This window comes from Haliotis rubra, unplaced genomic scaffold (assembly GCF_003918875.1).
Source record: "Haliotis rubra isolate DU_JTF1 unplaced genomic scaffold, ASM391887v1 Scf21, whole genome shotgun sequence".
In the NCBI taxonomy this organism is placed as follows: Eukaryota; Metazoa; Mollusca; class Gastropoda; order Lepetellida; family Haliotidae; genus Haliotis; species Haliotis rubra.
This window is the reverse complement of record NW_025766114.1, coordinates 217,811-272,807: the sequence shown is the minus strand read 5'-3', so window position 1 is coordinate 272,807 and position 54,997 is coordinate 217,811. Positions and strand designations below refer to the sequence as shown.

General features: G+C 37.4%; 2 protein-coding genes and 1 long non-coding RNA gene across 3 annotated transcripts; 1 reads left to right on the top strand and 2 right to left on the bottom strand.

The window, feature by feature from the left end:
• Positions 1–3,316: 3,316 nt before the first annotated feature.
• On the bottom strand, positions 3,317–3,985 carry LOC124276527. Its single transcript, XR_006898554.1, has 2 exons — positions 3,951–3,985; positions 3,317–3,470 (listed from the first exon to the last, which is right to left on the bottom strand). It is a non-coding gene; the product is annotated as an uncharacterized LOC124276527 (long non-coding RNA).
• A 9,590-nt stretch (positions 3,986–13,575) lies between these two features.
• Positions 13,576–24,330, bottom strand: LOC124276526 (protein SET-like). Its single transcript, XM_046712159.1, has 8 exons — positions 23,973–24,330; positions 19,701–19,772; positions 19,223–19,340; positions 18,366–18,535; positions 17,916–17,995; positions 15,898–15,950; positions 14,596–14,667; positions 13,576–14,269 (listed from the first exon to the last, which is right to left on the bottom strand). Exons 1-8 carry the CDS (start codon positions 24,246–24,248, stop codon positions 14,187–14,189), a joined length of 924 nt encoding a protein of 307 aa, XP_046568115.1. The 5' UTR covers positions 24,249–24,330; the 3' UTR covers positions 13,576–14,186.
• Positions 24,331–24,489: 159 nt separating this feature from the next.
• LOC124276521 lies at positions 24,490–53,430 on the top strand. Its single transcript, XM_046712151.1, is given in 6 exon segments — positions 24,490–25,125; positions 34,514–35,259; positions 35,261–35,814; positions 42,559–42,726; positions 44,148–44,253; positions 45,114–53,430. Coding segments are annotated over 6 exon segments (2,592 nt in total). The 5' UTR covers positions 24,490–24,494; the 3' UTR covers positions 45,501–53,430.
• The last annotated feature ends 1,567 nt before the right edge of the window (positions 53,431–54,997 follow it).

The following is a 54,997-nucleotide window of genomic DNA, read 5'->3' as shown; positions in this document are numbered from 1 at the left end:
TTGTTCTATATTGTACTTCCCAACTTCTAAAATGCCACTCAAAGAAGTTTGTGGAGGCTGATACAGATTTTAATAATGAATGGATACATAGGTAGCTATTTTATGTATCATATCTTCCATGGAATGTTGTCCTCTTTCAGTAAATCGTGACACGCCTCCTCATTAACGTGTTGTGGTTCAGGCGGTAGGTTAGATACTAAAGGTTCTGGGCACACTCGGGGCTGTAGGGTTGCCTAGTGGTTAAAGCATTCACTTGCCACGCTGAAGACCCGGGTTCAATTCCCCACATGGGTACAATGTGTGAAGCCCATTTCTGGTGTCCCCCGACGTGATATTGCTGGAATATTGCTAAAAGTGGCATAAAACCATACTCACTCACTCACTCTAGCCACACTCAATGATGGTAGAAAACAGTCAACAGCATCATTTGCCCCGTTTGAGAAACGTTTTTTGCCTGTTTTGTACTCCTTGGTACAGTTTTCCAAATCAAATGTCAGTTACCCATTTCCGAACTTGAGAAACAATTTACGATTCCAATTTAATGTCACAATCGATTGCAAAACTGTTAAAGTTCAAAATATATTTGGGGGCTACAGTATGGATTTTCTTAGAGAATTAAATAAATATTTTGGTGTTAGTATCTTCTAACCTGATACAAGTGATTTATTGTGCCAGGCTGGGAGTCTATTCTGTATGAGTGGTAGCCCTGTGGTAGCCCTGTGGTAGCCCAGTGGTACATGCATTAGCCATAGTCAGTGAGGACCTGGATTGAATCCTGCTGTGCTAGAATGTAGTCCGTTGTTGATGGTGTTCACTTTGATATAGCTGTTGTTTATTACAGTGTCCGACATTTTGCTCAAGATATGTGTCTGTACCTGTTATACACCTCATGTGATGATATTCGTCAAACCTAAGCCCTTATCAACAACCTTATCTGCTTATGTCTATGATGTTATTGAGACATCAACGTATTTATGAAAGGTATTCTGAACAAAAATTCAAAATTCATTGCTTCTTTTTGACTACCGCCCATGGTTCATATGTAACACAATTTTCTTATTGCAAAAAGTCGCACAAATATCTATACAAATTCAGTATCATCTTTTTAAGCCTTTCAAAACATTTAAAACAACTGTTGTGACATGAATGTGAAATGTTTATTTGTGAGATAAGGTGCAACAAGTCAGTCTAAGTAAACTTAGGCTCAGTATTATTCGTTACACTGATTATACTGAGTCTAACAAACCCTAGTAGAAGGTCGCGTCAGCTAACCTTTTCAATTGACCAATCAGAACACAGCTTACCAAATCGTGAAAGTTGACATTCTGTTATACCTTTTGAAGTTTTACCTTGGAAAAGTTTGTACCCAAACGATTCCGAATGCTATTTTCCGTACGATCACTTCCGAGTGATGCACATGGAGCACGCCACAATAGTGAGTAAACAGTCGCTGAGAATACCGTTTTTTGTCAGTATTCAAGGATGTCAGCTTGCCGAAATATTAGCTAATTGTAACCATGTCATCAGAAAGCCCAAAGCGTGTATCCTGCATGTCAAATATCTGTTTTATGCAGATTTTCGTTTGTTGAGAGATCAGTGTCAGTGACCGGGGGAATTTTGTAAGTCCCGCAGAAACCTAAACAGTAGCCGTTGTCTGGTGGGTTAAATCCGTTTGGACGTCTCGCATTTGATTGGACGGTCATATGTCGCTCAAAAGTTAGCTGACGTGACCTTCTACTACGGTTTGTTAGACTCAGTATAGCAGTGTAACGAATAATACTGAACCAAAGTTTGCTTGGACTGTGCAACAAATTGGAGTGTCGTTCCCTGTCTTTGTGCTACGTACACTGTTGTAGATACAGTATTCACTATGATAAGTGCACCAGTCACTTAAAAATTTACAAATGGGATGCTTATAAAAATCATTCACAGCAAGTTAAATTTGTTGTGAGAGGTTTGTCAGTGATTTCATTTCAAGAAACTAAAACGTTTTCAATAATAGTTACTTGGAAATTGTGAAACCCCTACTAAGGTATTGTTTTCTGTGAAAAAACAGAATCATTAATATACTCAAGAATTATGGGAGTCTTAATATGCCGTGTTTGTGAAAGGATACTTAGAGATTGGCCTGGCAGTTCATCAGTGGATGCTTTCTGTAACCAATATGGTACGTTTAAATATGGAGTCAATGCTATTCCCATGGTAGATGTTTTTGTACTTGTATGTGGTGGAAGATCGGTTGTGATAGTTTTCAGAAGGCCGATCATTGATGTATGTATGTCCTGGCTTGTAAATTGTGAAGCTAAAACTGTGATGATGGAGCTGTTACAAGTCATAGCTTTAATGCGATGGTGAAGACTACTTAAGGCTTGTATAGAAAATTTAAATTTAAAATACAATTTACCATGAAGATCTGGTTTATAACTGGTCTTCAGTAACCAATGTTTGTCGTAAGAGGTGACTGACGGGATTGCTGGGTTGTCTGGTCCAGACTCGAATATTAACCCGTGAAGGTCCGGGTTAGAATGAACCTTCAGTAACCCATGCTTGTAGTTAGAAGCGACTAACAAGATTGGGTGGTCAGGCTCGCTGACTTGGTTGACACGTCATCAGTTACCAATTGCGTAGATTGATGCTCATGCTGTTGATCACTGGATTGTCTGGTCCAGACTCGATTATTTACAGACCGCCACCATATAGCTGGAATATTGCTGAGTGCACTTACTTGAATATTAACAAACAATGAATAACAAACAGTGAAAGACGGTTACTTGGAATACTTGTATTAAGGTTAGCTCCCATCATAATACAAGGCGTTTACGAGTCAAAATTTCGCGAAAGTGGAATAATTTTTTTTTAATTTGTGCTGAGTGTGTGAAACATTTTATGAGGTGACATAAAATGGAATCTCCAGAGAAGTCAGTGTAGAAGAGATAGTACAGTCCATTTGAGTCAAAATCTACGTGGCTGTTACCTGAGCTGTCGCTACACCCTTGTCACAAATCATGATATAGTTGATGAAAACCATGATGGTTTGGTAAACAACTTTCTTATTTTGTTGACAAAAATGATGACAAAATTCTGCAGAGTTGGTGTGTTTTTCCTTTTTACTTTGGCATTGGTTTGAGTAATTTACAGTTTTGTTTTTTGAGTAAGAGTGCAATTCATTGGGGAGCTTTTGACTATACCAGTGACTCCTTGATTTTTAATTTTTAAAACATTTATTTTTATCATCTATATTTCTCCAACCTCCAGCTACTGTGACCACCAGCAGAGTTTACGGTTTGGTAATACAGAATCATAATTATCATTAATATATCATCTATATTTCTCCAACCTCCAGCTACTGTGACCACCAGCAGAGTTTACGGTTTGGTAATACGGAATCATAAACCCCAGCAGCAATAATATTGTCATACCAGGAGTCCGCCTTGTTAGTCAGATGAAATAGGTTCAGTAAGATCAGTAACCTCCAGAGGCCCAGATAAGCTGCGTATCCGGGTGAAATACGCATAGAAAATTTCCAATTACGCATTGAAAAATAATTTGTTGCGTACCAATTACGCATTTAAAATGTTAGATACGCAAAAAGTTTAAAACAAATGCGTACGGAATTTATTTATAAAAATCGCTTGCGTATCAAGTTGTACTGTTAGTATAGGACTAGTGTTGTACTGTCAGTAACGGATAAGTGATTTTTTTATGAAATCATTTCCATTATATTTAAGTTGGTTTTGATTAGGTATGATATAAGGCAGGACATACCTGCTTAGTAAACTTACTCAATGACATAATACTTAGGTGAGTAAAATGACTGAAATACGCACATATTTGAAAGCAGTGGGTAACGGAAAATGAAATACCCACTCAACATTCATAATACCCACTCCAAAAAATTACAGTGGGTACAGTACCCACATGACCTAAATCTTATCTGGAGTTCTGGTAACCTCCCTATAAAGTGTCGTGTAAATATCAAATCTCAGCTGTAGGCAATAATGAGAGCTGACATTAGTAATTCATGCTATTAATGTAGCCATAGGCATGAATATTCTACAAGCCTACTTCAGCACTATGATGTCATACATTTTTGTTAAGCTATTACATTAGCACTAAGACCACTTGTACCACAGCACCAGGAGAGTTCAGTGTAGAGATCGCTAGCCCTCCAAGCTGGTGTAGTCCCAACGGAAACTTTGTCACTTTCTAAGTGGCAATAATCTTGCAGTATTTCCTTCAGTTACATAATAGTTTATTTGTGACAGAATAGGCAAAAGACTTTCATAACAACTGCTTTATTAAACTGCATGATTATGCCTCTTTATTTGCTGTAACACAAAACAGTATTTTACAGAAGAAGAGAAGTTGTTATCTATAAAAAATATGATAAAGTTATTTATCGTTAAAAATATTTGATATTGTTCATCCCGCGGTTACCAACCAATAATGTTTATATGTAAATACATAGGTAAGATATATCACCATATGTCTGGACAGGTCAGTTTCATCAATTTCTGTAAGAGTTGTATCATGACTAGAGTTTTTACATCATAAAAACCGCTTTTATCAATTATTTGGTTTCCATAAGTGCTGAGTTAAAATAGAGTACTTTAAAATACAATTTAAGTTTTGAGATGTTATTTACTTCCCTTGAAGACATTTTAATAAAATAGATGTATACCTTTTGCTGCAAAATGCAGTTAGTAAAAATTCATTGTAAGAACTTTTATCTTTACAATATTTACATTTGAAACCAAATGCTCTACTTAAACATATTAATTGCACTGGCAACATTGTAGAGACAAACATATAGAAACATATGGCACATCCATATATTGTGTTTTATCGTTCTATTCCTTGTGTTGCATAATAACAGCTTTTCTCCTTCATTATAATGCATTCTGTGTATAATATCCATCATCATGTAAGTTTTAATAGGTTTCTATATATTTTGCAATTATGATTATTTCACAAAAAGTATTTGAAAAGTATTTTTTTAACATTTTAACTTATATAAACAATTGAAATACTAAATTGTATACAGAAATGAAGCCAATTGATTTTAATGATTATGGTTCTTAGTGAATGATGGCTTCGGAAACAAATGCATTCACATCTTACCAATTAAATATTCAGATATCCTTGGCAAATCTGAGAGTTAGAATTGATCTTCAGTAACCCATCCTTGTCATAAGAGACGACTAAGGGAAACTGGTGGTCAGACTCACTGACTTGACTTGACATGTCATCGATACTCATGCTGTTGATCACTGGTTGTCTGGTCACTCAATTTTTGCAGACCGCTGTCATATATATAGCTGGAATATTGCTGAATGTGCATTAAATAACAAACAAGCAAACATAATCAGGGCTCACTCACTCACCCTTAATAAATAAGTGACATTGAGATTAAGTGGAAGTTTTGACACCAGGTGTTCTGAGTACAAAGTATCAGTCGTTTGTTTTTTGTGTTATTTTTTGTTTTATTTCTGCATTAAGCATTTTATCTTCATGAAAACAAATGTAAGCATGAGTTTGTAGTGTTGGAATTGCATATAATGTAATTTTTCTATGGATGCATTGTGATGTGCTTTTAATTGTCACTGCAGGAACTGCACTAACTGGTCATCAGATTTCCATTGTTATCACTTTTTGTTGTTATTTTTTTGTTCGTCTCTGTTCCTAATACATCTATGCAACTTTTGTTGATATGTTGTAAAAGCTGCCTGTTATGAATAAATGCCATGCTCACCTTTGTTTATCGGGTTTTATATTCCCAAATCAAGGAAGCTCTTTCCATATCTCAGATGATGGTTTTGATTTCCCACATGGATACAGTGTGCAAAGCAGCATTTCTCCTGTTCCCTGACATGACTGACTGAGTTTGGTTTTGCGCCGATTTTAGCAATATTCCAGCAACATCAAGGCGGGGGACACCAGAAATGGGCTTCACACACTGTACCCATGTGGGGAATCAAACCCGAGTCTTCGGCGTGACAAGCCAACGCTTTAGCCACTAGGCTACCCCACCGCCCCTTCCCTGACATGATGTTACATGAATATTGCTGAAAGCTAACCCTACTCACTCACTCATTCGAATGGAACCGATTCAGCACTTGTACAAGATATATCTCAGGAATGTCCAAGCACTGAATGGTCTATGTTATATGCAGAGACATTGGTGTTGATGGTTGTGATGGCACTGAATTTCAGGAATCCATATTAAATCTTCTTTGACCCGTGAAGGTCCGGGTTAGAAATTGATCTTCAGTAACCCATGCTTGTCGTAAGAGGTGACTAACGGGATCGGGTGGTCAGACTCGCTGACTTGGTTGACACATGTCATCGGTTCCCAATTGTGCAGATCGATGCTCATGCTGTTGATCACTGGATTGTCTGGTGCAGACTCAATTAATTACACACTGCTGAGTGCAGCATAAAACTGAACTCACTATTTCACCTATCTCAAGAGAAACAACGCACTGGGTATCTATTCTGACCACAAATCCAGCCCAAACATAAGTAACTTGGATACTGTGCATCTATATGACTATTGCAACATTACTGGAAATTAACAAAGAACAAAACTGACTTTTCAAATTTTTTTACTTCTGAAGACATGACAATGACCAACTAATGATAAGTATGAGATGTGTACAGGTTTGGTGTAAATTACAAGTAATCACCAAGTAAGTCATTTCATCATGGGAAGCATACAAATTAAACCACACTACTTAAACAAATGCTTGACTGAGAATATCAGCGCCATATGCACTGTCTTAACTTTCAAACCACAAGCAGTAAAATACAGTGATCCCAACATATTGAATCCAGAAATTCCATAACATGAAAACTTTCAAATTTATATCAAGACAGGGACAGCACTGAATGTACTGGAGCACAAAGCAAAAGACAATAAAACATTATGAAGAAGAGCATAATTTGTGAGACTAAAATCACATTGGAAAAATTATAATCTTCCACACCGGATGGCAAGTCTTGTCCTTTGGTATAGGCTTTTAAAGAAATGTTTGTTAAAATTGCTACAAGTATTATAAAACCAAAGTTTTAAATAACAGTAACACATCTACAATTCTCATTTTTACAATTGGGTTTGTTATTAATACCAACTAAGATTTAAGCAAAATGACCATACATGATCAGTTATATTATCAAAAGGAGAATTAAACTAGAAATACGTGGAAATACATAGAGTTGCCCTACAATATCAATAATAGCGACACAAGAAGTCACATACACTATTCAATAAGAAATCCTGAAACTTGGACATTACCGGTAATCATCTGATATGTGGCCCTAAAATATTCTCGTCTCTAAATCCTTTAGTACTGAACAAATAGTGGAGACAACATGTAAAACAATAGTAAGCTTACTGTAAGAAAAATATTCTCATCATACGCAATTCTTTAAAACATGATTATTTCATTCTTCTTTCCCAGTAGGGACAAAAAGAAGGAAGCATAAGTCTTCTGTTATAATCTTCAAAAATCAGTAATGAACCAGATTATTTTAAGATGTAAACCAAAACTGATCAATACTGAACAAATTTTATGGATGACAACTTCATTTATTTTGTGAGTGTGACGTTTCGATACAGATTCTTGTACCGCGTTCGATACAGATTCTTGTACCGTTGTCAAACGTCGACAATGGTACAAGAATCTGTACCGAAACGTTGCACTCACAAAATAAACTAAAATTTGTTCAACAATGTACATCCCAACTTCTAAAATGCCACTCAAACAAGTCAAAATTGATCACATTGAAAGAAAATCATTTCTTCATGACCCAAAGTGAGGAGAAACATTTCCCCCATTTCCCAGATCCAAAGATCATGTTTTCCAGCCATCACTGTTGAGGCATAAGCAGAGGACCCTGTCAAGGTAAACACTAGCTGCCACAGGAAGTAGGGTACCAGGCTATTGTTGAGCTTAAGAATAAACTGTCTCCAAATACATGCTACATTTAACACCTATTTACTAAGTACAGTCGAACCTTGTTCTGTCAAACTTGTGGGGACAATCAAAAACTTTGAGACAACCATTTTTCAAGACCAAACATCACGTCATGAGGAAGGCTATGATATATGGAGAAGAACTTCTTTATTACAACAGGAATGTTTCTATTGTAATCGAGTTGTTCGTCGACATGTCTTATCCTTCGATAGTATTTCAATGTCTAAATGCCTCTCCGAGTTATAACATACTGAGTGAGTTTAGTGTTACGCCACTTTTAGCAATATTCCATCAATATCATCACAGCGGGGGACACCAGAAATGGACTTCACACATTGTACCCATGTAGGGAATCGAACCCAGGTCCTCGGTGTGGCGAGCATATGCTTCTTGTAAGAAAACTTCCCTAACTTGCTGGTGATGTGGATACACTGATTAGCTTGATTTAAAGTGGACTTGTTAATTAGGTTTGATTGGATATTGGAATGTTGTCAGAAAGCATCCTGCTTTTGATGTAATTGCCCCAACCACATTGAAGACGGTCGATTGAGTGTGAGTGAGCGAGTTTAGTTTTAAGCTGCTTTTAGGAATATTCCTGCAAAATTAAGGCGGGGAACAGCAGAAATTGGCTTCACACATTGTAGCCATGTGGGGAATCGAAACTGGGTCTTTGGTGTGATGAGCAAATGCCTTAACCACTATGCCACCCCACTGCCCCCAATTGAGTGAGTGAGTGAGTTTGGTTTTACGCCGCTTTTAGCAATATTCCAGCAATATCACGGCGGGAGACACCAGAAATGGGCTTAACACATTGTACCCATGTGGGGAATCGAACCCGGGTCTTTGGCGTGACGAGCGAACGCCTTAACCACTAGGCTACCCCACCGCCCCGCCCCCAATCGAGTGTGAAAGGAGTTACAAAGTTGAGAGATCCAGGAATTTGGATAAAGTAGTATAAATGATAAAGACAGGAAGGATTTTGCGGACTTGAAGATCATTTTCGAAAACCAGGAATTTGAAACATCCAAGTTTAACAGTACATGGTTCGACTGCCACTGTTTGTTAATGTGAGGGATCAGGGCCAATAACTGTACATCAGGCTGATGTAGATATGATCAGAAAGATGATGGAACAATGATCTGTACTGTTGTAGACAACAAATGAATATGAGAAATTCAAGCAAAAATTCAGACTGACAATGCACCAACAAAAGCCAAGATCTAAATGATTGTGTATAGCAAACAAATACATCGCACATTTCATACAACACAGTTTATATATGCAAATGTTCTAAGGGGGTACATACCACTCATTTGAGGGGGATCCCAGGCTTTTTTCGTGTTACAAAACAAGGAGAAAGAAATTGGTGTACTAGAATCATGTACTGAAAGTGCCCCTGCTTTCATTACAATGACATGGGATACTATTTGTCCGACACCATATCCAAGCAGCCAATCGCATCCATTCAGGTCCCACGCTTCAAGTATCCTTATCAAACGTGTGGTATAACTGTAAAGGTATGAAATGTTAAGCTTCAAACTGTAAGCTAACAAACCAGCACCAAATATCTCATTTATTATATTTCCACTGTACTAGCTCGATAATCGTGACAATATAATGCTGTTTATGAATCATGAAAAATCTCTGTAGCATTCCTGAAGGATGTCATTCTTCTATAGCTACTCCTATTTGATTCTATCCAGAGATGTGGATTTTGTTATCTGTGTCAAGTAATATTGTGACTTATCTATATATTTAGCTAGCTTTACCATTGCCCTCTCTATTAAACCCCCTTCTTGGGTCCATGTATCTGTCCCAGTTTCACATATCTATGAAAAGGCAGCGAGTTTGTTTCTATGCCATTTTTAACAGTTCGTCAGTCCTACAGTGGTGAGTCTAATGGAGATAATGACATATATTAAGACATGCAGTGCCCCATTTCACAAAAAAATGTAAACTCTCGTAAGTCTGAGTTATGGAGTTACGTATGGGAGTTAAGATCACCTTAGCGCAACAATTGCTTTGTGGAGGGGACTCTCGTAAGTCTGTGTTAAGATATGGGTGTTTCGATCACCTTTGTGCAACAATTTTGTTGTGGAGGGGCTCTCGCAAGTCTGGGAGTGATGGTCACCTTAGTGTAACTATTGCTTGGTGGAGGGGACTCTCGTAAGTCTGTGTTAAGATATGGGTGTTTCGATCACCTTTGTGCAATAATTTTGTTGTGGAGGGGCTCTCGCAAGTCTGGGAGTGATGATCACCTTAGTGTAACTATTGCTTGGTGGAGGGGACTCTCGTAAGTCTGTGTTAAAGTATGGCATTTACGATCACCTTAGTTCTTTATGGAGGGGACAAGGCCACAAATGTAACGACATTGGGGAAATTCAAAAGCAGGATTTTCTGATTGACACCAAGGGTCGTATTCTGGGTGAATCTACCATTCAATTCATTGAAGAAGATCCCAGCACAAACAACAGATAATTCTATTAAGTGAACTTCACACTTGCCAATCAATGCTTTTTCCAATGATTCCATGATCTGCTACACAGGTAAATAATTACTGTTTTGATTTCAAATAGCTAGTGCCTGTGAATAAAAATGGTTTCTACCAGAGTATATGTGTGTACAAATACTGCTGTCATTAATATGTAATGTTCATGTGTATTCAAAACAGAAATTCAAGAAATAATGTATACAAAAAGATTTTCACAATATTGAATTTCACCTGCCATGACAATATATTTCAAAGCCAATGCATGTACAATGCAATGATGGGTGTCTTACCAGACCATAATCAACTGACTTACGATTTCATCATAATCCTCGACATATAGGAGAACTTTCAGTATCCACAAAGTAATTTCAGAAGCCAGCAATGGGTCTTGATGATTGAGGACGGATCAAGTTGCCAAAATGTACTGATCAGTTATTACGATCTCCTACAGCGTACCACGACAGACCTAAAGTGCCTTTCACTATATACAGGTGTAAATGATGCGTGACAATGACTTGACAGATACTAGGAAGCGAACCTTTTGCAAAAACTACCAGAGCTACATGACTCATTTACCATAACTGATGTATTTAGAGTTGAGTTTAATTTTATGCCGCTTTTAACACTATTCCAGCAATAACATGGTGGGGACACCAGAAATGGACTTCACACATTGTCATCATGTGGGAATCAAACCCGGGGCTTCCTCATGACGGGCAAACACTTTAACCACTATGCTGTCCCACCACTTCATACTCTCACTGACGTCTAATTGTAACAAGCCTGACCATGATTATAATATGTACATGCTGTATACTATATCCGTGCAAAATATTTTTAAGGATGACTGATGACTAGGATTTTAAATTTAAAAACATGCATAAACCTTGTAAATTATGAAATTGTTCATATTATCAGAAATATATGAATATGTGACTCAGAAACTGAGGAAGTGTAACCCCTAACATAACATGTTGTATCACAAAACTACATGAGAATAGCTTGAGACAATTTCTAATTTCAATGCTTTGCGTTCAGGGGGATGTAAGTTTGTCATTAACGATATTCACAAAAAATACATGTGTGTCAAAACCAAGGATTATTTTTATAAGTGAGCACACTTAAGATTGGTTAATATTATCGTAAACAAGTTTATCATAGCGTTACCCCATTATAACAGTTAAGGAAGTTTCATAAAACAAGTAAATACCATGAATTACATATGAAATAACCTTTTATTTCAGACATTGGTTTAAACTCCCATGTTACCTTTGAACACATCAGTTATGATAAACACAGGCAATAGGGCTACCTGATTCCACACCTTTGCATTATCTCAAGGCAGGCAATAGTCTGGTATAATTACAATCTTACATTGCTTGCAGAGGTACGACTGAGCCCCAGTTAACGTAGCTCTGTAAGCAGTTAGATGACAAAATAATGAAACTGCCCAACAATAGTTAAACAAAAAACAAACTACTGAAGAGAAAATGTAAGAATTCTTGCAAAACAGCAAAACTTGGCTCAACAGTAGCACTAACCACTGACAGATCTAGTGACAACTTCAATATAAGAATGTTAAAACTGGTGATATCTATTTGCCACCATTTGGGCTTGTCATTAGAAATTTCCTGCAATTTTCATACTATATGCAAGGGATAAAACTATTACACCTGTAAGAGCTATAGTCCATTTGGCTCAAAAGCGGACCGATGAATTGCGATATAACCCGAAAACTGATAAACATACAATACTCAATGAAATGCTGATCATAATAAAAGCATCAGACCAACTCCTCCCTCGTAACAAATAGTGAACTGTCTCAACATTTTAATGATAGTGTTGTTAAACAACTTTTTTCATTTTTTTTTCAGGACAAAAATTCTGCAAATACCTTACAGAGTTGGTCTGATGTTCTTATTATGGTAAACGTTTCATAGAGTATTATATATTTATCAGTTTTCAAGTTAGCTTGCAATTCATCGGTCCGCTTTTGAGCCAAACGGACTATAACACATTGTACCCATGTGGGGAATAGAACCCAGCTCGACAAGCAAACGCCTTAACCACTGGGCTACCCCACAGCCCCTCATGCATTATAAAATCATAAGATGAGCGAAAGAAAATCCCAAATTCAAATTTAACTTTACCCTGGTCCAAATCAGCCATGTGTATGCGCTACTCATTCAAAGCGATCTTCGTAACGATGGCAAATAAATATCACCATGTAACTGTACATGAAATATACAACAATGTAACATGACATGCATGTCACACGAACCGAAGAACATGATACAAAAATAACAATTGTTATGACGAGAGGTAATGACCCACAAGGATGACATGTCGTGATATAAATGCTCACACAATGTTACCATGGTTACATGGTGTAAATGGAGAGAAGACTACTGCAAGCTGACCAGGTCCTTTTTCAGAATGCAACATGAAGAATATACAATTGATTTTCATTTTACAACACAAATACAAGAAAAACCAAACACAAAATGCCCCAAATTAAATAATCTGCCATAATTGATGAATTAGAATGACCACAAGCCTTCATGAACAAAATTCGGAGATTTGTGAAAGGATATTTTTGTCCAGATAAAGAATGTGGAATGAATTCATTTGTGTTTAAACATTATAGTCATATATTCAAGTTTATCACTTTTGCTAACATTGAAATAATCCTAAATAAATATTAAAACACCCTAAAATAAGTTTGGCAAAATCAGAAATCTAAAAATTCCTTGCCGAAAGCATCAATTCACTACCTAAGCACCTAAAACAGATGGAAAGTGTCTTTGGCTATCATCTTCAGGATAAGGTAAGTCAATACCTTTCTCATTAATCAGACAACCAACACTAGGTATCTGAATTAAAATTACTTCAAAAATCACCTCACGACCAATGTCATGGCTGCCTGGAAGTGTACGAGGGCAGCTATGGGAAATGCAGAATGGACAGTCTAAGGATGTTTCAACACCTGATAGTCACTGTCAAAAAGCAAAACTATTATGACTTGAATGAAAAGGAAACCTTTGAATAAGTACGAATTTTTGGTAAATTACAATTAAGATTGCAATATTACATCAACTATCTTTTTTCTGTTCAACAAAGAGATGTTAGCTCTCAACTCTCTCAACACTATTTCAATAAAGTGTAGAGATAGACCAAGAGACAGATCACATTATAGAACAAAGCTCGAGGATAAGATACAGTTTAGGGCCCCATTTCACAAAGCTATGGTAGCGTTACGTCTGTCATAACTCCTATACTGAAACAGACTTACGACAGTCATTGAGCTACGTACGATAGCTTTGTGAAACTGACCCCAGTTTCATACCGATTAAAGCCATATCATGAACAAGATAAAGATATGAGCTATCATTAGCCTGTTACTTATTCATTGTGGGGGCTTGAGTGGGCAGGGATGAGGCTTGATTGATCTGCGAGACAGTGTCAACTGGAACAGTGTTGAATTAGGACACCCCCAGGAACGTCTAAGACTTATTTGGGGAAGCCGGCTTATGACAAAAATTGCATCTCTGGTAGAGTAGCAGTTTATAGTAATTTGACATTATGTCTCACTGCAGATAACATTGCACTCGAAAAGATGCCATTTTCCTGTGATCCTATCCAGTAGTCTTCCCTCGCTTCTCTATACACTTGAAAGTGATCTACACAGTATGTACATGTGGTTGTCGACAGCTGGGACATCACTCCCCCTCCTCCCCTGCCTCCACGTCGTCATCGTTCACATTGTCATCATCGTCCTCAGCCTCTATCACTTCAACATCAGCTGCAATAAGTAGAGATAATACCATGAGCCCATAATAATTTAGTCAGTTGTCCTAATATCGTTTCAACAGCATCAATAACACTTTCAGCAACTTTCTATTCAAATGTTAGATGTATGTTTTCTCGATGATGATAAACTTCAGGGATTGGGCCATTTTCAGGATTATTAGCCATTTTCTGAATTTAGAATGGGCCACTGCCCTTGTATCAATAGTCAACTTCAAAATTTTAATGGGCCATTTTTTTCCTAATGTGCAAAATGGCCCATGGCCCCTGCCTTTCCCAATCCCTGAACTTACAACTACTGAAACTGTCAAAGTAACTTACCTGAATCATCTAATGTGTCACCTTCTTCAATGTCACCATCTTCTACTGAATACACCTCATCATCTTCTTCATCTACAACATCAACATTTACTGGATTTTGAAAAAACAGCTGTGACATACCACTGAAACTGCTAAACGTGTTAGGTAAATGGTTTTGATTTTACTTCATTTTCTGATTGGAACTCAAGATGCATTCACTCTGACATAAGAACCCCCACCCCTCTGCTCATGGCACATACTACCAGTGGGGCATATACTACCAATGAATGGGGCACATACTACCAATGAATGGGGCACATACTACCATGAACGGGGCACATGCTACCATGAATGGGGCACATACTACCATGAATGGGGCACATACTACCATGAATGGGGCACATACTACCATGAATGGGGCACATACTACCATGAATGGGGCACATACTACCATGAATGGGGGGGCACATACTACCATGAATGGGGCACATACTACCATGAACGGGGCACATACTACCAATGAATGGGGCACATACTACCATGAACGGAGCACATGCTACCATGAATGGGCCACATGGGGCATATACTACCATCAATGGGGCACAGACTAAAAAAGGATATATACTTTAACACTTGTATATATTTCACTCATACATCAGTGTGGAACTTTGTGGAAACCTAAGGAGCATGTGCACGATGCTGATAAACCAACATACATACTCAGGACAAGACTGGGATTTGTACCCAAGCACTCCCAAGGGAGACGACTGTCACAGACAATTGTTATATGTTTGAGGTTCCACTACACTAAATCAGAATCACATGCTCCCTGAGCGAGCACCGTATGTAAACAACTGAAAAGACAGAGACATGTGACAGCTGTGATTGGATGAAATAGTGTGAGATGTTTATGCTTTTTAAATGCACATCCATCCAGTAATTAAAACTGACCACAATTTTAAGAATTTAGTGCTGTCATTTTTTATCACCATCACTTATGCTTATTGTGTGTACAGATATTTTCCAGTAGGTGACATTTGGTGCGGAACTGGGGTTAATGTGTTCTGCTTCCTGTGCTGGGAAAATGAGCCGGACAATTTGGCCAGAAATTGTGTTTTATTGTAGTTTAAAGGCCTGACGTGTACCTGGAATGGCTGTTGATAGCCTGGATAATTTAAAAAATATATATCAAAGGTGACTATTGAAGTCTGTGGGAAAACATTTGGTGTTGTGTAACCTTGATGAATGGGTCAGTGCCTCTCCTACCTTGGTCATCTTAAACTCAAACTTCGTTAGAGAGGAGTATATGGGGTTATTGCTTACCATCATCTTCGTCCTCAACAACATACACAGATTCCTCAGGATCTTCATCATCACTGAAATAAACAACACATGGCTTTAAAACAAAATAGAAATACATATATTATCTGTATACTACCAGCTTACAAATGGGATTCAACAATGTGTTCCCCTTAGCAGAATACAACGACAAGACCTGCACTGTGATCCGACTAAAATAAATGCACATCCTCAATCACCCACATCAAGTTTACTGAAGCTCCAGTGTTCCAAGGTTTTTGATGTTAGTAGTATTAGTATGTATTTCTAACACCCAACCTCACAAAATGTGTCTCCATTCTATGAGAAATAGCATGGTCCCATGTGCCTAAATACAGTCAAATCCTGATGAGTCGAATGCCGGTGTCTCGAATATTATGCATAACTCGAAGTACCTGTCGGTCCCGACCATTCCCTGTTATAGTTGTCATCATTTGATTTCCGGTTACACGAATTCGTCTCATAAACACACACGATGACTCGAGAAGGAAATTTGGTCCCATAACATTCAAACAACAGCAATATTGTATACATAAGCCGAAGTCAGTCAATGAGAAGTTGATTGGTGTAGCAAACTGATCCAATTAACAAAAAAGCGCGGCTCACACCTTTCCGCCATTGACAGGTGAGTTCAAAAGGCAGAATGGTGATTTTACGGAAATCACTGTCTGTGCTAATCAGACTGGAACTGATAAGGTGCCCCTATTAGTGATAGGGAAATCATTAGGTAAACCAATGCTTAGGTGGAGGAATTAGGACTGGATCATCTTTCTTTCTACCCTCATTGACATACCTATGTCTCGAATACATCGATAAGTCGAATTTATTACTTGGTCCCCAGCGATTCGACTCATCGGGATTTGACTGTAGTTGCATTTGCAGTAAGTCTCCAAAGTCTGGGTTAGAATTGATCTTCAGTAACCGATGCTTGTCTTAAGAGGCAACTAATGGGATTGGGTGGTCAGGTTCGCTGACTTGGTTGACGCATGTCATCAGTTCCAAACTGTGTAGATTGATTCTCATGCTGTTGATCTCTGGATTGTCTAGTCCCGACTCGATTATTTACAGACTGCTGCCATTTAGCTGGAATATTGCTGAGTGTGGCATTAAACTAAACTCACTGTCATCAGTGACAGATATTCTTTGTAAATCATAGAGAAACAGAGATGGCAACATCAATCTGGAATGATGGTCACTGTCACAACTGACGATGACAAAATGCAGCATGGTCCAAATTCTGGAAATCTTGCTGTCACCTGTAATATGTACACAGTTGCCAGGTGTGTGAACTTCTCGTGTGACATCCACTGTACACAATATGCATATCTCCAATACTGACTCTCTACCAGTCCTTGGTCCCGTTCCTCAAAACAATCATCACCCTAAGATGTTCGTAACTCCCAGGCTTTAACATACACTTACGACAGTCATAGCACTACGATTGCTTTGTTTAACGAGGCCCTGTTCCACAGCGCTATGGCAGCTCTATGACTATTGTAACTCCTATGGTTCCATATAGACTTACAGCAGCTTTGTGATACAGGACCCAGTTGTGTAACATGCTTCTAGATAAGTCAACGACTGATTCTGGAAACAATCCCTAGATAAGTCGAGGTGAGGTGAAATTGGGTTTAACGTAGTGCTTGAGAATATTTCGCTCATATGATGATGTACATGCGTGTGTATATGTATGTGCAGCTGCTTGTACTAGCCCAGACTTAGCTGGTTTTATAGTGCTGGCCCACTGAGATACCATGCCGCAGGGAAGTATGAATACCCCACTCGGACACATTATACTGTATCCGAGCTGACCAGTCCTTGTTGAACCTATTAATGCCGAGTGCCAGGCAGGGACCAACAAGTACCTTATTTTAACGTCTTTTGGTATGACGCGGTCGGGGATCGAACCCGCAACCTTCCGCTCTCCGCCCAAGATAAGGCACAACCACTATTGTGTTTAATAACCCATACTAACAGTGCCTCAAATGGAACAGACAACTAACCTGATGCCATTTTCTTCAACCTCTATGTCTGGTGCCAAGTAATACTGAAGGGGGTTCGGCCACATGTCATCTTTAATCACCTGAAACAAGTACAACAAAATAATTTTATAAGGCCAGACTTACAAATAGCACTACGATTCAGTACATCCACAACGGTAACAAGCTGAGAGAATTTAACACTGCTTTGAACAGTGTTCCAGTTTTACACAGTCCACGGTGATGCAAATGTGAGCCATTTTCCACTTTAAAAAATCTAGAATCATAATCTGACTGAGCTGGGATTTGAACCAACGAACCCAAGGGAAATAACTCTATGCAACAAATCATGGTGCCTTAGAATGGGTCACAGCTTGCATAAATACAGGGAGAGGGAATCACTGTATAATTCCTGATACTGCTTGTTACAAGTCAACATCAGCTGCTACAGGCGGTGACAATCATGTGACCTACCTCTGCAATGTCATCTGCTGATGGGTCAGTGTTGTCAAGGAACCACGAGAAGAAGTTTCTTGCCATGCCCAGCTTCCTCTTGCGACCATTCTGTTCAGTCTGCTGGAGCTTCTTCGTCAAATCCATCCCTTCCTTCCATTCGATACTTGTGGATTTGGATGCAGGATCACCTAAGCATCATAACTCAGTATTTAGATGATAAAGGAACAAAGTTTTCTGTAAAAGGGTAATAAATCGGCAATCATAAGTTTCTGTTCTAATTCATCATAATACTGAAAAGAAGAGATTTCAGAACATATCAGCATCCTTGGAGTAACACATCACATTTTGTTGTCAGTTTTCGCTATTTTATTATGAGGGGGGACTACTTAATGGTAGAACAACTGTTTGTTAAACAACATTTTTATTCGGGTGTATCAACCAAGAGAGTGAACCTGACCACCACCGCCAGTGGGTTCCCACTTACAACACACATGCATGGGTTGCCCAAGACCAATTCCAACACAAATATTCACAGGTTCAATAGTTTGAGCAATATCTAATGCCAAGTAATACATTATGACCACCAGATACCCAATTCTCTGTTAGAATGGAGGCTCCAACATGCACATACATGATCTGGGTTATGCAAGTGGATGTTGTTTAACACAACAGTAAAACCCATGTCAGTAATATCATGTAAATATCAAACCTGAATCAAGGATTCAAGACACAAGCCACAATCCAAGTCTCAAATTTCATTTACACACTTTAAAAACTAGCAATTCTGGGACAGACTTGAACCCTGATCTTCATCATGATCATGCTACTATTCTTACATACAATAACACAATAACAGAAAAACAGTAAATACTCACCTGAAGTAGCCAGGTGAAATTCTTTGCACAGTAATTCATTTGTAAAGTATGGATTCTGTGAGAAACTGAACTTGATCTTGTACCCAGACTTGATGTCATCAAACTCTTCTACCTCAACCTTATAAGAAAACACAGGACTATTATGATAATTGCACAAGTAATCATTGCTATTAGCATGAAGAAAATCAACTATAGAGAAGAAAGGTATACACCCCCAATTACAGGCTTCCCGAAGGCGACTTTCAAATGGCAAATATATCTGCAATATCTGTATAAAAGACATTATTGCCTAGCATTCTCAAAACACAACAAAAAGGTCGAGATGACATTTACCAAAGATCACTAGATTGCTTCATTTTATTCAGTCAATTTACCTGGTGATGGCAATTCACATCTTATTCATTAGTTAGGATGACCACTTGTAATTGTGACTGTTTATAAATGCGGACTGATATATTCAATAATTCAATCAATATACCTTTTTCAGATAGTGTAGACATTCCTCCTCCTCTTGGTCAAGGACAGCTGAGATTTGTGGGTGATTTACAAACTTTTCATTAAGGAAGACAACAAAACTTAATCAACACAAATCAACATAATTAACACAGCTCATATATTAATGCATTACCGGTATGTTTTAAGAAACACATTGTCCATACTCCCTCTCTTTGAAAGTGTCAAGCAAAACATGCTCAAGAAACAACATTACAGGGTTGAGAGAGGAGCGAAATAGTTTGTGTACAAGATGGACATAAGGACCTCAAATTATTAGATTAGTTCAGCTAATAACACCACTAAGAGGTTATGTATTTATCCTGTGAGTGTGATATTCTCTGGAATTGATCGTTGTCCCATCTTCACTGCTCAGGGGTGGAAATAACTTTAAAATTGCTAGTGTACTCTGGTACAGTGGCACATGTAAAATCACTTGCCCTGATAATTTTTCCACTATACCGTCCGCTTTCTTTTCTTGTTGATTTTTTAAATAAACATAATTAACATTGGAATATCAACTGGACACCGGTACAGTGTGATATACAAATTTGCTTGCCCGACAGCAAAAAAAACTGGCGCCGGGCAATGGGTTATTTCCACCCCTGCTGCTCCAATAGTATCTAAACTAAGACCTGGTTTAATTATCTGCTTGTCTAGGAATCAATCTTTGACTGCAGCTGACAATGATCGTGTTATTTGTGATACCACATTTTTTCAATGAGTGATAAATTACTTGCTTTATGAGACTGCCGTTTACAATACATTCCAACTTCAATGACATACACTAATGTATTGCAGTTGTTAGTTTGGCATTGTATGTTGTATGGTGGTGGTCTGCAAATGGTCCAAATCTGGATCCAGACTAGTGGTGGTCCGACTGATTGAAATAATCAAAGACTGATCGCAGTGGCTAAATGACCAAACAATTGATAATATTTTCTCATAATCGAACACAAACAATTTTTGAATACTGGTTTGCATTAACAACATATTTCACTAGGTTGGTTTTGTCTGTGTCTTTGAATTTACATTTAATAAGCAATGTCTTCCAAGTTATGATTAAATTTATCATAAGACTCCTGGAAATCTATGATCCTAACATACTAGTCCTTCTTAAACTAAAGATGTGAAATTTACAAATGCATTTGTGCAGTCTGCCCAAAAAACCCCAAAGGACTATGTGCTTTTCTAAAGAAAATTGAGCATTAACAGGAATATTTTATAAATGATGCTAACCAATTATTTTTGATGACTGAACGGTTGTAATGAACCAATCATCAATTATGAGATTTTTACCAATTCCCAACAGTACCAGAGCATGAGCATCAATCTAAGCAACTGAGATATGATGATATATGCATTTTGCATTCTTTACAGGTTGCATCTAAATGGCACCTTGATTGTATGAAAAGGTGTGTCACCTAAAAGTATGCACAATGTTTTGACTGAATGGCATAGTTACAAAAAAAGGCTGAAGTTTTCACTATGGGTAGCTTCAAATGTTCATAAAAATGTTTCTGATCCATAATTTTGGAACCAACATGACATCGAGGAAACAATGACTGCAAATGCATCATGACAATCAAAACAAGCAGCATTCTCTTAAAACGATAGTACTGGAACTGTTACAGTCCATATTTCAAAGAAGGAAACAATATTATCTCAGATGAGACTCATCAGTTAAAATTCTGTGCCAAGGAAAAGTGTTTATTATTTCATTTTTTTGGCAGTCTTTGAGTATAACAACTGAAAATGAATGACTTTTGTAGATAGCCAAATTGAAAATTTAAGTCATTTTACACACTGACTGATTTGACAAATACACTCCCCAGGAAGCTGAGAAAGAAATCAGAGGTGAGGTGAAATTGGGTTTGACGTAGTGCTTGAGAATATTTCGCTCATATGATGATGTGCATGCGTGTGTATGTGTTTGTGCGGCTGCTTGTACTAGCCCAGACTTAAGCTGGTTTTATAGCGCTAGCCCACTGAGATACCATGCCGCAGTGAAGCATGAATACCCCACTCGGACACATTATACTGTATCCGAGCTGACCAGTCCTTGTTGAACCTATTAATGCCGAATGCCAGGCAGGGACCAACAAGTACCTAATTTTAACGTCTTTTGGTATGACGCGGTCGGGGATCGAACCCGCGACCTTTCGCTCTCTGGGCGGACGCTCTAACTACTACACTACAGAGGCGGTCAAGAAATCAGAGACCAGTCTGATCCCAAGATGGATTAATAAATTAGTAGGACTTCATTGAGTATACCTCAATACACTTTTCAAGCAACACATATTGCAATATATTTTTCAGATTATCGGTATATTGGGTAAACATATATTACAAGTTATGTGATTATCTCAATTGTTTAAAATCTTCACAGACTTTCATTCACAACATATTTTCCTTCATAATTGATGCACACTATAAAATAGACTTAGTCTCTGAATATATAACTTTGATTGTAACAAATAAATCCATTTCTACCTGAGGAAATCTAGACTTGCTATATTTAGGGCTGACAGTAGGGAAAATATGATTCAGGGATTGTGAAACAGACTAACTATAAAAGAATCTCTAACTATGAAACCTAATTTTCAGATTCCTGTTATCAGAACTATAACATATATTTTAGGGCCTTAGTATGTAGACAATAGGGTCAACAGGACAGTGGTAGATACAATTAGTTTCTCTCACTGTCAAACATTTCAGCTCCCAATATATCACAATGCAGATACCTTCAACCCAATATACTGCAACCCAATTTACTTGCCAATACACAGCCCTAATAATTAGCATGATTACTGTGTTTCAGCAAGAGTATTATCTTTGCATTAAATTGCAACAGTGTCCACCCATACTGCCTAATTGTTATCTATTAGGTAGGGGAAGGCCAGTAGGTGATATGGGATTGTCATAGTTGGTTAATTAATGAAAATGAGGTGGTATGGGTATGGAAGAGTTCAAGTTGAAACATTGGAGGGATGTACTACACAAGTCAAGCTCATACTGGTATTTGACTTGGGATTCACATAGCAATATATTATGACATAAAATATTTGACTGTGGTTGACACTAATGGTACATGCATATTATATTTTTACCATACTAATTTAAATATTACTATGTCCAAATCAGCATGGTCAGTTGCAAACATTTTGTGGACATGGATACAGACTGGACAATCAATAAACTTTGTGGGTCCTTGTTGGTAATATGAGGGTCCTGTAAAGCATTGAAATGGGGTAGTGTAATGTTTGAGATAATTACTTCAGAGCCTGGAATGAATCAATGATCCTGTAGACAGTGATCATGACTGATTGGTGCATTAGCATACACAAATAAATACTCTTGATGCGTTTGATTTTCTGGGTGTCTATCAAGACTCAGTGTTTAGGGTTTTCTGCAGCCATTCTCTACTTTTGTACATATCTGACGCAAATGTATATGTTGTATAAAAAACTATGTTCAGCACTTTAGAGTATGATGCAATTAACACCACCATGCAAGCAATTATCTAGCCCAAATTTCTTATTTTTTGTGCATAAATTTGGGCTTTTAATATATGACAATTGAAGTATGACATTTGATTTCAAGGGGTAATTCAGAGAGTTGTAAGATGACCTATATCAATAGAAAAGTCCATTTTAGAAAATTGACATGTAGACACATTACACAAGGTTATCAGTGCCAAAGCCTTGATAACCGCCTTGTAAGCAGTACGTTCTTTACAATATAGTGATGATATATGGAAAGATATAGAATGACAATGGATGGCCCCTTCAAATACTTAGTTGATCACACTCAACACAAAAGAAACTGTCATGTTCAATTGCAGAGAAGACTTGAAATATTAATTTTTTAAACACATTATGCAGTAGCTTGCATATATAACAAAAATTCACATATTCCTTTCATGAAACAAGTATGTAATAAAATACACCCAGATCAACAACAAACAATAGTGACAACAAAGGACACAATGGTTGTCTCCCCTGACAGGAAACTGAGAACCAAGCTCATGCTTGTAAAAACAAGTTTCCTGAAATTAGTAACGATCAGAAGACATTAATAACATGCAATCTCTAAGAAAAGATCAGTTGTATAATCTGTTTGTAATTTTATACAAACAAATTATCACTGTCCACATCGCTAGGGTTCACACGAGTTTTCCCTACCGCGAAAACAGGAGACACTAAAAGTTTTGGTTATCTTCAAAGTTGACCATTTACGCTTTCACACCAAAGGATACGGCAGTGACCCAGAAATTTGGGATTTCCTCAATTAATCCATTTCGTCGATCAAAGTGCGGTTTTCTTAATTTGTTGTACTTTTGTTCCACCTGCAAAATTTCCTCGCTTGCTTTTTCGTTTAGAGCATCAATTTCATTCTGGCACGAGTCGATGTCTTCCAGTGTCTTTTGCATCTGTGATTCTGCATCTAAATCGCCGCTATCAGCTCCATTCGCCTCACCTTCCGGCGTAGAGAGCTTCTGGACTTTCGTCGCTGTCGCTGATTCTGTTGACATTTCTAGTGCACTCAGATGATCAATGTACACAAGCGTGAATGCAAAACTGCACGTTTGAAAAGTCTGCGATGGTTTAATAGAGTCAGAGCGCATGCGCGGCAAAAGTCTCTTACTAGCTGGAGAAAGACCCGTTTTCATTCGCTAGATTTCGCAATTCACATGACGTAATGAAAATATCAGCAAATGAAAATGCTTCTCACGGAAATTTACGGCTGGCTGAAACTCGAGGTCGAAAGAAGAAACAAAATGGCGGAGGAAGAATCGTCAGAAACACGGCCTGATGACAGTAAGGACAATATTTTCGAAATATTACAAAAGGAAGCAAAATTATCTGCAGAAAATGTCGTAGGAGGGGATACCAAATACAACACTGGTGTTGACATGCACCACGCTCTCTCGGATTTAAAGAGAGATCACCATGCCATTCATGGATTTAGGAATTTGCCAGGTTTGCAATGCCCACCTGTTCAGACGAACATTGCAAAGGAAGAACTGGATAATTCAGAGGTAAATTCCTCTCCCGAAGCTAAGAAACTAAAACTGTCAATGCCTTCGACACCCCAAGGACTGTCTGATTCATGTGTCAGTCCTGAATCGGGAAAAAGAAGGCGCATTCAACACGATTATCGACGCCTATCAAGCTCAGGTTATGTTGATGATTATGAAGCAGGTAAAGATCAACGTTTCGCGGTTGGGAACGAAACAGAAATGGTCCCGGGGACAACTGCAACATCCCCAAGATCTAAAAGCAACACATCATCACCGAAAACAAGATCTCCAATATCGTTTGGCACTGCAAAGTTTCCTAACTCTGCTGCACAGGATACAGGAGTAAAACTGAATGTTCAGAATAATTCTGAAGTAGATGGTTGTAGAGGTAAGAAAGTTATAATTTGTCCCATTTAATTTTTTAAATGCCTTGTTCTAAGTTAAGATTTGTTAAAACAATGATTAATTACATGTGATTTACAACAGTTTATGACAAACTGGCTCTGACAATGAAATATTCAATGAGTAACAGTGTGACATGGTACCCTACATAGCTATTTACTCTGCAAATTGCAACATTAATTCATAGCATATTAACAAGTCCATAAGCACTTGCATCAGAGGTCAATTTTGTATATTAGTGGTTTATATATTTTTCTGGCTTTATAATAAGGAGCGCTTATAGAATTCAGCATTTCACTAAGACAACCAGTTCATGTATATTTTTAGAAACATATCTGTCTTATGACTCATTTATTAAATCTATTACTTTTCACATTGTCTAAAAAACACATATTATTTTTCATTTCGCCAAAAATTAATTGCCAGGTTTAACATTGTTAATAATTTTCCACAATGTTACTGAAAAAACAGTTCTCATACACATGCTTCAGCAATGGGTCCACATTGGAATTGTCAAAGTGTAAAAATAAGGTGTTTCAAACAAACAATAGATAAATAAAATGACAAAACAAAATTACTTTTAAAAGTTGCAACATATATTTAAGTTACTATTTTCGTCCTTTCATGCCATTGTGTAATGTCAGTAAAATGGCATCTCAGCCTCTGTCACCTTGATTTTTTCACTCAGGCTCTGTGTTTAAAACGAAATGAATAAATGAGAAATTTCTGTCACAGGTCACTACTTCGTACAACATCTCCATGATGTTCCATCTTTTAACTATAGGTAGCCATTTGACGCCTAAAACGTTCAGAATACAATGCTTTAACCAAAAACTTTCTTTGAAATCTGAAAGTTATCATACACAATTATGGTATCCATTACTGTAATGTAATGTATTGCTGCCTTAGGTCTCATACTTGATTTTGGTCAAATCACGATCCTTATAGCAGATTGTTGCAGAAAAAGCATCATCTCAACCGAGTTTGATCCAATAAGATTGCTTGTTACAGCTGTGACAATACTACTGGCAAAGTTTTGACAATGTTATAAATGTCCAAAGCTTTCTAAAAAAATAAATAATTAAACTTGAAAATGTAAAATAAATGGGTCAGATAATATTATGATATCATTCAAATGGCAAATATCGCCACAGTTTTAGCTTCCTCTTTGATTTCATATGATGTTTGACATGTGGTGGCAATAATGTTTTACAAGCTGATATTTTCCTTGATAAATGTTGTTTTTATCCATCATCTCAGAGTCTCTGGGAAGTTGCTGTCATAGCAGTACATGCTTCTAGTTGACTGGGGTTTAAAGGGTTAAACTACCTCCTCATGTAGCTTTGTTAAAACTGTGAAAGAGAAAACTTTAAGGAATACCTGATCAAAGCTTTGGCTGCCATCCAAAATACACGAGAAGGGGTACAACGTCCTTCAATCCACAGCGGTTGTCTTTCTGGTCAATAAATGCCATTCCTGTGTAATGATGCAAATACTTAATGAAAAAAATATATATGCAGGGATCAAAATTATTGGTGCCATTGTCCTGCTGGCACTGATAAAATCGAAATGGCGTGTATAAATTCTTACCCGCGTGCCATTATGGCACACTTGATTATTAGTGAAAGTGCACTTACGTATTTTTTCACAGTTATTATCTTTCATGATTTAAAGTGAATGTCTGAAGAAGTGTGAAATTATTTTCTCGGAAAACAGCAATGTGAGCATTGTATCTACGCGGCCATTATTATGATTACTGCACATGTCCAAACTGAATTATGGGCAATCTCGGAAGCAGGCGATATGCGAGCGTGACAGTGACCCATGTTCGATAGACATGAATGGATATTGAGGTTTTAATTGTTTCTAAATCTAATCATGGAACAGCAGATGATTTTAAAATTTTCTGGAAACTTCAAGTCTTTAAGAATCTGTTTTGATTTGTAATACATTATGAGACACTCGAGTTATTCATAACATAGCATAAAGGCCAAGTAATATTGTATTTTCCATGTGCATAGCATAACTTCTATTTCAGGTATTGTGCCCTTTCTAAACTGTGTGGTATTGTCGGGGTTAACAAACAAACATTGTATGTGATAAGAAACTATCAATCAAACATCACTAGACATAATAATTCACATTGTCATTACCATGATGCTACCTGTTATTCAACTAAGCCTGAAATAGCAATCAGCTGTGTACTCATGTTTTTCTCCAATCTACCAGTGATTCAGCTAAAAACGATCCGAAAATATGACTACAAAGAATTTCTATTCTATTATCAGAAGAATTTAAATCTTAAGCGGTTATACTTGCTGTGATAATAAATATTGCTATCGTGTTGGTATGAAGCATTTTTTATGTACATATTTAACATGATAATTAACACAGGTGGAGACGTTTTGCGTATGGAACAGTTTGACAAGTCACAGTTGACTTCGCGCGGTACATTTGCATTTAATTGTCAAATATGACTTCAATGAGTCAATAACGCAGGTCTTGGGGTCCATGGATGACGAGGTGGTAATCAGTTCGTGATTGCTGAGAATAATGTGAAATTGGTGCTATCACGGTAGGAGCGAAAAGCTGGCCCTCCACGAACATAGTAAGCGGAAGTTCTATCACGCTAAGCCATTTCACACACGTTTTCACTGGTGTTACTGTAAACAGTTTTTAATGAATGAAAATGTGACAAAATTTAATCCAATGAAATGGAATGTAGGAAGATAGGGGCGGAGATGGTTTTATCATTTGTTTTTGACACTATACTTTTTTGCATGGCCGTGTGTACTTGCCGCGTTAAAACATGGTGTGTTGCATCACAGCAAACATTGTAATCACTCAGGTAATGCCTTGTCCTTATTAAAAAGTTGTCTTTTATAAGTTAGTACAACACTCCGTTGTTCATGTGATTAATAATGAAACCCCTGAATGTTTAAAAAAGTATCTGAAATCCTGATCAGTGTTCACCAGTTGCAGGCTCGTAGCAAACCAATGTTTTCGTGCAGGGTTGGGAGTCATCCTGACTCACAGTATTTATTTTTGAGAGTCGTTTTCAATATCTGGGAAGTCTATTGGCTTTCTAAATATAATGAATGACATACACAAATGCTGTTGGCTGGTATCTTTATCGCATTCTAGCAAGGCTCTATATTTAGCCACTCCCGTACTTCATGTTAATATCACCAGCATTTTCAACACAGTTTGCAATAAAACGAAAGCTATCATTGTTTGCTTATCAAATCGATTTTATTGAACTGAATTCTGAGGGTCACTCATAAAGCTTGCGTCAAGCTTGACTCGTATGATAATATTTTGAGAGTCTTTTAAAAAAATTGTTGCGGCAAATACGCAGGAATCATGCGTTATGTAAAACACTGTTCGTTTAAGCCTGATCATTTGGAAAGAGTTATATATAGAGAGTATTAAGTGCTTGCCCAACCTTTTTAGGAAAAGTCATGTGTACGCCCCCTGAGTTGTGAACAATGACTAATTAATGGTAAAATGTTCAGGTCAGACAGATAGCTAATCATCAATGTCTTTTCAAAGTTTGAGGTCAGTTAATAAACAAAAATACTTACCTAGCATTGTCTTATTACTCATGATATATTAGTGACGGTTATAATACGATTACAACTTTGACAGTCACTTCAAATCCTGCACTTCAAGTCTTGTAATGTTTTTAAGTTCAGTTTAATAGACCATGAATTTATGGCACACTTGAAATTGAAATGGCACACTTAAATTATCATGACAGTGCCCATGAGGCATACTTGAAACTTTAGTCCCATAAATTAAGTTGAAAGCAAACTATAAAATATGTTTGAAATAACATGGCATTCATAAATGCACCATCGCCTGCTATATTGAACACACAAATATTATATACTCCAAACATTGCTGGGCTTACTCAATGACAGAAATGGAACCGAGAGAAGCTTATATTATTAGGCATACTCAAGAACCCAGCAGCAGTCTGATATCATAGGCATTGTTTCATCGGGGTTTTGGGTATCGAAGTTCACAAAATATTTGTAAAGTTTGTGGTGCTGCATTCTAAAGGTAGGCCACACTTATAGTAGTTTAAAATTACACTAAGTGAAGACAATGTACAAATACAATAACTGACTGACTGAGTTTGGTTTTACGCCGCTTTTAGCAATATTGCAGCAATATCACGGCGGGGAACACCAGAAATGGGCTTCACACATTGTACCCATGTGGGGAATCGAACCCGGGTCTTTGGCGTGACGAGCGGAAGCATTAACCACTAGTTTACTAAGCAGATGTGTTCTGCCTTATGTCATACCTAATCAAAACCAACTTAAATATAATGGAAATGATTTCATAAAAATTCACTCATCCTATACTAACAGTACAACTTGATAGCAATCGATGTCTTTTTCATTACGCAAGCGTTTTTTATAAATATATTCCGTACGCTTTTGTTTTAAACTTTTTGCTTATCTAACATTTTAAATGCGTGGTAATTGGTAACAATTATTTTCAATGCGTAATTGGAAATTTTCTATGCGTATTTTACTTGGATACGCAGCTTATCTGGGCCTCTGTATGTTTTCTGTATTAGATAATAGTTGGTGTTATCAATAACGAGGAACTGGGTTTCGTTTTATTTTTAACATGCAAATGAGGTCATCCAGCAGGAGCTATTTTTATTGACCTCTGTACATCGATGTGGTGTATATTTGTTTAAAATTATTACACCTAAATTAGATAGTAGCTTTCCTGATATATGAGGGCTTCTGTAAACACATATTTTAGTTGCCAGCGCAATGTTAATCTATGATTGGCAATCTAAATTGATGTACAGCACACCATTTGGCTGTGTCTAAAATAACATTCATGGGCACAAAATCAATTGAAGAAACAGACATCGCTTGTGCTAACATACTTCTCAGTACCTTTGTTCTGTTTTAATCACAGAGTAATCATTTTCTTGTATAAATTTCAATATTTTCCTGCAAACCTAGATCTTCACCATTCAGACATTATCAGAATAGCTTAAAACATACTATATTTAAGAAATGCAGTTCGCTTCTACCACCATGTGTAGTGTAATAAAGCACACTTTCTCCCTGAACTATTATAGTTAAAGCACTATGACGCTTAAACGTTATGATAGTTCAGGGCGAAAGTGTGCTTTATTACACCAAGCATGGTGGTAGAGCGAACTGTATTTCTTTTCTAAGATGCCAAATTTAATACTCTCTAAAGATAATTGCGATTAATCTATGACAGAAAACAAACGACGGTGTCGGTGACCTAAATTAAGAATTATCGCACAGGGATAACTGGCGCGCTGTTCTATTGACGTGTCTGCCACCTTACGTTAAGACGAACGTTACCAGATAAAAACAAATGATAAACAGTTTGATGACGGGTTACGTTCTGATTAAATATCTTTCTAAATTATTTTAATTACATCTGTGAATAACGTAAACCATATGGGGCAATATGAACATCGCATATCTACTATCAATGTAAGTTTAGATCAGTACATCCAGATGAAGCTGAGTAGTCAAGCGACACAAATATTATATACTCCAAACATTGCTGGGCTTACTCAATGACAGAAATGGAACCGAGAGAAGCTTATATTATTAGGCATACTCAAGAACCCAGCAGCAGTCTGATATCATAGGCATTGTTTCATCGGGGTTTTGGGTATCGAAGTTCACAAAATATTTGTAAAGTTTGTGGTGCTGCATTCTAAAGGTAGGCCACACTTATAGTAGTTTAAAATTACACTAAGTGAAGACAATGTACAAATACAATAACTGACTGACTGAGTTTGGTTTTACGCCGCTTTTAGCAATATTGCAGCAATATCACGGCGGGGAACACCAGAAATGGGCTTCACACATTGTACCCATGTGGGGAATCGAACCCGGGTCTTTGGCGTGACGAGCGGAAGCATTAACCACTAGTTTACTAAGCAGATGTGTTCTGCCTTATGTCATACCTAATCAAAACCAACTTAAATATAATGGAAATGATTTCATAAAAATTCACTCATCCTATACTAACAGTACAACTTGATAGCAATCGATGTCTTTTTCATTACGCAAGCGTTTTTTATAAATATATTCCGTACGCTTTTGTTTTAAACTTTTTGCTTATCTAACATTTTAAATGCGTAATTGGTACGCAACAATTATTTTTCAATGCGTAATTGGAAATTTTCTATGCGTATTTTACTTGGATACGCAGCTTATCTGGGCCTCTGTATGTTTTCTGTATTAGATAATAGTTGGTGTTATCAATACGAGGAACTGGGTTTCGTTTTATTTTTAACATGCAAATGAGGTCATCCAGCAGGAGCTATTTTTATTGACCTCTGTACATCGATGTGGTGTATATTTGTTTAAAAATTATTACACGAAATTAGATAGTAGCTTTCCTGATATATGAGGGCTTCTGTAAACACATATTTTAGTTGCCAGCGCAATGTTAATCTATGATTGGCAATCTAAATTGATGTACAGCACACCATTTGGCTGTGTCTAAAATAACATTCATGGGCACAAAAATCAATTGAAGAAACAGACATCGCTTGTGCTAACATACTTCTCAGTACCTTTGTTCTGTTTTAATCACAGAGTAATCATTTTCTTGTATAAATTTCAATATTTTCCCTGCAAACCTAGATCTTCACCATTCAGACATTATCAGAATAGCTTAAAACATACTATATTTAAGAAATGCAGTTCGCTCTACCACCATGTGTAGTGTAATAAAGCACACTTTCTCCCTGAACTATTATAGTTAAAGCACTATGACGCTTAAACGTTATGATAGTTCAGGGCGAAAGTGTGCTTTATTACACCAAGCATGGTGGTAGAGCGAACTGTATTTCTTTTCTAAGATGCCAAATTTAATACTCTCTAAAGATAATTGCGATTAATCTATGACAGAAAACAAACGACGGTGTCGGTGACCTAAATTAAGAATTATCGCACAGGGATAACTGGCGCGCTGTTCTATTGACGTGTCTGCCACCTTACGTTAAGACGAACGTTACCAGATAAAAACAAATGATAAACAGTTTGATGACGGGTTACGTTCTGATTAAATATCTTTCTAAATTATTTTAATTACATCTGTGAATAACGTAAACCATATGGGGCAATATGAACATCGCATATCTACTATCAATGTAAGTTTAGATCAGTACATCCAGATGAAGCTGAGTAGTCAAGCGACATTCCACATTGCCAACGTTATTGTGCAACGTTACCGTGTCGCTGAAAACTTGTTAGTCGAATTGATACATTTTAAACGTCGGAAAACATTAACGTAATGTTTCCACCAGTGACGTTAGCTGCGTGAAGCAACTGCAAACCAAGAAACGGGATGCAACGGAGCAGTTTACTGTAGGAGGCTGTACGAGGCGATGACAACTGACATGCATCATGATGTCGCTTACATTGTGACGTAATGCACAATTGTTCGATCACGAGGGGGCAGACTAGAATGGCATTACATTGTGACGTAATGCAAAAAGTGCACATTATCGTCTGATAAAGTACTGTTGGCGCCTTTGATCTTTCACCGAAGCATCTTAGAATCTTTTTACATATCTGTTGTCATGGAAGGTCAAGGTCACTACCTCAAAAGTAAACATACAGACTGTTTATCACCCTCCTTACTGTTTTATGATGGATATTCATCTACACAATGTCTATGGGATAGACAAACAGTGAAACACTCCCTTCAAATACTCTTACGTCTATTTCACTGCATAAGTGATTTGTTTGCAGCATGCTATGGACAGTTTGACTTTTCTGAACCTATTTAGTATAGAGTTTCATATATCTTGCTAAGAGGTTCATAAGAAATGACTTGAAGATAATACTGAGCTGTCATATTGTCTCCTTTATCATGTTTATGGCCAGTGTTGACAGTCTAACATCAGTTATAGGATACAGCAACCAGGATCAGGTCACTGTGACCTATTCTAAAGAATAGCTTCTGTATATTAAAGGGAGACTAAGCTCTGACTTGTAGTCTGGCACTGCCCACTTGGGCTGATTATTTTCCATGGGTGAGTTTGAAGGCTGACGTAACTGAGTGTTACAAGAGCCTGTGAAGATCCGGGTTAGAATTGATCTTCAGTAATTGATCACTGGATTGTCTGGTCCAGACTCGATTATTTACAAACCGTCACAACATAGCTGGAATATTGCTGAGTGTGGCGTAAAACTAAACTCACTCACACTCAGACTGGGCTACTGTCTGTAATAAACTCTGAGGAAATATACATAGTATACACATCACACACCACATTATACTGAGAAGTCATTTGACATGATAGCAGTTAGATAAAACCACAAAACCATCAACTTGTTGAAGCAAAATCTGAAGCAAGCACCTCAACTTGTTGCCATGGAAATGGAAATTGTTTTTGGGAAAATTCCCACAAACCACTAGGCACTAGTTTAGTATATGCCTGATGTGTATATAAGGGTTAAAAAACCTCTAGTTTTTAACAAAATCACTGATTTTCTTCCCATTTAGACACTTAGTTGGAATCCTTGATAAACAACCTTGATGTATTAGTTGCTCTATTCCTCCCAGACATATGGTAAAGATGTTATAATGTGTGGAGCATAGTTCTTGCCACATTAAGCATCAGTGACCCCAGAACCATGAGGTCAGGTGTACATTGTAATACAAAGAAGTTACATCTGTCAACAAATCCATCTGTACCAAGACATTTTAGTTCAAAACTATCAGTTGGATCCTTTTCAAATTTGGGGACCACTTTCTTTGTCTGAAGAAAAGATGCAGTGCAAATTTTGATTATCATGTTTTAATTTACAACAATTTACAAATTTGAACTTAGGAAATATTTGTTGAACTTGAATTGTTTGAATTCTTTTCAAATTTGGAAAACAGTTTCTTTGTCAAAAGGAGAGGTTCTGATTTTCCAATTTTTGAGAGTTATGTCAATTTACATATTGTGAACTATATGAAAAAAGATAGGGGAATTTTAGTTCAACGAATAACTTTAACACATGTTCAAGTTTGATGACCACCTTCCGTATCTATGAGAGAGATGCAGTGCAAAAGTTTATTGTGATATTTTAAATTTATCAAGAATTAACACAATTTTCGTCTCTTGAACTCAGGGAGAAGTGTCTCCTAGTGGTGGCAAAATGTGTTTAGTATTGTCATCCGCCATATAACAGGAATATTGCTGAGTGCAGCATTGAACAACAAACAAACAAACTAGTACTGTTTTTTAGTTAAGTTGTGACTCATGGTCGAGGGTATTTGTGATCCTTGTTCAGATTGTTTTGCCATATTTAGATGAAATGTTTTCAAAACTCTCTATCTTTGTGTTTTAGGTGACATCAGAATAAAGAAAGACAACCATGAAAGCAGATCACCACACAAAGACAGGCATAGAGGTCACCATTCACACAGCCAAGACAAGAAGGATTCTAGTCACCATCCTGACCAATCCCAACACCATAGTCGACATCACAATCGCCACTCCCACTCACACAAGTCTCCTGTGTCCAAAGACCACACTGTGGGCTATCACAACGCTAAACAGGAGAGTGTGAATGGATCCATCTCAAACGATCGTTATGGTACCGACAAGCGTTCTTTGAAAGTTGAAGCAGTTAAAACAGAAGTGACTACCAAGGTAGAACCCCCAACTTCTTTGAATCGAACTGTTGGTCAATCCAAACCTGCCAACAGTCAGCCAAGAACACCGACGAAGAAACGGATTGTTAGCAACTGTGGTGTCCAGGTTAACCTGAGACGTCGAACCGATACAAAGTCGGTTCAAGTGTCCCTTGGCCATCCTAGTGGTTCAGTTCACCGAGTCACCAATGGAGACAGACATCATTCTCCAAAGGAACACCTTGTCAGCCATCAAAAGCCAAGAATGAAGATCTCTCAAGGAACTCAGACTTACGAAGCAGTTGCACCTCCAGTTACAACCTTACCTCCTTCATTGAACTATGTTGCTCCTACTGCAAGCTTTGATACTAAAGTCCATTTGAACAAAACACAGGCTCAGGTACCAGGACTCATTCAATCGAAATATAGCAAGTACATCCATGTGGAAAAGTATACCAACGGGAGGGGCGTACGTCGTGCACACGTACCAAGATGAATTGTCAGACCTCAGCAAGGAAGAAATGGAAGAGTTTGTGTCGGAATATTTTGATCTTGTGTATGGGGAAACGAACGGTTCTGCCAATTTCGTAATGGGTATTGTCCATCGGTCGGCTGAAAACTTGCCTGACTTTATAGACTATTTCGGTGATTTGTATCCCAATCTCACCGTAAAGGCAGGTGTTCTGGGAAAGTCAGACATTGAAACAATGACAATATCTAAGTACAGGGAACAGGTGATAAAAACGTATCAAAACGGAACTTACAGGTCAGGTCCACTCTTGCAGATCAGTCTAGTTGGAACAGTTCATGAAGAAGTCGGAGACTATTTCCCAGAATTCCTGGATATATTGGAAGGAAATCCTTTCCTTAATCTTGTGATGCCTTGGGGGAAACTGGCAGCTATCAAACTGAATTCACGAACTGAAAGTAATGATGGTCCGATATTATGGGCCCGGCCTGGTGAACAACTCGTACCGACAGCTGACATGCCAAAGTCTCCGTTCAAAAGAAAAAGGTGAGTTCCAGTATATATAAACTGTTGTTGTTTGTGATCTGTCTTCTATGGTAATGAGTGAGAGAGTGATTTTAGTTTTACTGCTTTTAGCAATAATCCAGTTATATTACGGCAGGGGACACCAGAGGCTTCACACATTGTACCCATCAGGGGAATCGAACCCGGCCTTCAGCGTTATGAGCGAACGCTTTAACCACTAGGATACCCTACCGCCCCTTCTCCCATGGTATGGGATTCTGTGATTTTAGTTTTAATTACTTTTAGCAGTATTCCATGTGTATCACGGCAGGGGACACCAGAAATGGATTCCACACATCATACCATGTGGAGAATCAAACCTTGGTCTTCGGCGTGATGAGCGAACGCCGAAGGTGTCCCAAAAGTTCAAGGCCCTGTGTGCCATTGTGCAAAGCAACCTTATCGCTACAACTGTCGTAAGTCCATGTTAAGATATGGGAATAACGTTCCCCTTAGAGCTACAACTGTCGTAAGTCCATGTTAAGATATGGGAATAACGTTCCCCTTAGCCCTACAACTGTCGTAAGTCCATGTTAAGATATGGGAATAACGTTCCCCTTTGCGCTACAACTGTCGTAAGTCCATGTTAAGATATGGGAATAACGTTCCCCTTAGCCCTACAACTGTCGAAGTCCATGTTAAGATATGGGAATAACGTTCCCCTTAGCCCTACAATGTAGATAAGATATGGGAATAAGTCCATGTCGTAAGTCCATAAGATATGGGAATAACGTTCCCCTTTGCGCTACAACTGTCGTAAGTCCATGTTAAGATATGGGAATAACGTTCCCCTTAGCCCTACAACTGTCGTAAGTCCATGTTAAGATAAGATATGGGAATAACGTTCCCCTTAGCCCTACAACTGTCGTAAGTCCATGTTAAGATATGGGAATAACGTTCCCCTTAGCCCTACAACTGTCGTAAGTCCATGTTAAGATATGGGAATAACGTTCCCCTTATGCCTACAACTGTCATAAGTCCATGTTAAGATATGGGAATAACGTTCCCCTTAGCCCTACAACTGTCGTAAGTCCATGTTAAGATATGGGAATAACGTTCCCCTTAGCCCTACAACTGTCGTAAGTCCATGTTAAGATATGGGAATAACGTTCCCCTTAGCCCTACAACTGTCGTAAGTCCATGTTAAGATATGGGAATAACGTTCCCCTTAGAGCTACAACTGTCGTAAGTCCATGTTAAGATATGGGAATAACGTTCCCCTTAGCCCTACAACTGTCGTAAGTCCATGTTAAGATATGGGAATAACGTTCCCCTTAGAGCTATCATTGCTTTGTACAACAGCAGCAGGATTATGTTTCTTTGTTCATCAGCACTGCACACTGTCTTTCTGGATTCACAAGGGGAACAGGTAACACCTGCATTACTTCTGGGAGGTGGGGTAGCCTAGTAGTTAAGTTGTTCGCTCGTCGCGCCGAAGATCCGAGTACGATTCCCCACATGGGCACAATGTGTGAAACCCATTTCTGGTGTCCCCCCGCCCTGATATTGCTGGAATATTGCTTAAAGCGTAAAACTGAACTCATGTGTTATGATATAACTGAAATATTGTTCAAAGTTGGTTCAGAGACAACACAGTATCATCCTTACAACTATACTTACAACTTTGTATTAAGACTATGTATGTATTTGAGCATGAGAATCACCATTGACATTAAGCATTTAGAACTTGTACATGTGCAACCTGAAACTGACAGATGCAACCTCAAGTGTATGTTTTCAAGGCAGAGGTACAGATAAGCTGCGTATCTGCGTAAATTACGCAAATATTTATGTGAAAACTCAATTCCTATTAAGTCTATTGCGTACAAGTACGCTTGAATTTTTGTAAATACTCAATAAATGTGATCTTACACGCGTACACACAAAAATGTCAAATCTTAATATGCGTACCGGTGGATAGATACTATAACTGAGGTATACTGAGAGGTTCTATTTCAGGATATGAACTTGACAACTTGCAGTTTTTCTTATAGCTTCTCATATTACAGATCAAATATAAATAAAAAACACTCAAATTTAAACTTTATTATATTTTTAAATTATTGGAAAATGGCAAAATACCCAATTGAGTTTGAGTGAGATGAGTACAATGTATTTGGTTACTCAAAGGAAAATTAGGATACCCAATTGAGATGAACACAAGCGAGTACATAACTCAATGACCCCAAAAGTTATCTGTAGCTCTGTTTCAAGGTATCAACTCTGTAAATTTATCCAGAAGTAATCATACCACTTATTCTGTTCTTTAAGAAACCAAACTAGAAAAAACCTAACTGTGCTATTTTAAGTATGTTGGGGACATTAACATGAAGTTAATGTTGCCATTGATTCGTTAGCTTTTGTCATGGAAGATTGTATATGCACTAGGTTTGCTTATGTTTCACTACACTATGTATGAGTTTCACACAATACATACAAGAATCTGGCTTGCATCAGTGGCTGATCCAATAGACAGTGATTGAACAACAGCTATTGTTCATGTTGTGAAATTTTATGAAGCAAGATGAAATGATCTTACCAGTGATCTTAATATTGATCTTCATATTGATCTTCAGCAACCCATGCTTGTCGTAAGAGGCGACTAACGGGATCAGGTGGTCAGGCACATGGTTGACACATGTCATTGGTTCCCAATTGCGCAGATCGATGCTCATGCTGTTGATCACTGGATTGTCTGGTCCAGACAATTTACAGACCTGTATACAACCTCACGAGGACTGATATTACCCTTTATTTCCCGAGACACGATGTGATAACTTATATTGCACTATGCAATTCTTGATAGTGTTCAGGAAACCCAACTCTCAAGTTCACAGGTTTACATGATGTTTACAGATTTATTAAACAGTAAATTGAAATGACATAATTGTTTTAATGTTTTAAGTTTATTTGGGTCATCAACTGGTATGGGCACACAGATTTTCACAAAGGCACACCAAAATTATCTGTTTGGCGCCCAGGTGCATCCTATGGAAAAACTGCATTTCTATCTCTGGTAACTATCATTAACCAGCAAAATACTTAGGAAATACTTCTTGCTGCCTGATTTTCAACCTTTCATTTACTTCAAAAGTTTGGCAATTAAAATACAAGAAAAATCCTGGAATCTTTGGATGGTCGTCACAATACCACCAATTTTCATATCAGCTCAAGGACATTTAATTATTTCACAAAAGCTGCACAATATGTCCATTGTAGTTAGCAATATTGTTAGGCTCAGAATTTTTCAGCCAACCTTTATTTTTAGTGACACAAAATCATGTAGACCAATGTTCATGTATGTATGACATGATCATTATGAGGATATTTAAATTCATAGCACAGATTTCCAGGGCTCCAGATAAGGGTCGCATTGGCGTATGTACGGCTAAAAAATATGCATGATACGGTAGGAAATAATTTAGAAAACGTAGCAGATACGCATCACAGCAATGGTGTATGGTCTCAGAATCATTTACAGACGTATTTATCTGAAAAAGTATTATTTTATTGTTTATTGCCCCATTTACACCAGAGTAGCGATGTTGTGGTGCATATATGAAACGAAACACAATACTGATCCTGCATTAAATTCCATTCAGTACTCGAAATGTACTCTTAAGGTTTTCCAGTACTCCTATATTACAAAATATGAGGAGTACGTACTCCTGATGTTGAAAAATTATCTGGAGCCCTGGATTTCTATAAATCTGCTTTTTTATGGTACATATATATGTCATGTTTTCCTTGTAAATGTCATGCATTTAAACTTCCTGGTTATTTAGATTTTTACATATCTTCCAGTTAAGTTCTAAGACATCCACATACTAGTAGTTACCGTATTTGTTTCATCATTGATTAACAGTTTTCCATGTTTTCTGTCTAGAATGATTTGGGATTTGTGTAACTGGAGCGCCAACAGTTTCAAGGACAGATAGAAATTGTGTTTTTCAAATAAGCCATAGGGCACTTATCAGGAAGATGTTCCAGTGTGCCATAAAGATTTTAAATGTGTTTGTGTGAAGTGAAGAATATTTTTGGGTTATCTGTAATGTCATTTCATTATGGTCTGGGTAATAAGCCATTGCAAATGTAATTTTCGAAATTTTGTGAACAATACTGTATATAAAGTGCATTGATACATTAATTTCTCCGTGTTTTTCCAATTTTCTGGTGCAGAAGTAAATTCAATGGTTAAGTGATCTTTAAATAATATAACATTTTTGTTTGGAAAATATCTTTACTAACAGTCTGTGACTTTCAGTTAATCCCTTCTTTTGCCTTTGTAACTGCCTTTCAGAAACTCTAACATGACCCATGGTCCCTAGTATGGTGATCTACCTTCAGTTGTTGGCGATCTATAGCCCATTTTTATACTGTGTTGTCCTAATTTGAAATCCAATTTTAGAGAGTTGCTAGTTTTATGCCTTGATATTCTAGTTGATTTTACTGTCCTTCGTCGGGAGGTTTTTTAATTTATATGTATTTATGGTGAATTCACAACTTGTTTATAGTCACAATATGGCTGAAATATTGCTGATGTGACTTAAAATCTTAACTCACTCACTCATTCTAACATAATATTTACAGCAAATTTCAATTCTAACAGTGCTGTATTCGATGAATTTCAAACCCAGAGAAGACATGAAAATACAGACAGTGGCAAGCACAAACCAGTATTTCAGTATTTTTTATAAATGGAAACGCCCAAGTATATTTTTATTTCCAGGGTTCCAAATTCATTTCCTGGTACTTTCGTTGTATGAGAGCAACAATAGAAACTGGAACCAGTTTTGTAACCTGTGATTATCCGTGTTGGCATTGATCTTCAGTAACCCATGTTTGTCGTATGAGGCAACCAAAGGGATCGGGGGTTCAGGTTGGCTGACTTGGTTGACATATGTCATCGTATCCCAATTGCGTAGATCGATGCTCATGCTGTTGATCACTGGATTGTCTGGTCCAGACTTGATTATTTACAGACTGCTGCCATATAGCAGGAATATTGCTGAGTGCAGTGTTAAGCTTGACTCACTCACTCACTCACTCACTCACTCACTCGAAACTCGAAACTCTTTGCAAAACTGGCTAATAGGACAATTTTGCCACTACTCAGGGTTTTGGTGTGGGTTATCATCTCAGGTAATCAATTGTACATGTCACATGCATCAATTATGAACAGGATGGCATCATAAGAATTCCAATGAAGGCCCAATGAACATGAAGGGACAAACCTTATTACAAACAACAGCTTATCAATCCAGCCAATGCTAACTGTGAAATGATATTCACCAAGACCAAAGATTGATCAACAGTACTCTGCCTCCACTTAGTTCCATAGGGCACATCAACAAATCAGGGATAGAAATACATTTTTTTTAAAGTGTGCCTTAGGGCACCAGGCAAAGATTTTAAGTGTGCCTTTCAGAAATCAAGTGTGCCCACATCTTTTACAGAATGAATGACTGTAGCAATGATGATGATAATTTGAAGAATTTTGTGACAGGTTCACTTGTTCAATATATCAATCATACACAATTACCTCCTCAATACTCGAACTATCAGTACTCCCATCACTCTAAATGGAAAAACAACCATATTTTTTTATATCATCCATCATAATTCCACTGATTTCCTGGGCGATAAAGTCAATAAATGTTTTTGCCTGTTTGTCATTGCGTAAGTGTTTTGTTTTGGGGATTAAATGACTAGAGGTGAGTTATGTCTCTAAAACTTTAGGCGTGCCTTAAGGGCACCAAGAACCTTTTTTATCCGTGCCATTTCAATATTTACTGTGCCATGGCATGCTAATATATGGGGTATTTCGAACCCTGCAAATCCATTTGAGTTGCCTGTGACACACCTGCGAAAACGTCTGATACCTGCCGAATTTGATGATTGGAGTATCAGTGACTTCTTGTTGAAGAATAATCAATTTTATTGCATTTGAAGAAGATCCTCTGTGTTCTCTCTAGCCTTATGTTATTATCCATGGTAGTCCAAGTGACATACAGGATTTGCACAAATCATTCCCTATGAATGAGGGGCAATTGTTGATATGAGTGAGTGAGTGAGTATGGTTTTACGCCGCTTTTTAGCAATATTCCAGCAATATCATGGCGGGGGACACCAGAAATGGGCTTCACACTGTTGATATGAAATATGTCAGTAGGTTTGTATATGATCCAATGTTTTGCATGATAAGCTGTGGTTGTGTGTTTAGATTTATGAAATCTCGGTAGTTAACCTATTAATCATGTTATGCCTGCTTCTTTCTTTGAGGGATGGGGTAGCTTAGTTTTTAAAGTGTTTCCTCATCAAGCTTGTGATTCCATTCCATTGGTAGAATGTGTGATGTCGGTTTCTGGTGTCCCCCTTGCAATATTGCTGGAATATTGCTAAAAGTAGTGTATAAAACATGGCCCGTCCCACCGTCCTTGACGGTCTATTTTTATGAAGGAGGATCTATTAAGTAAGTAAGACCGTTCTTTGGTCGGGGAAAATGTTTGTAATAATAGACTTACCTGGCTTGATTTGATCTTTGTCTTATCTATTATGTTTTCATTGTTTTAGTTTTAGGGACTGGCTGTGTTTGTTCAGGACTGGTCGCTTTTTGGACAGCCAGTCCTTGGATAGGCCATATTTCAAAACTATTTTATACATCGCTAAAAGTCTTGTAAACTGCTCTCACTTAGACGTTGAAGCTTTTTTGGTTTTTGTTTAAAGAGGCTTGAATGAGCTGAAGAATCTACATTACCTGCCCCGAGCCACGGAGCCAAGAGAAGTCCTGGTGGAAGACCGTACCCGTTGCCACGCTGATCACATTGGGCAGGGGTTTGACCGCTTGACAACAGCGGCAGTTGGTGTTCTCAAGGCTGTCAACTGTGGAGAAAAGTAAGCTAGAGAGGATTCACATATTTGTGAGAGAAGGAAGATTGGAACTGTGGATTGGATGTGCCATGGCACACGTTGTGATGTCTGGTATATCTCTGTACATTAGTCCATTCAATGTTAACCAGTGTATTATGTAAAATTCCATATTGTAGTGATACATTTTTGCATCATTACTTTTAATGCTGATTCTTGTAGTGTACAAATAATTCTAAGAGCTAATTTGATGTGACTACCATAAAGTAACATAGACTTTCAGCAGTTTTAGCGCTACGGTTGTTTTGTAGAACGGCACACATTACTTTTGAGGCTGGTTCTTGAACAAAGCCATCTTAGTGTTAAGGTGATCGTGACTACCATACCATAACATAGACTTACGACACTCTTAGTGTTAAGGTGATCGTAACTACCATACCATAACATAGACTTACGACACTCTTTGTGTTAAGGTGATCGTGACTACCATACCATAACATAGACTTACGACACTCTTTGTGTTAAGGTGATCGTGACTACCATACCATAACATAGACTTACGACACTCTTAGCGCCAAAGGTTGTTTTGTATGTTACTTTTGAGGCTGATCCTTATGGCACAATGCTAAATATAGCCTCTAGCTCCACTGTTGACGAAGAAACACAAGGTACTGAGTTATAATGACACCCCAACAAACTGAATTCTCATTATCTACAGGTAGATAGAGTGTTTGCACATTACAAACATTATCAATATGTAGACATGAAAATTAGTGTCTATACTGCTTCTTTTCATTTTTAGATATTTTTGAATACTGGTTCTTCAAATCGTTCCAACCCAGTCACCATGGTTACACCAACACTTTTTTTTCTGTTCATGGATTGAATGACCAGAGCAAAAACTTCAGACACAAACATTCTAAAAATAGTTATAGTTATCTTTGTTTGCCAGATTGCTCTCTGCCATGTGTACTAGATGTTTTAGAAATATATATTGATAAAGCTATAAAATTCATTCAGAGTTAATAAACCAATTAATATCTTATTTCTTTGTCTGTAGGTACATTGAGAAAAAAAAGTGTGATGAAAAGTGGCCAGTTTTCGAATATAGTGCTTAATTCAAAGCAGTGTGCGAAATAGTTTCCAAATTTGGCTAGCCAATCAGGTTAGCTATGCCTGAAACTTACTAGCCCAGAAAATAGTTCACTAGCCCAAAATTTGAATGTAGAAACGAAGCAAAAGATTACAAAAAGGTAAAATACCATCATTTATCAGGCCATAATCTTGTATGATTTAAAAGTGTATTATAACTTACGATTTTTACTAGCCATGAGCTAGCCAGCCACTGATTCAAGGCCTAAATTTTTCTCTTTCCCTGTTCATGTTTTCGACTCTTGCTGACTGAATCGTAATGCTAGACGTGCTAAATGCAATGCCTTTTATTTCAGAGACCACACAAGAATTGTCAAGGATGTAATCTGTTTTGATGCAAAAGACTTCTTTGATTTGATGAACAAGTTGCACCTGGATTTACACGAGCCCCCTGTATCACAGGTGAGTCCACACACAGAGCTTTTGATTATAAATAATATGATCCCCATGGAGTTGAGATTGATAATATGATGTGCCGTTTGAGTTTGACATTCAATGATTGAGGGAAAATGAAAGCGCCTTTGAGCAGCTGAGCTGGATATTGGCACTATACAAATGTTAGTATAATAGTGATATAATATATATACTATTTAGTAAATGTTAAGAGTAATACAGAATCCTCAACAGTATATTTAATGGTACTACTTCTTGGTTTAAGAGAGGTGCTTCTCTCTCATTTTGTACTGTTAAACATGCATAGTTCAGTCCAGATTGTTTTTTAATTCTTCCAAACCTGCAAGTGTTGTCTGGGTAGACTTGTGGTGAAGTCATTTTCATGTCAGTCTGTAGACCCTCATTCAACACACTAGTAAGACGTGTGAAGTCAATTCTTAGCCACCTCTTCACTTAAGTGATGTGGCTGGAATATGTGCTGAAAAAAGCGGACGGCCTAACTCACTGAGACATTTCAACCCAACTTGCAACCCAAACCAAACCGTTCAATCCTGAAAGAATGGCTGGAAACAGCAGCCTAATTGGCAGCAGTAGTCAATACAGAACTTTCATGGTGATCCTTAAGTCCAAGGGACTTTTGTAAAAATTAGAGTTAAAAGTGCAGTGAAATGAAAGACGATGTAGATAATTGTGAATGAAATGTTTTATCTATGAACCACCTAACTTTGGTTAAATTACAAACTATTATTGCATTGAATGGTTATAAATGGCTTTTAAAACCCTTCATGCTAAGGAAAACAACAGAATATTGTCACTTAATATATGTTCAATATATATTCAATAGTCCCCATCTTATTTCTAATTACTAGTGTGTGACCTGGGTCGAGGACGCTAAGTTGAACCAGCTCCACAGAGAAGGTATCCGTTACGCTCGCATTCAGCTTTGTGATGACGACATCTACTTCATCCCACGCAACGTCATCCACCAGTTCAAGACAGTATCTTCAGTCACCAGCATCGCTTGGCATGTCCGACTAAAACAGTACCATCCTGAATTGCAAAACTCTACAACAGACTCTGAGGAAAACGTGTTGTCAGAGAGCAGTGTCACTGAGGAAAGGTCCTTTAGTGAGACCGAGTTGAAATCAGATATAGTCAGTCATGTGCCCGAGCCAGAGAAGGTTCTGTCGCCCGCAGAGGTCGTGACCCCAGTGACGCCAGTCAAGGTCGAGACCCTGAACCCTGAAACCTCATGATCAAGATTGCATTGTCCATATTCTCACATCTGGAGGACAAACTCATACAGTGGTTATTTTGTACTTGCTCCCACATTTCACAATGGACAGGATGATATTACGATATATTCCCCGAGTTTCTTGTAGATTTGGCATTATTTTTGTGAAGTGCATCATTGAGAAAAGTGCTACCGAAAGGTGTTTCCTGATAGTGTTTTATGTGACTTACAGTTTGGACACAAGTGTCATATTCATACAGGATCTATGGTGGAGGCTTTGTACATGCCAGTTTTATCCCTCTGTGTCGTATCTTGATTTACCCAAATATGCCCTTGATGAATAATGTCTCGTATCTGTGTCTGGGTCACACACTATGTTTCAACACTATCACATGATCGTCGTCAAATAGATCCGTCCAATCGCTTCTGTTGTTTATATTCACTATTTGTCAACTCTAAGATATAGACAGACAAGCTTTTTGGAAGCCTGGGGTGTACTTGCACAAATTGATCTTAGATCTTCGCTGATTGTTAATTCCAATACTTTGACTTCAATACCCATCGCGTTAAGATCACTTTGTGCATGTGGGCCCTGGTGGGTTTAGGGATACTTATGCAGAGTTGTGTCCCTTTGCTGGCTGACATGCAGATCATGGATTTGACTCAAGAATTCGCAGTCCTTGTCATGTCAGCACCTTATTCCTGTGAGTGACTTTGACCAATTTTACTCTTTTGGTCTAAGTCATTCTGCATATCCTCTGACCATAAGCAGATAATGTTGTATGACTGCGTCATGATCACACCCCATTACGAAACATGATATAGTTTATCATCCCAATTTATCTTTCACCCGTCAAAATGATTTCACAAGTAATTTTTGTATGGAAACAATGAACTAATGGTATGCCTGAGAGCACTTATGCATACATATTTCCTTGAATGATCCTATTATAAAGACAGTTTCATTTGTCAGTAGCTCATTTCCTGTTTATGATTATCACTATTATTACAGGTCAGAATGTTAAGTTATTCATTTCAATTGCTAACTTATTGTTGTACATATATTACTGTACGTTTGTGTTTGTAGTTATTTAATGAACTAACACCTAACTGGACCCATTTATGTGAGGGATATATTCCATGGAATAGTCATCAAAGGGAAATAACCCTTAGTTAGATTGTCTCCCCTTTGCCATTAGACCCTTGCTTGATAACGGCATTACCAATATTGCTTTCCTCAACATCATTTCACTGAAAAGCAGAATGTTATGAAGTATGCTTACAGTTTTGTCTTAGCCTCCGAAATATGGACATTATTTCATAAAGTCCGCTCGATGTCACAAATGATCAAAAGACGCTTTTTACGTTGAGCACCTTATCCAACAGGTGTAATTTTGTCATGTATGCTCTTGTGAAAAGATTGAAGCCTTTTTTCAGTACCAATTGCTCAGTTTTGTTTCAGGAGATAATTACAACACACCTTCTTCTCAAACATCACCATAATATGTACAAATCATTGTAGTCTGTCAGAGATATTTAAGTTATGCCATTTGGGGATGTCTTTAATCAGCAGTTCATTAGATTAGACATTTAGCATCTGTAAGAGAAAATCTTTCCGCTGCCTCAATTCCTAACATTTACCAGTCTTAGACAAAGTGTTTGAGGACAAAATGGAAAATTGACTTTAACAGGCTTTAAAAATATGTTGGACTTAGTATGAAAGTGTACACATAAATGTATCGTCAACACACTCAGTTCATAGAAAGTACTCGAAAGTGTGTATGTGTTTGCAACCTCAGGTGCCGTCTAGTTTTAAACATTATTCATGTTGTGAATATGTGTTGAATTTTATATTTTATCACCCTGTTTGAAGTTCTAGATCAGAGTTGTACATGTAGACTTCATGCCATGTTACAAGCAATAAAACCTGAAATGACCTACCTTGATGATATATGTATCGTACACTCTTATCAAGTCCATGTTTGTGTATGATTCCAGGAAAACCAGATTTGTCCTTTCAAGTACATATTTGTACTCGATAATATATCAGGCTGAACTTTTGTAATTGTTCAGTTACATGAATTTACTTATGTTACCTAAGTTATATACAATTCTTTTTCGATTGACATTCAGGTGAAATATTTGGACAAAATCAGTCATGTATTTGATACTAGCAACAGAGTTTGTTTTGGTCAGCCAAAGAAGTTGACAAGAAAATGACAAACGACCATGGCCCAGTTTCACAAGGTGACCTCAAGTGGGATGAGCAATCATCTTAACGCTGCAATTGGTTTGTGATTGCTTGTCATTTACATATTTACAATTCTTTTAAGTAATGTATAGACTCCAGTTCTTTATATGCCTTCAATGTTTTCAAGCCATCTGCTGTGTACATTTTGCAGACAAAGCAATTAACATTGTTGTGGTAACATGGAAGAATCAGGTGTTTAATTCTTTCGAGTAGTATATATGCTTCTCAAACAGCTGAAGACCCGAGTTCGATTCCGCATATGGCATTCTGGTGTCCCTTGCCGTGATATTGCTGGAATACTGCTACAATCGGCGTAAAACTAAACTCACTCACTCACTATCTCCCAAACAGCGCCCCATTTCTGGTATCCCCCGCCGTGATATTGCTGGAATATTGCTAAAAGCGGCATAAAACTAAACTCAGTCAGTCAGTCAGCCAAACAGCATATTCTTGTGTTTTTGGCAATAAGTGCCATTTTTTTAATATGATCAACAAAAATGAATCAATGATGGTTCTCTTTTTGTGGGTCATGGTTTAGATTTGTTGTCACAGTCCGCAATACTTATGTCATGTTGACTTGTAAATAACAAAATCTGGCCAACACAAATTCCTGTTCCTGAAAATCTGAACTTTTTAAACTACAAATATTCTTCATTTTTATGTGATGCTTGTTTGTTGTGTCTGTGTACATGAAATAAGTGTATCGACCATCACAACAATCTGCTGATAGGAGTTATTCCCCTTTGGGCAGTTGCGTAGATCGATACTCATGCTGTTGATCACTGGATTGTGTGGTCCAGACTCGATTATTTATAGACCACCGCCATATAGCTGGAATATTGCTGAGTGCGGCGTAAAACTAAACTCACTCACTATCCCCCGTGGGCATGCCAGGATGATGTGATCTTGAGTTTGAATCTCAAATTTGATACATGCTGATTATGATCCTGTTCAGCACCAAACCTGTGCTTGTGAGTTTCAAACACGTAAAACCTCACTTCGGGATTTACTCTCACAATCAGCTGGCATGCTGTGATATGACTGAAGCTTGTGATATGTTATTCAAAACAGTGTTAAACCCAACTCTCACTCAGGACATATTTGACGCAGCAAATGGCTAAAAAACATTACAGGTGTATGAACCAATGTGATGAATACAGATTGCTTAAGGATGTAATGTTTAAGAACATATGCTTTGGTTAAGTGAGAAACATTGCTTTGGAGAAGAAATACACCTTATTTTGGTCATCTCATGTCTTTAAAGCTTTTCCCACACAGCGACATGTTTGTCTCCACTGTTTCAGCCCTGTCTGACACTGGTCTCTACCATTCGAATCTAGATTTGTCAAATGAGTGTTTTAGTTGACTGCATTGGACCTGTTTTATCTTGAACGGTGTGATAGTTTACATATATTTTACAATTCTTTTTGACTTTGTTAACTGTTCAAGAAAGATGTTGTTGATATTTGTGACTGTTTTACACTTTAGTGAGTTAATTGTAGTGTTTCATTGATATTATTATAAGCAAACGGATACGATGTTTGTGCCTTTTATATTAACTGAATGTTTTCTCTCTCTATGCAGTTGAGAAATTCTAAGTATTTTTCCACAGTGTTAAAACAGTTTCTTTTATTTTATTAGTAAATTTAGAGGAATGTAATTGGGACATTGAATGAAGCAAGATGCTTGTTTAGTATGGCACAGTAATAGATACAATATTATAACAGTGATGGAATTTACATTGGGTTTTTTTCTTTAAAAAGTACATGCTCTGCGAATTCACTGTCATTCATGAATAGCTCAAGAAAGCACTCCCAACCATCTTCTAGACCAGTTTGTAAGTAATCTTTAAACTGCTACTTGTCAAGCCAAAACATTAATGTAACAGTCCGTTTATTGTTGTCATATATTAAATGATTTTGACAGGAAATATGACAGTGTATCGTCTATATTCTACAGCATCAAGTTTAGAATGTATTCTGTTTTGATATATGTCTTTAAAAAAAAACAGCTAGTGTAACTACAGTTTTGAGGATTTCATTCATAGTTCGATAAGAGTTGCAGAAAGTCACTGAATGGAACAATGATGTGGAACATTGTTTAACGAATCATAGTGCACAGGAGGTATAGTATATTCATGGTGATTGTTATGTCCAGTTAATACAAGAAAAGACAAATATTGTTTTCACTCTTTTATAAAGGCTTACCTTTAAAGGAAATACAGTTGCAGATCCTCTTGTAAGTTGCACATCCCCTAACAATTACTGCAACTAAGTTCATTCGCTACTATTTTGTCTCAAAATTATTCTGATGTATGGTTCTATTAGGTGCCCCCATTTATCAATTTGCTTGAAAACCGAGGATGTTTTTTATGGGGAATATGGTGGTACCCTTTGCTGATAGTCGACTGAAAATGGCATATCTCAGTTTTTGTATTCATTCCTCATAGAGAAGAGACAATCGGTACTTAAAGTGGGGAAGAAAGAATATGTTCCTTTGTCCTGTAGGACCTGTTTGTATTCTATTGATGTTATTGCAAGTCAATCAGTTATCTCCCTTTGGTTTGTAGTTTACATAGAACATTAAGGGTGGATAAAGTTCATTTGTTTTTTTGTTTGCAGAGCCCTTAGTATGATCATATGAAACTGTTCTAATGTCTCATCACTTCTCATTCCCAACTTTAATGTGCAGTTCTAAAGAAATTAAGTGAAGATATTGTGAACAAATATAGTACAAAATATTGACAATCTGGTACATTTACTCCTCTTTTAATAGGGATCTTTATATCTTTCCATGATACAAATGTGTACCCAACTGATTGTTAAATCTGTCAAGTGTATATTTGAATAACATATTGGATTATCCTTATGAAAAGTTGAGGTGTATTTTTGTGATGAGTAACGAGACATTAATTGGCATTCTTAATGAAGATCATTTCTGTGCCTACTTAAGTTTTATATAGAACCTCTTTTGTCTTTGGTTAAGTGAGTAACTGTTGCATTAAAACATTTTGAAAACAAATCATTTCTGGTTGGATCAATAGAATACTTGCAGAATGTTGTTTTGTTTTCTGTTGTTACCACTTGTAACCATGGTAACACAATAGAACAATTATAGTTTGTATTATAGTCAGTGTTAGTTGTTGATATATTTTTCTACTCAAAGATTTGCTGTGCAAACATGAACTTGTTTTAACATTTGCACATTCTTTTGGATATTTTGTGCAAATGTCCTGTGTTCCTGTGTGAGGCAAATTGATGAAGTAATTTGTTACATTTTTTGTGAGTTGAATCACAATATTTGCCGTATTTATTAGCGTAACATATGTACATATTGTCATTCATGACCTACTTGTTTCTGATTTGCTCTTATGAGTGTGAAATCCCATACTGTTGTCACATTCCTGCATTGTTATATTTTGCCACTAAATTCATTTTGTAAATTCCCAAAAGAAATTATTAGGAAAGCTATATGCTTCTTTCATACCATTAAACTCATAAATAATATCGCCATGTAACTGCCTTCACTACTCAACTCATAACTTCATGAAATTTGATTTTGCAAAAACAATTAGAATTGCCTTTAAAGAATCATTGAGAGATTGATTCAATATGAACAGAAAAGATAAATGTGATAAGTTATTTTCTGATTTGTGCATAAAGTGTCCGTGACTTTCTCATCAAAGGAAGTTAGAAGAAACACCCAAATCTTTTTCTTCTGATCTTTTTCTTTCTTTTTTTTCTATGACTGCTTGTAATCTGTCTTGGCTTTGGGATATTACCTTCCAATTCTGGGGAGGTAGCTTTGTGGTTCAAGTGTTCCCATGTCTTGCCAATGGGCTGGGTTCGATTCCCCACTGGTTACAACGGGTGAAGCTGATTTCTGTTAACCCCCTGTTGTGATATTGCTGGAATATTGCTAAAAGCAGTTTAAAACCCACTCACTCACTCCCTTTGTAGGTGATCTTTAACTTGTTTTGAATAGTATATGTCAAACATGCAAGGAAAGAGAGACGTTCCTTTCTCTATATTTGTAATTTACAAACTCTTCCATTTGTATATAGTTTTTGTATTTGTCAGATTTTCAAATTTGCTTTTCTTGAAATTGTTTCAGAAAATGAAATTTTGTTTATTTAAAAAAGCAAATATGTGTCTTGATATTTTGCAACTTTGTTAACTGTATTTGGGGCGTGAGATATATAGTATTGATACTCCACCACTCAAAGACTGTACTGACATGTTTCATTTCAACAGCGCCCACACACAGGGTCATGTTGAAGTTTAGTTGTGAATTTACGGATAATAAGATTATTTTACCAGTGCTGCAAGAAATGAACTTCTTTGTCACCAGCCTTCATAATTATCTCAGATAGAGGTATTTAAACAATTACAAAACAAGGCTTATTATTTGTTTCACTGCCATAAATATTAGCTTGGTTTTTGCAGATATTTTGTTTCAATGCCACTTTTTAAGAATTCATCCCTTTCAGTACTTATTAAGAATAACCACATATTTCACATATTATGTTTGAATATGTGTGCATTTTCTGAACTTACCTTTGACTAAGCCAAGGAAAAGAATAATTATTAAGAATCTTGAGGGAGCTTGATAAATCATGTCATTGTTCATGTTCTGCAGCTGAAGGTGACTTAATTCACCAACCTTCCTTTCCAATTTAGTTTCACTATATTCATAAAGTCTCATGTTGCTTTTAAATACATATCTCAGACAATGTATCAGTTTCATCCAGTTTACCGTCGGCATGAAGCAGACAGTACATTTTGTATATGACATTCAGCGATCAATCTTCGGAGCGGTTGTATTCATGTTGTAGACTAGAGTCCCATGATATAGGTCTCTAGAATTGTGTTCAGTTACTGTGTACGTCCTGTCTCACCTAGCTTCCAGCCTCACACGAAGCTTGTAATCCTTCACCATCTGTACAGCACTTAGACAGGACAAGAGAAGGGAACTAAACCTTGTTTCTGTAACTTGGGTTTGCAGACACTTGTGCCTGTTGTGCCCTAAGTAGTTGTGCCAGTTGTACTATAAATAGTTTGTTGGTCACATATTTAACAGATAAAATGTCTTTAGTAAAAACTTGATTTTTATGGTGTCTAGGAAATAAGAAAGGTAGCTCAAAACTATTCTTCTGCAGTCTTTTTTTTAACTTTTTTGTACCCATTTAGCATTTTGCGAAAATATGAAATGAAAATATTTCAAATTTGACATTTATTATATATTTTTTACCAGAAATTCAAGGCCCAAAATCTAATCTGGTACAAAAGCACTAATATCTGCTAACAATCACAATCAGAGGGGTCAGGTACACTCAGGCTTCAGAATTTATTATGCTAACCTTTACGATTGAGCAAAAGTATATTTTCAAGGTGGTTCCATGTCCCTACTCTTGTCTGTGGTATTAGGTAGACGTCCAGCACCCCTCATGGATACATAGACGTGTAATACAGGGTGATGGTGGTCATGTGATCCACACGATCACCTTGCTCCATGTACTGTGTGCACCTGCATGTACATGTGGCAAGACTATTCAGAAGGCAGCTGACATGCATCAATCACTGTGAATACATGGTATGTACATATAGGTGGCGACACTTGATGCGTTTGTGTTCATTGACAGATAGTGATCAACACAACTACTGCATGTACATTTCGCCTATATTAAACTATCCTTATCTGACATGTGTGTTGTTTTCTTTCTTGACAGGTATAAGGCAGATTCTCCTGTAACAGTGGGGCGGTGGGGTAGCCTAATGGTTAAAGCGTTGGCTAGTCACGCCGAAGACCCGGGTTCGAATCCCCACATGGGCACAATGTGTGAAGCCCATTTCTGGTGTCCCCCGCCGTGATGTTCCTGGAATATTGCTAAAAGCGGCGTAAAACCAAACTCAGTCAGTCAGTCAGTCCTGTAACAGTATGTATTGTGTTGACATTCACTGGATTGTCTGCTCCAGACTTGATTTGTTTACAAACATCATACATCTGTAATTCTGCTGAAACAAAGATACGCTCAAGATATATATCACAATTGTACAATCAACTCTGATTTTAGCAGAGTTTTTTTATGAATGTGAAAAGGGTTTTGTCGCTTCTATTATTGTACCAATGTGTCCACTTGTTCCAGTTCATGCACCTTTCGTGACCAACTCGTGTTATTCCAGGACAAGCCGAATAGCCTCTTCTTTGAGGTTACGGAAAGAGGCGAGTGGTGACGAATGTTCATGCACCTCAAAAAGCTGACAACTGAAATTAGCCCTTTTGAGCAATCAGCAATATTCCATATGTTGGTGTTTGTAAATAATTGAGTTTGGACCAGACAATCCAGTGAAAAACATCTTGAGCATTGCTCTACCCAATTGGGGTATGATGTTGCGATAGGTCTGTGACAGCCAGAGATCAGTCTGGACCCACTTGTGTTATTCCAGGATAATAGATATCTTCTTGGAGGTTACAGAAAGGGGCACGAGGTGTCGAATGAACCTATGCTGTCATAAGAGGTCACTTCATGTATCCTCATAGACATAGTTTCGAATACAGGCCTGTCTCTAATTGGTGGCAGTCAAAACTTAAAAACTGGTTGACACACGCAATCTTTTCCCAGTTGCTTAGATCGACAATGGCTGTTGATTACTGGATTGTCTGGTCTAGACGATTACTTACAAACCGGAGCTGGAAAATTGCTGAGTGCGGCGTTAAACAAATCAACCAACTGATCTCTCACAGTACACTAATGAACTATTCAAAGGTCTGAAGAAGTTTACCTTTTTTCATAATTATGCCTAGTATGCCTAGATCTATATGGCATGTTTAGAAGGTTTATAAGATATATCACATAAGATGAAAGACGTATGAGGGCTACTCTGACCAAGTCGGATATGTATTTATGAAATGAATAGATGATGACGTCAAGTCAACAAACTAAAACGTCTTGGCGAAGGTCACATGACCTGATCGATAATATTTATAACTGCTTAATTTTACTATGTGATGTACATACGCATCAAATGGTATCAGTGATTCTGTGGTAATATATACACAGTAACATAAAAATTACAATTAGATCTATAGCACTGCTTAGAGAAATCATTTGTTGAGGTTTGAAACGGTCTTCAGTGACAGACACGGCCGTGGCTTTTTTGGCCCCTCCAGCCGTTCCCAGATTATGTCTGTAAACAAGTCACTTTCCTTGTGCCAACAACAACTAGGACAGGACAAGCGTACAAGTACACAACCCAAGGTCGGGGGCA

Bases quoted from the DNA above. Each gene is read 5' to 3' on its own strand.
- LOC124276526 (XM_046712159.1), bottom strand. From the start codon at position 24,248: ATGTCAACAGAATCAGCGACAGCGACGAAAGTCCAGAAGCTCTCTACG. The intron at 17,996-18,365 runs GTAGGTCACATG...TACTTGTTTCAG, and splicing joins CAGCAGATGACATTGCAGAG to GTGATTAAAGATGACATGTG. The intron at 14,668-15,897 runs GTAAGCAATAAC...TTGATGTTGTAG, and splicing joins TGTTGAGGACGAAGATGATG to ATGAAGAAGATGATGAGGTG.